Below are 72,089 nucleotides of genomic sequence, written 5' to 3'. Positions count from 1 at the left end.
GAACTTCAAATTTGCCTCTTCAAATTGGGACATCACGTCAAATCTGGGTCCTGTATGGTTGACTTCACCAGAATCTTGCTTACAATCCTTTGAAGAATGGTTTTGTTATGTTAAAATTATTGATAAGTGAATGCTGGGTTTTGTAGCAACGAATTTTTGAGATAATTTATTTTAGTAGATTTTTTAGATGATTTATTGAATTTGTAAATGTGTACTTTTATAACTAACTGAGCATTTGAAGATCATTTGAAATGCATGCAAAGGAATTTAAAAACAGATTAACCAAATCTAACTGAACTGATATATTTCAATTCAAATTATATAAAAAAACGAAAATAGTTCAATTTTCAGTTTTGTTCAACAAGAAATCATACCAACCGATTACACTCTAACTCAAGATTTTCTAACTTCATCTTCAAATTATGATGATAGCGGCTAATATATTAACTAGGAAGTCATTGTTTAGAAAAAAAATTCTTAATTTACCGGTAAAACAAAAAATTAATATTTTTCTCAAATCAAATTTTTACACCAAATTTGAAACGTTCTTGTGCTAAAAATTAACTTAATTATATTATAAATTTAATTCAATTGATTGTTATAAATGTTATATATTTCAAATAAAATTTAAAAATTCAAACCTTCAAATAATAGTACAATGCTAGAAGTTTGCTTTTTCAATTTATTTGTTAATTAAAGCTATTCTCTTATAAAATAACTTTATTTTCACTCCTGATCTCCTTTTTCAGTATGAATTCAGTTATTGAACGATACAACAAGCTCAAAGAGGAGCAAGGTCAACTGATGAGTCCTGCTTCAGGAATCAAGGTAATCACTTTTGCTCTCTATGTTCTATTGCATCCATGGTAGTATGTGGATCTAACATAGCTATACTTCACAAGCAAAAAGTTAAAAGCCAGAAAAATAGAAATCCTTTATGCTGAATAAGGAATACTCTTAAATTCTCTCTCCTTTTGGAAAAATCCTGAGGTATAATTTCATATCTACATACCTTGTCTTAGATTTCAACACAAAATACCACGAAAGCTATGCTAGAAAATGGTTTGCGACATCTAGTGCAATGGTAACTCTTTGTTTCCATGTAAGTGGGGCATAGCCATGAACTTGCCAATCAAAAGGCATGAACTCATAGAACAATAGTCTCTCATTGCCATTCACACATTAACCTAAAAGAGCAACAAGATGCTTATGTCTAACCTTTGAAGGAACTTCAACTCATTCATACCTTTGGTGCCCATCACCGTGGCTTCCATCCTCTTCACAGCAATCTTAGTCCCATCATGCAACTCCCCTCTATACACTACACCAAAAACGCCTCTTCCATAATATTGTTCTCGCTAAAATTATTTGTAGCTTGTCTAAGAACTTCAATTGATACTGCAACATTTCCACCCTCAAACATTTTACGGTCACTATTTCCGCCGCTACTCTGACTGTGAAGTTCAGTAGGTAGCCCGTTGTACCCATTATTCCCACTATCCCTCATATTCAATCACAATAGTCACCATACACTCCGTGGATTTGAATAGGTTAGACAAAATACTTAGGACATGATCAGTTGGGAAGAACTGCAACAATATAATCAACCAATGGTAGTCACCTCCAGACATGATTTTACATGGAAAATGCTATATCTAGATACATCCATTTTTAGATTTAAAAAACATGTATCATGTATGGCAAAACTCACACGTAAAATATAAAAATTCACATTCTTTTGAAACAAGTATTTCACTGATTAACATTCATTGCAAAGTCTTCATATTCAAAAAGAAGTTCTTCTCACTATTATCAGAACTGTTATTCATCACAACACGACAACACAATTCCTAGCAATCCCACATATTCAAATGCCTAATATGGAGAATTTTCGCATCACATAACTAGAATCTAGACGCTTTATCTGTTGAATCTTCCAACAACTCAACTCACTTGAAACCATTCACTTTCTAACCAGTATGTGTCCCTCATGGAATCCCCCATTATCCATTCTACTTCTGTAAGCTCTACAAACCACTTAATAAGAAATTCCCGTTGTATTTCCAATTTATACGACCACGTGTTCATTGTAGTGGAAATATATAAATCCGAATAGTAGCTTCTAATCCACTTAAGATGGGTACTCAAAAGTATCCATCTCAAACTGTTGATATAGCATGTTCTGATAAGGGGCATACGGGGTGTTGAAAATATAGATTGTCTTTGGGGTTGAATTTTTAATAAAGGAATAAAATGGTAGTAGAGTCAGTAGAGAATTAGTTAGACAGCTAGTGGAAGAATATTCAAATTGGATCGAGTCTCGCAACCGAAAGAGGTTGAATTTAAAAATTTTCTCTCAAGAATACCCATCACTGAAAAATAGATATTACTTTCGGACATATGCAAATAGCCATCCCGCATGGCTAAAAGTAGGCCATAAGAGCTCAAGCTCCCACTGTGAGGAGAGGTTTAATAAGTTGACAACATATGAAGGTAAATATCTATAAACTATATAAATACAACTACCTGAGATTGGATTGGCATCCGTAATCAATCTCAAGAATATAAATAGAAATCTTATCTTTCTACTATATTTCTCTCTCATTTCTACTTCTGCTCTTTTCTATGTCCTCTCTTTCTATTTCTTTTTCTTTTTCTAAATTAGTAACTACTTGTAGGGGATCAAGAACCCCGATAATTGGTATCAAAGTTTGATTCTGAGGTGGGATTGCTATCAAACCTTCTTACCGGAGTATTGAATAATGAGTAGATGAACCGAGTCTTCTTCTTCCTTATAAACTTTTTCTTCTTTCTTTCTCTAAAGTAGAGAATTAAACGTATACAAGACCGTTTAAACTCCACACCGAATTTCTTTTGCTACAAGTGTTACTCAAGACTCACAAACATATCCACGTCCAGCATCAGTAAATTTTGTTTTCCTTCTTTTTTTTTTTTCATTTCCTTGTGTTTAGTAGATTGTGTAGCCAACTAGCCATGTCCAGTATAGTAGGTCAATGCGTGCCGGACAAAGATTCATCACAGTAACATGAGGAGCTGAGCAACAAACCCAACAAGAACAGTCAATGATGTCTACAAAGTTTTGGTTCATCTACAGGCAAACTTCCAAGGCAACCATCTTAATAGGTTTTTCAACATTCATGTTGTGGTACACATTGAGATTATTCCTCAAATTATGTCACCAAAATCCTTAAAGAGTATTTGATTATGCAACCATATTTGTCCCTCAGAGAAGATATCAAAAAGATGACCAATACATTAAATGACATATTCTTAATCATCTGCTGAGGAAAAAGGGGGATGCACTGCAAATGTTACCCCGACTCTTATCATTATGTTCTCAATCCTAGATTGGGATCTGTGCTACAGTAGAAGAAGAAGAATTTAGAGGAGAGAGAGACATAGGAGAAATAGAATATAAGTATTGAGAGAGAAATAATTCTCATTGATCTTTGAAGATGATCAATAATGCTCAGCTATAGTCTTTTCTTTAACAACCCACAACTATAACTGTCACTCAACAAACTTTCCCTCCAATTCCCAAGTTTTATCCTCTTATTCGTGACACAGCTCTAATTGTAACACAAAATTAGAAAAGCTGCAGTCCTGAAGACCTCCAAACACTTATTGGATAAATGGTATCATATCAGACGGACTTTAAGCTTCCACCTTGAAATTAATACCATTGAAAAAGTTAGTTCAGTGCATGCCATCTGCAAATATTCTATCCCAGATTATCAAATATCATATCCCTTGTCAGGAAACAATTTTCCATTCAAAATCCATAGAAAACATCTGATCACTCATCCATCCATAAAGCTTCCTTTCCAGAGTGCCCAAGTTCACTTGTTCTGTTTCATCAAGCCTATGACAATATTAGCAATGACATTCATTTTCCTTCAATCATTTAGAAAGTGTACAAGGTCTTGAAAGCCCATGGCAACTTCTACAATGCCATTCTTAGAAAGAGCACAACCTCTCAGATCAAGTCAACCATTATTTAGAAATCTAAGTCTACCATCCAACACTATATCGGGGTCAGCATGTAAATACTCAAGGCACTTGTAGCTTCCTGCTTACCCATTCAAGCACCAGTACTCCTTTACTCTAGCATCATAGAGATATTCATAACTTAACAATTTTATATCATTGTTAGTCAGAGTGCAACAAAAACTAGCCATAACTGAAATTATGTCAATAAATGCAATAATGTGGATATGATTATTTTCAACCTTTATTGGCAAATTGTATCAAATCCACATATTTACATGAATTTGACTCAAACACTAAAATGCTTGATACTTCCATAAATTTTGGTAGTCAGTATTCAAAGCAAAAATATGTTTATCTTTTTCTTAAATTACTTTTAGGAAAAAAAATGCTAGTCTAATATGTACACTCTGGCTCCAAAAAGACTAAATAGCTATTTTTGAAGAAACCAAGAAACTAAAACTGCAAATAAAGTGTGGTAATATCTATTGTTAAATTTTAGAGAGCAATAGAAAGAGGATGAGAAAATTCTTCCAAACAAATGTAGATGGGTTCAACTAGGAAAGAGAAAAGAAGAATTGGGCTAAAAATGAAATTGGCAAAAATACTCAAACTCACTTCACATTGCATCTTTTAATAGTCAGGGCAACTGCAACTACCTTAGTTCCCCAATTCAACTGGCTTTGTTCCAAGGAACATTGTCATGGATAATGGATAGATTAAATCCATAACATCAAAAACAAACAGATCATATTTATTTATTATCTTATCTTATTCATTTGTTATTAGAATTTTATTATCTGATCTTAACAGTTTATTATCTAATAATTACTTGTATTAGACTTCTATTTTAGTTAGAAATATTGTGATTATATGAACCTCAAGTATATAAGCGGTTATCAGTGTTCAATAAAATAAACAAAATTTATTTCTAATAATTGTGAGATTTAAGACTCTCTCGTTAAGGAGTCATATCGTGACACGATCCATGATCCGGCACCATAAGAAACACACTATAAGGTGGTAAAGAAATGTGCACAGAATTAATGTGACAAACATGAGGATGCCAAGATAGATAAAATTAAACGAAATAAGTGCAATTGTAAGATGGAAACTATGGCTATTGCAATACGATAAGGTACGATTCAGATGGTTTGGACATGTTCCTCACAAAACATCATATGCATTAGCATGGAATGCTGACATAAGAAAGATCTTAAACAACAAACTCCAAAGAAGCGAAAAAATAGCTTAGTAGTTAAAAACCTCCCATAAATAAATAAAATATAGAAAAAGAATCGATTTAACCGATCCCAACTAAACTACTATTAAAGCTTAAATAAGGTAAGTTCAACTGCAAGGGTAATAACTCCTCCCTAAAAAAATCCCTTTTTCATGAAAATTTCCATTCATCAAAATCCTTTATGTAAAGCCTCTCAAAGCAACGAACACAAGATGTATTTACCCTTATAAACTTTATGTCTTATCTTCTTTCCTCCAATGGTGAATTGCAAAACACCCATATGCAAGGATTTTTTTTTTCTCTAGGGACTACCTACCTTTGCAAACCTTTTGAAACTTCATATACAATGATGGTATCTCAATAAGAGGGAGGAGATATGAAGCTTCTTTTTGGGCAAAGTCCTTTATAAAGCCATGTTGCTGTTGGCAAGGAAAGAAGACAAAATTTCCTCAAAGTGCAAGTTGAAGAAGATATGCTACTATGAGGAAATCTTTTTTCTAGATATTTTAGTGTCCGAGAAGAATGAAAGCTTTCTCAGATCTTTGATATTTGGAAAAGAAAAAAAAGTTAGATCCTCATTCATTATATGCTGATAATGTTGTCAACATGTAATCATTTGTGCTATGGTGGCAAAGGATCCATTTGGCCAAACGCCAGCTAGTTTGTAATTGCGATTTAGTGGTTGTTGTGGTGTTGTTAACAACAATAATGGTGACCCAGAATACGAAGCAGTCCCATATTTGTGGGCTGAGGAAGGATGTTGTTATCAACAACATGGCACCTAAATCTAACCACACTTTGTTCTACTTCCCATTATTGATCTAACAGCATGACTAGCCTACATCTTTAGCCTTGAACACTTTGTTCAATCAAATTGTTTTATTGTTGATAATTACTAACACGACACAAACCTAGGGTGTTAGAATAATTATCACAAAAAGAAAAATAACAAGATGCAAGGCAACATGCCTAATCTATGAATAGCCACCAAAAAATTTTCCCTATTGTCTTAAAGAGTTGTTTGAAAATACCTTTTATAGTAAAGTCAAGAAAAATTCACAATTACAATAATATCACATAAACTTATCTAGATGGGGCTATAAAACTCTCCATCCCTTGGCAACCCCCCTTTGTCCAGAACTTTTAGTATGAATCACAAACCATTTTTTTTCACTTCCTTTGCCATATAGCAAAATTCTATTAAATTGAAAAATGAGAATAATTTCAAACCATGACCTAATTAAACCTCTAACAATCTCTAAGAAGATAGCCTAGCATACCACTCCAAATAGGTAAATATACAAGGTAAAATCTTAACGGAACTTTGAAAAAAAGGCAAAAGAATGGCAAGAGTAGTTCACCAAGATAAATACAAATTATATAAAACACAAGGAAATAATAGGAGAAGCACAATAATGAAAATAAACCATTAAGAACCAATCTTCATACACAATCTTGGACCCTCCGAAAATGTCATTCAAAGATCTTCAGTGTCTTTGTTAAGCCCAAATACTAAAAACAAACCTATTTAATACCTTTAAGCACAGTTGTCATTTGAAAATCAAATCAAATTGTAAGATTCAATATAACTTTCCAAAAATCAATTGATATTGATATATGTATATTTGTAGATACATTTCCTATTAATTTTATCAAAATATATTAGACATCTAATTGTATATAATGTATATATGTATATATATGTAAAATTTAGTTCCAAATCATATAATAAACATAAAATCAAAGTGCACCAAATGAATTTGTTATGGCCAAGCTCAAAGTATGAAACTAGTAAGTAAAAGTTTTAAACAAAAATAACTAAAACTATCTTGAGCCATTTTCCCTTTTCCTCTTAATAATTTATTGTCCTTCTTGGACTTTTTGTCTTTTCCTCTTCTTTTTCCTTTTTGAATTTGGCCTTTTGTTGCCCTTTGCTTTGCAAATTGATGCTTACAGTTCACTTTTTTATTCATGCGATTCTTAGCTACTTGCATTTCACTCATTAGATTCATATTTTTAGACCAGTTATTCAGTACGAATTACAATTTGTATCACAAATAAATGAATCATAATTTGGCCATTTGTTGCCTTTCGCTTCATGAATCAATGGATTTATTGGTTCCTAACAATTCGTCTTTGATTCAAGCGATTCTTGGCTTCATACAATTCATCCATTAGATTCGTATTGTTGAACTAAGGGTTTAATGCTAATTATATGATTTTCTTATCAACAAATCCTACCATTCTAATAACATTGCTTTTAAATAATAGGTTATACTATTACAAATGGTTCAAAGCTAAAGCAATGATTCATTGTACCCATTATATAATATATATAAATTACATTATATGTTACCATTCTTTGAAATAATGATTCATTGCAATTAACTTAGCTCTTTTAAAGAAAGAGTAAAGAGGTAGATAGATTTTACTTTTACATCATCAAAAAGTAAAATTAAGCTAAAATTTAGCACAAGTTTTTATAGGATTTAAGTTGAAACAGGCTAAATAAACATACGAAATGATGCATAGGGAGGTAGAAATTTATAAATAAGAAAGCGAGAGAAGTAAAAAGATAGATTAAAAAAAAGAAAAAAGAAAAAAGAAGGCTTCTATATTGATAACAATTGTTCTTAGGGAGGTGACAAAATTATAATGGTTGTTACCGTTATATAATAATTGTAATGAATGTCACCATGCACTTCTTTTTACCACCCAATAAAATATGACAACGACCATATATAAAAAAGCAACTTAAACACACTTTTCTTTTATTCTATCAATTATCTAATGCATTTTTCATCTATGCCCAAATTTTTATTGCAATAATTTCTCACTTTCAATCTCTAGATATATAGCGCTTTCTTTTGCATAAAACCTTCCACTTTGTTCTTACTAGTTTTGGCAAAGGGAAGTTGCAAGCTTGAGGAAGGAATTGCAATACTTGCAAGAATGCCACAGGTAGAGTCAATAAACACTCAATTATACATTAATTTATGGATCCTTACAATTAATTAGTCAATAACTAAAAATATAAGAATCCATAAATTAAAACTATGGTAGTCTTGTTAATTACTAGTGAAACTTATCCTAGTGTAAAAAACCTACAAGATTGATAATCAATGAAATAATAGAAACAAAGAGGGTGAAAAACACATTATCATTTCCTAAAAAAATTTAAAAAAACACGCACATTCTCAATTTATTTAGCAGGATACCCAAAATACACAAGTATTTACAGTTTAGCTAAAATGACACACACATTCTCAATTTATTAGCTCAAAACAATTGTAAATCACAGAAAAATCTCTCTAGGAAAATACTAGCTTTTGTCCATATTTTATATGTGTATCCTTATATAGATGTCAAGAGTAAGTATATGCATGTAATTGTAACATCTCAACACTGTTTGGACAATGCAAGTGGGACAAGGAATCCCTCATCAACACGAGAGAGGGATAAAATGTTTATATATAACTTTAATAATGCCTATAACTACTAAAATAACTTGGACTACCTATTTTGGGACAATGGGAAGGGTCCATATATGAGTGGATTAAAAGTTAGCAAGTTCAAATGTATATCATTTAGTGCTAGGAGTACTACTGTATTAAATTGGGGTTGATCCTTTGTCAATCTAAAAAATAGTAATCTATTGATTGTATTGTGCAATGAAGGGGAGGAACAATAATTAAAGAGATTACCCAACTACTGCAGTATTGTTCAGTGAACAAAACTTGACAAAATTATTAATATAATTTCGACATGGAGTTTATTATCTACATCATACCCCATGAGCATCATAAGATTGTTTGGTACAGCGCAATTATCAAACAAAAAGTCCTTGCCTAATAAAATACAGGCCATATAGAATACTTATAAAATTTAGATGACATGGTGAATTTGCAAAATTGATCAGTTTATTGGAAAAAATGATCTCAATAAGCAAAACCCAGTGCCTAATTAAAATGCACTTCTAATTCTATTCTAGGAAAACACTTTACACGATAAAAGAAAAACTCATTTAACCTAAAACTAGCTTCCCAAAACAAACTCTAATAATCAACTAAGCCTATATTCTAAAAACTACAAATCCAAGTATTTATTGATACATAAAAATAGCCTCAACAAAACAGAACACAATGAGAATTGTAGCATAAACTCCTAAACAAAATATGACCTTTCCAATGTAATATATTTATGGAGAAAAAAACTTCAGTAGCCCCACTTGACCAGTCCATTCTGACATATATACAGGCACTTGATGGGAGAAGAACTTTCTGGTCTGAGTTTCAAAGATGTAGAAAATTTAGAAAACCAACTGGAGATGAGCCTGAAAGGTGTTCGGATGAAAAAGGTGTGGAAGCCTTACTCATACTTCACTACGTAACTTATCACATTCAAGCTCACTCCATGCACAAACATATTACATGTATATTTGTTAATGAAGCTCATTTTTTTCCTTTTCTGCAGGACCAAATTTTAACAGATGAAATCAAGGAACTGATCAGAAAGGTTTTTTTTGAAATATTGACTTCAAAATTTGCTCCATTTCTTGTTAGAAAATTTTTAATTTGACATTCTTTATCAACTTAATTTCAGGGAAACCTCACTTATGAAGAAAACCTAAAACTGCAGAAGAAAGTTGACCTCCTCTGCCAAGAAAATGCAGAATTACGTAAGAAGGTATTCATCTCACAATACATGTATCCATAAGAAAATGTCCTTCATATCCTATTTCACTCCAAACACAATTTTTTGTGCACTTAAGAACCTTACTACAACTATTGTATAAAAAATGCCCTCAAAAGGTTGGATCCAACAACCTAGCATATTGAATGCCCAATCTTAAGCCTATGGCCTACTGAAAGTTTGAAACAACAGCACTGCCATATCTAACTTGAAATTTGATAAAGTAAACAGCTATTATCAGGCTGGTAGCTTAAACAGATATTATTAATTCCAGGCTAATGGAGAAAGGGATACAAGTAACGCAAACAGAAGTTCCCACCCACCGTACACTTTAAGCAATGGATATGACTTGCATGCCCCAATCCAACTCCAGCTGAGCCAGCCACATCTTCGTACCAATGAACCACCACCGAAGTCAATGAAACTTGGGTAAGTCTCTTCACACTACACACTATTGAGAATCTGTGTACTTGACAACTGACTAAGTTCATTTCAAAATTTTTAACAGACTAAAACTGCAATAACAAAGCGGTTAACAAACAGATACTAATCATCACCCCAATAACTTGCATCACAGTGGAAAAAGCCAAACTTCTACATCATGAGATTGTGTATGTCAGCTATTAAGAAGTATCTTCCTGCAGCAGGACAACACAATATGAAAAATAGACTTAAGATATTATTGTAAAATTATTGGCCAGACATCAATTTAAATTATGCAATGATGAAGAGACTGATGTCTTAAAATTTAATTTTGATAAATAAAGTGAAATGCTGGTTGCATTGTGGTACCTATATTTATTTTTTGAAAATTTTTCAGTATGTCAGTGACGTTTCTTTTAATTATCTTTGTCTTCCCAGTAGATTACGTTCTTTCATTTTATTGATAAGAAGTTCATTATAGATGTTAAATTTGAATCAAGCCTAACTCACCCCACAAGTCATGTCAAGGAAGAGGAGTGTCTATAGCCCATATAAGGGGCACATTACCCCTTTCCACAATTGATGTGGGATTCAACACACCCCCTCACGCTCATAATTTTTACAGGTGCGTGACATATTTATGGGAGGCCCAACATTGAATGGGGAGGCTCTGATACCATGTTAAATTTGGATCAGGCCTAACTCACCCCAAAAGCTCGCTCAAGGAGGAGGAGTGCCTATGGCCCATATAAAGGGCACGCTGCCCCTTTCCACAACTGATGTGGGATTCAATAATAGAGAAAATAACAAATGACCAAATAAAAATAAACAAACAAGAGAAAGTCCGAAAACCAAAATAGTACTTATTTTACAGGATATCCAATTCAATCAATAGAAAACCAGGTTAATCAAATGAAATGCTTAGTTCATGATATTGTAAACATAACACCAGAATTTGTCAACATGTTAAAACAATCAAAGCCTAGAATAATGTTACCTAGTGCAATAAAGAGCATACATGACTAGAGTCTTCATATTTTGTGGAAACCAAACAAAGTATCAACATAATTTCAAATTTTCATCATTTATCAAGTACTCTATGATATCCAAACTAAAGATATCCACAATCTGTACAATATAGTAAGCTAGAAATGCACATAAAGAGGGGGGGGGGGGGAGAAAGAGAGAAAAAGAGAGAAGAAACAATGTGCATTTATTATAGCCCATGAAGGAATAAACTATAGCAAGAGAAAAAATCAGTATCTCAAGAATATACATAAAATGATGCAAAAAGTACGAAAGGAAGAAAACAATAATTTGTAGAATTTTCCAATCATAGCCATACCTAACCCCTTTAGCCTGGTCTAGCAAAGAATTGAGCTTGTATATTTTCAGATTCTCGGTATACACTGTGGGTGAAGGCCCAAGTTTGAAGCCTTGTCACTGTCTCTTTTAAGTGCAAGGAAGAGTATATATATATATAAAAGTCTTGGTACCATTGAAAAGCTAACAAAGGACAAAACAGCTACCTCAAACATCTTTTTTAAATCCGTCACCCAAACTCACTGCTATCATTGCCAAAAACAGGGGTCTATGGTTAAACTTAACTAGCCCCACAATAAGACTCTTGAGTAAGAAACAAACAAATTACTTTCATGTATTCAGAAGCTTATTAGTGGCATAGTTGGCCATTTTAAGGCAGAAGATCAAGTGCCTGAGTAAGAAGATAACCAACAAAAAATAAGCAACCATTTACAAAGATATTGAGATATTTATCAAAATACAATGTCCAACTCCAACCACATTCCCCAGTTCCAAGTGGACTTCCATATGATTAGGCAAGAAAATTGAATGTTGTAAATAATTTTCTTTGTTGATTCAAGACTCAAGAGCAATTGATACAAATATACACACATAGTCCTTGCTAATAAGAATATAAAATCCCTAAATCTATGCTAACTATTAATTGAGAATATTTACACAAGTTGACTTTCCTTAACATTCACCCAAAAGTTGGAATATATATATTTATCATGCTAGCTTGTTACAGATATAGTCAACCTGAGATCCATTCAAAGCTTTCATAAAGATACCTCCTAGCTGATTCGCAATTTTAATATCATCTGTGGAGATAACTTTTCCTTCTCTTGCTCTTCTCAACTGTAGTTGCTCCCGCCACACAGAAGCACTATCCTTTAGATGACATGCCACCAATTTAATTTGTTTCATATACTATATGCACATGATCCAAGAATTCATCCAATTGCACTATCCACTCTAAGGATTCTTCTGTGTTGATATCCTCATACAATCAAGGAATATCAATTTTCCTCATTGTAGACAAAGTGTCTACTTGCAAGATTTGGCCAATTATCTACTTGCAGGATTTGGCCAATTAATAGGGTCACCACGAGTTGCACCATCCCTTGGTCTTTTATTATCAATCTAATTCTTGCTCGTATTAGTTCCCAAAGCAATGGGACAAGCAATGCTTTCTTCAAAGCATCTCTTAATATGCTCGAATCTAAGATCCATCTATTGTTCTAAACATCAATGTAATCGTTGCAATGTTTCATCCCTTTGGTTTACGGCTCTTGTTTTCTGATTACCATCACAGGAACCATTGCTATCATCTTCATCAAGGTTAGCCATCTAGATTGGGGTGCTTTTACCCGCTCCCATACCACCTACGCAGCTAAAGCTTACAAGAATAACACACTCATACATAAGAGTGAAAATTGAGAGAACCTCTTTACTGGAATTTTAAGCAATAAAATACTAAAATTCTAAACAGAGTTATAATCTCTAAACTTTTTGGGAATATAACACTATTATTTAGGAACTTTAGTGAAACTAACATACAAATAGAAAGATCTGAAACAGGAAACTTAAATAACTAATCCTAATTGAATAAAAAAGAATAAAATCTAATTTGGAGGATAAAACTCTAAAAGTAGTAGAAACTTTTTCAAAATAGATCAGATCATGTTAGGATTGTTGGGGACCCACTTGGAGATGCAATCCACATGTTTTGGGATGTTAGACCTAACTTCTGTAGTTGAACCGAGACAAGCACACCCTAGGGCATGTAGTACTTTCTAAAGCATGCCCTAGGGTGTGCCAGATGCAAGACTGAGGTTGCTTGAAACTCCCAGGCTAGCCTTGGACATATGTTGGAGTGTGTTTTGGGCTCTTTGGACACACCCTGGATACGTGGAGGGTTGTTATGTTTTTTATCTATGCTCTATTAGTCCTTCCTTGAGTTGTTTCCATTTGTTTTAGTTCAAAGTGCTTCACATTCATGGTCTTAATTGACCTGTGACAACTGACAAGGCTTCTAACCCATTATCTTCACACTGCAAATTGCCTCAAAACTTAAGGTAGATTTTTTAACACAAGTCTTAAGTTTTTAATAAACCCCTCGTAATATTTCTTTGGTTATTACTTAAAGCAAACATATATGTGTGTTTGTATATACATATACTTGTAATAATATAATAAAATTCATTCACTAAAATTTATTTCATTGTTGACGCATCTATCTAGGGTTTAAGCCTTTGTTGCTACTGCTGTAGTTGTCATCTCTATAAATCTTATGAATTTTGTTTTTTTTTTTAAAAAAAAGAACTAACAAGAATTTGAAGATCAAATATTTCTATAAAAGTCATCATCAAGATATGCAATTTCTAAAACTAGAGATGTATCTACGAATAGATTAACTATGAATAAAGTCTCCGATTCCATGTTACCATATTCATGATTCCAAGAAAGTTTACAAAGAATCTCCACTTAAGATCTACCCCCATGAAGAATTTTCTTTGAACCCCACAATATGTCACTAAAAAGCCGAGCAAAACTTTGATCTAATACCAATTGAGCAAGACAGGACTATGTAAATAAGGCTAGATTGTGCCTATGCACTAAGATCCTTGAATCTAGAAGAAACCTAGAAAGATCTTAATTTTATTAATAATGGACTACCTCACTTCTACATAATACATAAGATGATATCTATAAGGCCTAGAAACCATAGTTGAACTTGGACAGAAAATACAAAATACCTAAGGAATGCCTACAAACTAAGGAAACAAAAGTAAACTAGTAAGAAATGAAAAAATAAAATAAAATAAAACCAATTCTACAAATATAAGTAGGAATAGAACTCCTCATGTCACAAAAAGATGGTTTGTAGAAATTCCATCCAGGACTATTTCATATCATATGGCATGTATCATTGCCAGTCTAATATTAGCTTTGAACTAGTATGCTAATATGGATGAACATGCTAAATAGGGTTTAAAGTATTGTCATGAAGACTATCCAAAGTTGTCCACATTTCAACAGATTCACAGAGAGAGAATTCAAGTGGTCAGAAAGTTACAGTTGTGCCTTAGTCAATGTGTGGTGAAACCATAACGAGATAACCCAGCCATTATAGCATGCCAATTCAACAACTGGTTAATATAAACACGCCATTTGACATCATTTTTACCCATATGCAATTGATATAAATTAATTAAGCACTGGATAAAATTGAAAATTTGATCCAAGTTCAAGATATATGAGGATCATTTAGCTTCCTTTTTGGTGGTTAGTCTTGTCTTCAGCTTTGGTTGCTTTTAATGAGCTACAACCAAGTGTGTGCCTTCCCATAAACAAACTGATAATAAGAATATGAGTTCAAATGAATTCTACAATTTCTCCTCTATGATCATAACCTAATTTCATTTGACGCAGAGTATAGTTAATGCAGGTACAGGCACAAAAAATCCCAGAACACATAACAAACAAACAATATATAATCATCGAACTGAAAAACTCAGTACAATCAACAAGAAACAAAACACGAAGATATATGCACATCTCCACCTGGAAGTCCAGAGAAAACCCACCGCAAGGTCCATAACCTGAACCGTCTTCCTCTAAACTCTCACAGACATCAGAGAAAACAAGAAAAACCATTGACCAAGCAAACCTGCAAAAATGAAAGAAGACTAAGAAAATTGGACTTTCAGAGCCAAATAGAAGAATGCACAATTAAAAAGCTCCAGTTTATGAGCAACAGAATCCATGGAAGGTAACGGAAGAAAGAAAAGATCAACAGAAGACGTAAATTAAAAAAAAAAAAAAATTGAAACCTGCTGATTGGAGGAGAAGTAGAAGAAAAGGAAGGGAAGGAGAAACCCAGAGGCATAGAAAAACGAGGAACGTGTCGCGTGTTTTTTTAGAGAGAGGAGAAAATATCTCAGCCAACTTTAGCGGAATCGTCGTTTAATATTTAAACGGGCGGTGATCTGGTGATGCTCAAATCACAAGTTTTTCATACGCCTGATCACCTGTCTACGTCGAGAGTCGGAAGGAAAAAATAATAATAAAAAATATCGAATTCCATTTTTTTTTCACCTCGAATTTCCATTTCAATCAACTTCTATAATAATTTCAATCAACTTCTTTTGTTTGTTTTCCTTAGTTTGCTTCTTCTTAGTTTTCTTTTCTCTTGTCTTTTCTTTTGCTTTTAATTTTTTTCTTTATTAATTTGTAGACTACTGGAATTTGTATTATATGTTTGGAAGTGAGAATATGTGACTATTTTCTTTTTGCCAGAAAGATTTTAATTGGGATGATATTTGTGTTTGGAAATTATATCACTATATCCCGTGTATTCAGTGTATTACGCTCTCAAAAGTCAATGATGACCTAGAGATTTGTTGCGTCTCTTTGAATTGTACTCATTTTGTTTTCTTTAAAATTGCTTATGTCCATTTGAATTTTCTCTTTCATTTGATTACATACATATTTTTAGTTGAGTTTTTTCATTATTTTTCTATTTCTATCGTGGTGTTAGCTTTAATTGCCATTGATTGTTGCTAGTGTTTTGTCAATTTGTCTTGCTTTGCAATATATCAAGCACTGCAAAGCTGATTTGAGTGTTCTGAATCAATTTGGATATAGGACAATGTGGGTGTTGGTTTAGACTTTCTAGATTATGAGTTGTGTATTTTGTGTTTGTGTTGGATTCATTTGTGTTTTAAAAACTTTTGGATTAGAGTAATAGTCATTATTATGTTTTACCTCTTTGGCCATGGTAATGCAATATATTTGCATTGTTCAAAAAAACTTCTCTAATAATTTGAGGAAAAAAAAAAAACTTTCTCTAACAATTTGAGAATAAAAAAACTTCTTTAATAATTTCTATTACTCTCCCCTTCCCCATAATCCTTCAGCACTTTACTTTTTCGTATAAATTAAGAGATAATTATTATTTAATTATTTATTTAAAAATTATTATTTTAATTAAAAAAAATTTCTATTAACTTTTTAATTATATTCATCTTTAACATAAAATAAAAATATTAAATTTTATTAAATAATAAAATCATTATTAATAACTTTTGGTTTAATTTAAATGCTAAGTGGTAGTTTAAATTTTTGTTTATGAAAAAATAAAAAAAATAATAAGAGATTATCTTATAAATAAAATAAATTTAAATAATATTATAATAGTTAATTTATAATATAAAAAAGTGATTAATATTTTAAAACAACTTGAAATAGAAATATAAATAAAAATTATGAAAAGAAAAAAATAACTTCTTTTAAAAAAATAGCATTATAATTAATTTAGTTTACATAAATTATTTAATAAGAAATAAATTTAAAATTTATGTTTCATATAAAATTCATAATATTAAATTTGATCGCTCAATTCAAATTTTCATATAATTAAAAAATATAAATTTATTTTTATTTTTATATAAAAAAATAATATTTTTTGCTATAATATAAATTAAATTTTTTTCATTAAAATTGTTGATTATTGAAATTAATAAATTAAATATATTTTATACTAAAAATTTTGAAACTCCAACTAAAAGATCTTTTTAAACTTTTAATCTACAATATGAGTTGAAAATTCAAGAGATAAGAATAGTTATCTCTTATGGTACTTTTACATAATTTAAAGAATACTATTAGAATAGTTAAATTAATAAAATTTATATAGTTTTTTTAAGCTCCATTTATTTAAAAAAATAACTTACATCAAAATATTTTTTGTTGTTTAATTTTAGTTTAAAAAATAAAATTTATTAATAATTCAATTTGTATTATTATGTTATCTTTTACAATTAATTAATTTTATTTTTAATATATATTAAATATAAATATATTAAAATGTTAATAAATAAATTATTATTTAAACCAATAAAATATAAAAGGATTGATTTGTGGTGACAAGTGGTGGGAATTCAATAGCGAGTACGGAAGCGAAGAGTATAATTTATTTTAAACGTCAATTTGCGGAGTGCATAAATGTTTTAGATTATGCTAGGATTCAAAAATATAAACTTAAAATCTAAATTTAAATTATTTATTTAACAAATAAAAAACTTTAAATTTGTAATATAGATGAATATTCAAATAAAAGAATATTTTTGTTTCATTAAATATTATTTTAAATAATATAGTTATTATAAGCTTTTTATTTTCTTGGTATTCATATTTATATTTGAAACCTAAATTTAAATTTTTAATACGCTTTTCTAATAAGTTATTTGATACAAACTTAAATTTGTAAATATTTTTAAAAACACAACATTAAGTTATATGTAAGTGAATCAAAATTATTTACTTATTTATTTTATATCAAAAATCGAGATTTAGATGTATTATTATTTGAAATTGAAGCTCAAATTTTGAATTTAAAATCTCAATTCTAAATTTAATATTAAAATACTAAAAATAGAGATTTTGAATAGTTTCAATTTAAAATATTTCGATACTTATAGTCTATGGATTATTAAAGAATTTTTTTTTTTTTTTGTTTTAGTAATCCAATAGAAATTTAGTGTAATATAACCTATTATTTGAATAAGGCAAGAAATTCTAGTTAAATTATATCTTCTACTCCGGCCAAGGTTCTCTAATAGTATAATCATATATTAACTTCTAAAAGAGAGAAGGGCGATAGAAAGAGAAAGGGCCATAGTAAGAGAAAAGGAGCAAAAATAATGCTATAGAAGAAGGGTATCATTATTGCCTGTTTATTCGTTATTTGATTGGGTTAGAGGCTGTGTTTGGTCTCTTTACTTAGTTTTTCTTTACTTTTCGGTCTTTCTCTGGTAGGGAAACCGCCTTTAGTTTTTAGGCTCTCTCGAGATTTAAATTGAAAAACATCGATTGAATTAAATTAATTTTAAAATTCAGATTGATTTTTATTTAATTCAGTTCGATTTGATTTTTAATTTTAAAAATTTCAATTATTTCAATTTGGTTTGGTTTTGATCAGAAAAAAATTAAAAAAATCGAACCGAACCGATTAGTGATAATAATATATTATTTTTAATAATAATATAGAGAAATTAAATTATATTAAAATTAAAATATTTTAATTAAATTTTAAAATATTAAAAATAAAGTGTAAAAAATAAAAATTTATTAAAAATTAAAACAGATCAAATCGAATTGAATCGAACAAAATCAAATCGGTTTAATTCGATTCAATTTTTGATTAAAATTAATTCAGTTCGTTTTTTATAAATACTAAAATTTTGATTTTCAATTTATTCAATTCGATTTAATTTTAAATCGAACCGACTGAATGTTTACTTAGCATGCAGTGGAGCAATGGTTTTTTTTTTTTTTTCTTTGTTTCTGTAGGTCCTCGATATTCATATTTGGAATTATTATTATATATACATTTGAGGGTTGTTGGGTAACTCTGGTTTCGGGAGGTTTTCTTGTTGTGTAACGGATTCATTCGGTGAGTCATGCTCTCATTATAGTGTTTAGAGGCTTAAATTCTACATTGCCGCCTCCTATTGTGCTGATTTTCTTTTGAGCTATTTTAGTCCATTTGAAGAATTTTTCCTTTTCGATTTGAATTGCTAGCATGTCTTTTAGTATGTGATTCTCCTGTCCTTTACCTCTACTACAGGACTGAAATGGGTTGTCATCATCGTAGTAGTTGAGCTTTTTTCGTTTTACGATTTCAGTGGTGCTTCAGACATTTTCATTAATGGGTTGTCATCATTGTAGTAGTTGAGCTTCGTTTTACGGTTTCAGTGGTGTTTCAGACATTTTCATTCTGCGATTTCTATGGTGTTTCAGGCAGCCTAACTGGGTCGATTTTAAAAGGAAACTTAGTACAATACAGACTAATTTATAGTGGATATTGGTATTGGTGATTAGGGTGAGCAGTATTCGGTTTAAATCGAAAAAATCGACCGAACAGATTTAAAATTTTGGTTTGATTTTTTATATATTTCGGTTCGGTTCGATTTTTAATTTCAGAAATTTCGGTTATTTCGGTTCGGTTCGGTTTTGATCAGAAAAAAACCGAAAAAACCGAACCGAACTGATTAGTGATAATAATATATTTTTTCAATAATATAGAGAAATTAAATCATATTAAAATTAAAATATTTTAATTAAATTTTAAAATATTAAAAATAAAGTATAAAAAATAAAAAAATTATTAAAAATCGAAATCGATCAAACCGAATCGAATCGAATCGAATCAGACCGGTTCGGTTCGATTCGGTTTCTGATCAAAATCGATTCGGTTTTTATAAACACTAAAATTTTGATTTTTAATTTATTTAGTTCGATTCGATTTTGAACTGAACCGCACCGAACGCTTCTCTAGGCCGAATTTTTTCATTGATAAATGTGATCATAAATCCGCCACATAGCCAATTTTTCACACCGCATATCATCACTTATGATAATTTTAGGTAGGTAGGGCCATCTAATGACCGTATAATCCATTTTTATTGTGTTTGTTATGTCACAATGCATCGAATTACATTAAGAAAAAAAGAGAAAATTTTCACAAAAATTGCAAATTTTATATTTTTTTATAATTATATTTTTAATTTTTTATAAAAAAATAATTATATATTATGATATTTTTATAATTATCTCTTCCATTCATATTTTCATTAAAAATTAATAAAAAAATTTCAGTATAAAAAATTTATATATTAACAAACAAAAATTCTAAATAAAATTATCCATCTATTTATATTTATATTTTTATCTTTATATTTATTCTTAAATTTAAATAATACTCTAATTAATTAAATTTTTTTTATTAATTTAAAAAGAATTTACGTTAAAATAGATTTTTTTATTAATTTATAATAAAAATATGAACGAAGAATATAATTATAAAAATATTGTTAATATATAATATTTGTATCAAAAAAAAATTAAGGATAGAGTTATAAAAAGTACAAAATTTAAAAATTTTATAAATATTATTCCTAAAAAGTATAGTATAAAACATAGCTTTATATTGTTTTTGGACTTAATTTGAAATTTAGATCTAATCTGTTTATTTTACAAAAAATAATTTTTATATGAAAAATATTATTTACACAAGACATTATATATAAAAAATATTTTATAAAGAAAATATTTCAAAAAATAATTTATTTTTTATTATTTAATTATATTCAAAAAATAAAAGATATTAATAAATTTATATATAAATAGTGTGAATAAGATTATTAAAATTGAGATAATGATTTTTTTCAAAACATTATTTTTCTTAAGAATAATTTAATTTTCTCTTTTAAGTTTTAACTATGAAATATTTTTTATTAATAATTTTTCTAAATATCTTAAATATTGGGAAAATATTTTTCTAAAAAATATTGTATGTAAAGTAAATGGAGACATAAATCAAATAAAAATATCTTATTTAGTTAATAAAGGAACTTTAATTTTTTTGAATTTATAATAGAGTTGAATATTCAATACTGTTTAAGTTGAATATGAATTTCAAATAATATAGTTAATATAACTTTTTGTAATTTTATATTTATCTTATATTTAATTAAAATCTAAATTATACTTATTTACTTTCCCAACAAACTAAAATTTATAATCAAATAAAATATTAAAATTAATAAAAAAATTATTTAGTAGATTTTTTAAAATATTAAATACATTTTAATATATTTTTTTAAAATTAAAATATCAATTAATAAATTTTTTATATAACTGGAATTAATAGTAATTTTTTCGTTTTAAGTGACAAGCCGACGAGAATAATGTTTTTTTTTTTTTTTGAAAAATTTAAGAAGAAAAAAAACACTAAAGGCAGGTAGAGGTGAGCATTCGGTCGGTTCGATTTAAAATCGAACCGAACTGAATAAACTAAAAATCAAAATTTTAGTGTTTATGAAAATCGAATCGAATCGATTTTGGTTAGAAATCGAATCGAACCGAACCGGTCTGATTCGGTTTGATTCGGTTCGGTTTGATCGGTTTCGATTTTTAATATTTTTTTTATTTTTTACACTTTATTTTTAATATTTTAAAATTTAATTAAAATATTTTAATTTTAATATGATTTAATTTTTCTATATTATTAAAAAAATATATTATTATCACTAATCGATTTGGTTCGGTTTTTTTGATTTTTTTCTGATCAAAATCGAACCAAACCAAAATAATTGAAATTTCTGAAATTAAAAATCGAACCGAATCGAACTGAAATATATAAAAAACCGAACTAAATTTTTAAATCAATTCAATTCGATCAATTTTTTTGATTTGAACCGAATACTGCGTACGCGTAAAGACAGGTACAAATTAATGACTAGTTTTACTTTTACACAAAGGTACAAGAATCTAAGTTGACAATAAGTGCACACAACTCTCATCAACGTCCAATGGGAATCATAATCTCAGAGAATTCCACCCCTGGAGTTTTATCTGAATTATTAGAGCAAAGAAATTTTCCATCATCAATCACTATACCAATATCGCCATTCATCCTTCCAGTTGCCTCTTTCGCAGACATCTCCTCTTCCACATCTGCAGCATTCTGCTGTTGCATTGACAGCTCCAAATTACACAACACATCTCCCATGGAGGGCCTTTCATTTCCCTTTTCTGCCAAACACTTCTTCGCTACATCAGTGAAAGTCCTGAAGCATTCAGGGGAGATTTTTCCCTTCAAATCTGGATCAATCATCTGATCAAGGATCCCCATTTGGCAGTAGCGCAATGCCCATTCTGCCAAATTCGCTTTCTCATAATACTCTTCTTCTTCAATCTCTTCCTTTGGCAGCACAGCAGGCCTGGCACATAAAATCTCAAACAGTACCACTCCAAATGAGTATACATCAGATTTTTCTGTTAGTTTTTGTCGTCGATAATATTCAGGATCTAGGTAACCGAAGGTACCCTTCACCATGGTTGAAACATGAATTTTGGTCTTGGACTGTGTCATCGGGCTCGGGGCTGCTTTTGATAACCCGAAATCTGAAACCTTTGCAACCCATTTGTCGTCTAACAGTATGTTGGTGCTCTTGATATCTCGGTGAATGATAGTGCTCTTTACACCTGTGTGCAGGTACTGTAGTCCTCGTGCTGCTCCAATGCAAATCTTGAGTCTTTGCCGCCATGGAAGTGGAGGCTTCTGGGTGTTGTAGAGGTGATCACGTAGCGTACCTCGAGCCATGTAATCATAAACAAGAATCATTTCGTTTTTCTCCATGGAGTACCCGATCAGAGATACTAAATGGTGGTGTCGTAGCTCTGAAAGCATGGTGATTTCAGTTTGAAACTCTTTTAAACCTTGGTGTGAACTTGGATTGGCACGCTTTATGGCAACTCTGGTACTGCCACCGCCGATGGTTCCTTTATAAACTACGCCAAATCCGCCAGTGCCGATGATTAGATTGTCTGCAAAATTGTTTGTTGCTGACTTTATCTCAGCAATTGAGAAGATTCGACAATAGCCTGATGATCGCCCTTGCTTAAATTTATCTCTCTGCTGCTTAAAAGTTGAAAATATCAGACGTAATAACAAAAGAAAGCTCACTGCAAACAAACTTGTGCCAATAACCCTTAGTATTAACTCCACAGCATGAACATCTTCATGGAAGGCTGAATGCTGATGCAGATTTCTTACTCCAAATGGAAAGGGTCCTGCTAGATTGCCAGAATGATCAGACAACTTGAAAATTTCCAACCCATTTAAAATTGGAAATTCATGCATTGTAGATGATCCATTTTTACTTCCTATCATGATTGATAGATGCTTTATGCCCTCTCCTGGTTTTGAGAGCTTTTTTTCATTTCATGCAGAGTTGAAGAAAATTTTATAAAATAACGTGGGATCCGAAAATATTTTCGGATCCCCGTGGTCAGACCAGCGTGTTCGGCAGTCATACTGCCGAACACGCGAGTTCGACACCCACGGTGTCGAACTCAGCAAAGTTCGACACCATGGGTGTCGAACTCAGGAAGTTCGACACCAAGGGTGTCGAACTCCGCTTGTTCGACACCCACGATGTCGAACAAGAGAATTTGGCTGCCACGGGAGCAGCTTCTGCTCCCGTGGCAGCCTGCGTGGCGTGTTCGGCACCCAAGGTGCCGAACACGCAGAGAAATTTAAGCTTCGTCAGGGAATCCCTGACGAAGCTTGACTAAGGACAGGGTTCGGCCTGTCCTTAGTCACGCGCCCTGCATGCATGCAGGTCCGTGAAGCGGTCCTCTTAAATTTGAATTAAAGCCTCCCACTGTTCTTCTCCCATTTTCCGCAGCAGCCTCCTCTTCTTCTCATTTTCTCTCATCTTCCCTCATTTTCTCTCTTTGTCTCTTCTTCTTCTCCACCAAAATTTCAAAGCTATTTACAAATTTTTTTGACTCTCTCCCAAGATCTGCAGCCATATCCACCAACAGGTATTTCTTTAAATTTTTGCTTAAATTTAAATTTATTTATATTTTTTAAGTTAAATAATTTGATATGTAATTTTGTATTTTTGTATAATTGTTATTATAATTTTGTATGTAATTTAGGTTAAATAATTTTATTATAATTGTTATTATAATTTTGTATGTAATTTTTTATATTTTGAAATTAAATTAAAAAATTATTAATATATTTATAAATAAAGTAATTAATATTATCTGTTAAATATTAAATAAAATTGAAATAAAATAAAATTAAAATTATTAATAGCCTTTTATTTTTGTAAATGAATGTGTGGAGAAACTTGTAAAATTTGAATTAAAAAATTATTAATTTTAAAAATTATAATAATTAAAATATGAATATTTGAATAATTTTTAAATTTATTATTAAAAATTTTATTATTATATTTATTATGATAATATGTAAACTGATTTGTGTTGATTTTTTTTGAAATTTTAAAAACTGATTTATTATTATAATTTTTGTTGAATTTTTTTGAAATTTTGTTAAATATTTAATAAAATGTAATATTTAATCCGTAGAAATATTTATTTAATTAGTTAAATATTATTTTGTATAATAATAATATATAAAATGATTAGAATTATTTTTATTTTAAATTTAATTATTTATAAATATTTTGTAATGTTTAAAAAAATGTATATTTAAAATAAATATTAATAAGAATTGAATAAAATTTAATAAATTATAAAAAATATAATAATTTAATATAATTTAAAGTTAATATCAAATATTAATTAAAATTAAAATTTTTTTTATTAAATATAATAATTGAATATAATAATTTAATATAATTTATTAATTAAAATAAAAAATATTTCCAAAATTAAAATAAATAAAAAGTTAATATAATTTATTAATTTATAAAATATATAATAATTTAAAATTTAAAAACATGTAATCCGTATTTAATTTTATTAATTTTTTAAAAATTATTTGTTTATTTATTTATTTAATTTTTGAAATGTTAATATCAAATTGTATTAATAGAATAATTAATTTTTTAAATAAAATTTCAGTAAATTAATTTATATAATTTAATTGTATTCAAAATATTTAATTAAAATAGTTAAAAAAATATTAAATAATGTTGTGAAATAATTACACCAATATGTTATTTAATTTTTTTAAATATAATGTAGTGTTAGATTTGTTGTTGTTTTTGGATAGAATATTTGTTGTGATTTTTAGATTGAATATTTGTTGTGTTTTGTGGATTAAATATTTGTAGTGATTTATGGATAGAATATGTGGTGTGATTTTGGATATTTTAGTTGTTGTTATTTTTAATAGAATATATATTTATTTAATTTTTGAAATGTTAATATTAAATTATAATAATTTAATAATTAATTGTTTTAATATAAATTACTTAAATTAAGTAATAAAATGTAATTGTATTGCAAAAATTAAATTAAAATAGTTCAAATAAATAGTAAAAAATGTTGTGAAATAATTACACCAACCCCCATAAAGCCTTGCGATTGCCTTCTGCTTAGCTTTCCATGTTTTCTGATAAGAAGGCTCATACCCATATTTATCCCGCACTTCAGCTTGTAGTGCAGCAATTTTTATATCCGGCTGTTGTTCAACTAATGCAAATATGAACGAACAAATGAAATTCTCATCCAATTGGCTGTGGTTTTTTGTCAACTGAGGATTTGTACATGTGTGCGGTCCACTGTATCTCGTGATTTTCCATACATCATCTCCTTCTTTCTTGGATGCTCGAAGCCTCCATGCACATCCACTGTCTTTGTCTTTACACTGTATAGAATACGTCTTAGATCTTGTGTCATGATAACAAAATTGATGATGATGTCTTAGATGATATTCTTTTGCAGCCGCCGCCACTGCGTCTCTCGATGAAAATATCATCCCAACTGAAAACTCTTTAGATGGATCCCAAAAGTAACGACCTTCTGGCTTATCATAAGGATCCACCCTCAGCAAATCAAAGTCTATTTCTGCGTATGGGGGAGGATGAACAACAGGCACAATGGGATTAGAAAATTGTGTGTTGTAATATCGAGACTCACTCCCAATATCCTCCTGACAATTATCATCCTCATCATCCTCATCATCCTCAGTAGACATCCATGAATCATCGTCCTCCTCATCCTCGTCCTCATCCTCGTACTCGTTCTCATTCTCCACTGTATCAGAAATATTAATTGACGGCCCTGCAAAACTATCAGATAAAGCGTAATCATCAACAATATTTTGCTCTTCACATGGTTCATCATTTGATTCAACAGCAGTTCCAGATGGACCAATATCATCATCCTTATTTGTAGTATCAACACTACGAAGTATCTTAACATATATTTCTATACCTGGTATGCCACCAATTTGGTACAAGTAATTAAACATATTTGATAAATCATCTTCACCCCATATCTCCATACACTCAAATTGTAAGGATCCATCCACAATTGTAGGCTTCCTAAAACTAATAGTCTCAATAAATTCATTATTATCGGATAATCCAATTGCACGAGCTATTTTACCAACCAATTGATTAAAACTTATCCGTTTACCCATTGGGATAATCTTTGAAAAACCTCCTTCATAATCATAATCATTGCAATTATTTATAATTTTACCATCCCAATGAATATTTGCATATGCAGGAATTGCCATTTATCTGAAAAAAAATAATAATAAATTACTTAAAGGATAAAATAAAATTAAATAAAATTAAGGTACTCATGAAAATTAAAATTAAAAATTATAACATAAATTTCTGATGTGGAAGATCAACCTGAGTTGCAACCACAGAGCATACTTAGAATAAATTAAAATTTACTTTTTTTAAGTTTATTTCAAACTTACCTGTGTTTCTTCTTTTGTAATTGAATCGATAACAGTAGAAATAAAAATTTTGTGAAATTTGTTGAGGGGAAGAAATAATTTAGAGAAAGAAATTTTTTGAGATACAATGGAGTGATTTGTTGTGAGTTATAGAGTGAATCATAGAAGTATTTATAGGCGAGGGAGCAGTTCTAGTTCGACACTACCACTGCCGAACAAGAGCACGGACTGAATAAATTCACGTTAGCACAGTAACCTACATGATGTAGGTTACTGTACTAATGTGAATGCACATTCACTGCATTCACATTAGCACTGCCATGTGCATGCATTACACATGGCTTTTAAACAAAATTTAAAATTATAAAAATTTATTTACTAAATATTTTAAAAAATTATAATATACTATTTTTAAATAAAAATTACATTTTATTATTTTTAATTTTATATTTATATTTATTTTAAATATATTAAATTTTATTTTATATAATAATTTTTTTTTAATTTTTATAAAAAATATATATATAATTAATATTTTTGTAATAAATGAATTTTTTTAGAAAATTAATTTTTTATATATAATTTAAATTTAAAATATATAAATTTAAATTAATTTATATATTAATATCAATACATTTAATTTAATTTAATTTATTTTAACTTTTTATTAATTTTTATAATTTTTAAATTTTTTTTTTTAAATTATGCTGCCGAACAAATATTTCTTGACGTGCATGCATGGCAGCAACAAGTTCGCAGTGGGAGGCTTTAATTCAAATTTAAGAGGACCGCTTCACGGGCCTGCATGCATGGACTAAGGACCGAACCCTGTCCTTAGTCAAGCTTCGTCAGGGATTCCCTGACGAAGCTTAAATTTCTGTGCGTGTTCGGCACCTTGGGTGCCGAACACGCCACGCAGGCTGCCACGGGAGCAGAAGCTGCTCCCGTGGCAGCCAAATTCTCTTGTTCGACACCGTGGGTGTCGAACAAGCGGAGTTCGACACCCTTGGTGTCGAACTTCCTGAGTTCGACACCCATGGTGTCGAACTTTGCTGAGTTCGACACCGTGGGTGTCGAACTCGCGTGTTCGGCAGTATGACTGCCGAACACGCTGGTCTGACCACGGGGATCCGAAAATATTTTCGGATCCCACGTTATTTTATAAAATTTTCTTCAACTCTGCATGAAATGAAAAAAAGCTCTGGTTTTGAAAAGTTGATGATATAATCTCTGTAAATGGGAATTCCAACACCATGGCTCCAATGGAAAATATCGGCATCATCTTCAGCAGTTTGATCATTGATATAAACATGAAACAACCTCTGACCATCTTTCTGAATCCTCCTTGAAATCTCACAGAAGTGGAGCCTGACAAGGTAATAGAAGCCGAAATCAACAGGAAATGACCATATAGCAGTATAGTTGCCGGAAAACTTATCCTGAACTGTCCTGGCAGATGCGTAAACTTTGTCTGGAGCAGCATATGCAGGTATCAATGAGCTTGACTGAATTTGAACTTGTGATTCAATATTTATCGTCTCAACTTCATCACCTATAAAGTAATCAACGTCACTTGTCCAGAGTCGAAACATGCCTGTATCTTCCACTTGAGGGATCAAATCCCCTCCTACGTTCAACCGGTGCATCATCTCAAGAGCTGTAGAGTTCTCCATAGAAAAGTGAGAAGGTTGTCCGACGAGTGGAAGTGGAAAATTTTCTTGGATGTAAAGTTTTGAAGGCATGGAGACAATTTCAATCCTGTTAAAAAAGGCATAAGCATCTGAAATCTTGGAAGATGGAGTGAACGTCACATTTAATACATGGCCATGTGTGTTGACACAGAATTCTCTTACAACATAACCAGCATCTGAATTGAGTTTGCAATAAGAGGATTCAGAAGTAGTTAGAAGTGTAAACTGACCAACGCTGACGGAGAACAATGCGTTGGATATATTCAAACCTGAATTAGTAATTGGTTTAAAGTACAGGCGAACAAACTTAGGGCCAATGGAGACAGGAAATGTGTATGTGAACTGTTCTGTAATAATGCAAGGAGAAGATTTTGGTTTCTCACCATGGTTATGGGGTTCTATATCGTATATTCTGGACACAGCTGAAAAAATGAAATTTTGTTGCATGAGAGAATTTGGTCTGAAATACGATGGTGCATCTGATGGGGGACAATCCATTGCCAAGTTATCTGAAGGCACGTAAGGGAGCTCATCGGCGGAAAGGGTCACCTTGCAACAAGAAAAAAGCAACAAAACAAGCAACATGATTGCAGCAAGCTGTGGAATGGCGTATGAGCATTTGATAAACAAAAAAGACTGCTACTTTTCTATTAGCTAAATCAAATTTTTGAAGACATATGACTTCAACATTAACTTGTAGTTTCTTCTTTGACTGATGACTCCATTTTGCTCCACGAACGTGTAGCTAAATCAAATTGACTGATGACTCCATTAACGTGTAGTTTCTTCTTTGACAATCACCTTCGAACCAATCTAGACGTTGTGCGTATAATTCTTCAAGAGACATGAGAAAGAAAATATCTTAATGGTTGATGGCATATGTCAGCTATTCCTGGCCAGAGATTATCCATTGCATTATAAGGAAATTGCTGGAAAGGATTCCATGGGATGCTTTATTTTGCGGCTGAATTTTGCTGCCATTTTCTCAAGAATCATCTTTGTCAACTCTCTCATAAACTGGTTTTAGCACCAAAATTAATGCTGCTCATATGATTTTCACCTCAATTTACACTAATGTAAGAAATTTTCAATTCCTTTCTTCTGAAAAATAAAAAAACTTAATCGGTAATTTGTTGTTTGACTAAAATAACCATATATATTTTTTAAAATTTTATAAAAAAGTAAATCCAATAAAAATCATGGGATGAATTAGGTAATTATTTAATTATTTTATCAACTCATCCACTGATGAAATTCCCGTCCTATTATGAGTGGGCCTTATAATGACTCCCACCACTTGGGGCCCAAATGTTTTGCTAGTTCCGGAACCGGAGATATGTGATAATTTCATGATGGCACGCAAAGCACTCCAGTTGTCCACCGGAGCAACGATCCCTTTTTTCCATGGCTCCAACGTTCCCTCGAAAATGGAATTGGATGCCATCCTTGGTCTCCTCCATAGCTCCAATTTTTGGAGCTGAAACTAGAGCTCATGGGTTTCGATCAGCTGCTGCTTTAGAAGCATTAACAAAAGCCAGAGAAGAGAAGATCCCAAATGTAGTGCTATACAATTACCCTTCTTTCTCCGGAGCCTTCTCCGCTTTGTTTGCAACCCTCTTCCACACTCGCCTCAATCGCTCTTGCCTTGTCTTACCTTTCTCTTTGGTTGAGCCTCTCAGGTCCGATACCCACTGAGCGAGATGTTATCTTCTTGGTTTTGGTACCCAAATTGATTCTAATCTATATTGGTCTACTGCTTATACAGGGTTGAGGATTTGACATTTGAAGGACTTGAGAGCTGTTATCTTCTTGATTTTGTTGGTCCTCCAGGATTTGCCTCTAAGCTTTCACGGCAATCAATGTGCGAGTAAGCTTTCTGTGATAGTTTTTGCCTGTAATGATTAGTTTCTATTTTCTCTTTGGTTAATTTTGGTTTTTTTTATTAATAGGGTAATATGCTTTGATCACCGAAAATCAGCACTTTCAAGAATTTCCTCTGCTGAAAAGTGTGCAGAGAAACTAACATTTCATGTTGATATTGAAAAGAGCAGCTCTAGTGTTGTATATAGCTATTTCTGTAACAAGCTTGTAGCTATGATGTCTCATAATGTAAGTACCTCTTGAGAGTTGAGACTATATTCTGTTGGATTTTGGTTTTACTACCACTATAAATGGAGATTACGTGAATATTGAAATGGGAGCTCATTTCTCTTGGTCAGAGTAAGGGAGGACTGAACAGATTGTTGAACGCAGAAGACCAAGACCGTGTAGAAATGGTTCTTAAATACATTGAAGATGTAGAACTTCGACGATGGAGCTTACCAGATATTAGAGCCTTCAATATTGGACTAAATGAATGGCGCTCGAAGATGAATTTCATTAGAAACCCATTTATGTTTGAAGAGGTTTGGGCCATTGAGTTATGAACTTATGATTGATTCACTGTTTATGTATTCCCTTGCTATTGCTTGAAAGGTTGAGTGTATGCTATAAGATGTTCAACATGAGTGAAAATGTTTCTCCCTGTCCCTGTCATATTTCTTCACAATTTTTAAAATGTTAATGGTAACTTAAGTCTCTTTAACTTGCCCTTGTAGTAGTTGCTGGAGATGAGTTCTGCCTATTTAATTGCCAAGGGAAATTCATATATTTCCTCTCGTCAAAGTGCTGCAAGCAAGTTAATAGATAAGGTTTTTAAAGTTCGATTGGGTAGAGGATTTTATGGGGAGTGTCTGGTAATTACATATCTCTCTTTCTCAATTCATGTTTGTTATTATATATTTGCTCTCTGTGGAATGAATCGGGTTCCCATATTTCATTCTCTTTTTGTCTAACACTGTGTATATTCGTTCACTTTTTCTCTTTCTAATCCCTTCCCCCACTGTGGTGAAACCTATCCTATAGTTTCTTCCTGATGTAACATCTATGATATCTTATTTACTCCAGTTCCGTGATTACAGGGAGTTAGAGCAGATGGCAATTCCAACTTAAGCGATGAAATTGGGAGGCAGCTTAGTGCAAAAAGTGCTGCAGCTGGTCTAAGGTAACCGGTTTTGGATTGGTGTATGCAGTCCAACATAGTGTTTTCAGTTATGAAAGTATTTCTAACATTATTTACAAATTCCCATTGATTGAGGCCATGAGGATGTTGGTGTAGTTTATTATTCGAGCAAGGACCTGATTTAAATTTAAGACAATATTGTTTAGCAAACTTGGGGTTGAATATATTATTTCATGTTAGCGTGAATGCACATCGGTCATATACTTGAGTCTTTATCACATAGTGTCTCACTGGATGTTCTGCTAGATTTGCAATCAAAGCCTTTGTTGTATTCCTATAATAATTTTTCATTACAGCATATTAAATTTTGTTGCTAACTGTAGTGCAACTTAATATCAAGTGTGTGCATTGATTTTCTCAGGCCCATAGGAGCTGTTGTCTACATGCAACGGAATAATCTTAAGATGTGCTTAAGGAGTACAGATAGTGATACTGATACATTGGAAGTTGCAAAGGCACGCATACTGACATTTATTGAATTTATATCTATTCATTTTGACTATTTTGAGTGAAATATTCAAGCAAGTTACCTTTCACTTTCTAAACATTAAGGCATATGGTGGAGGTGGCTCACCAAGTTCTAGTTCCTTTATTATACGGATGGATGAGTATAATCAGTGGCTTTCAGACAGTGCATCGTGATTGCATCTAGGTATGAAGCATTATCATTAGAACACTTCAATAATCACACTAGTATTTTATATGAAGAATATTCTTTGTAAAATATGTCAACCAACTTGGTTAGCTTAGTGGGTCACCACCTTGGTCTTAAGACAAAATGGGGCATGAGGTGAGTGGTTCAAATCCCACCATCCCCGAAATTTTGTGTCTGGGTCCTCTAAATAGACCCATAACCCCTTCACTAGGAGTACAAGCCCCTACGGGAGCAGATCTAACAACTGGTTAACATTCAACAAAAGTGGTTGTATTCCAATCAAGCCAAGAGTCTCTGTTTATGGGGTGAAGTAAGTCTGTATATTCAAGTCCTATCAACTTCAACCTTAGTTCCAAGGAGTTATCTGACTTGAACATGTGATACAGAGTATTCTATTCTCTGCTAATTATGTTTATGATCATGAGGACTCTTGTTTTTGTATGTTTGCAGTGGCAAAGAGTATACCTATTTAAATCTGCTTTAATAAAAATGAAAAAGAATTGCTTTTTTTTTTCCCTCTGAATATATGGCCTAGCATATGGTGCTATTATTTTTTGGTAATTTATATAGAACTTGTTCTAATACCAAGAACTATGTGCATTCGCATGCACTAACATTGCAAATACCTTGTTGTGCTTTTTGCCATAAAAGCATGCATAACAGATATGCTTGTTGGCTCCTGAACTCCTGATCCTAGTAATAGCATCAGAAAGTTTAATTTCAGACATGGATCGTGAATCGTGACCCAACAGGCAAACACACATGTGAAGGTTTCAAACCTGAGTCATTTTCCTTGGACTACAATTTAGTTTCTAATAGTTTTTGTTGCACTTATATTAAAAGAAGTAAACTTATAACATTGAACTTGTATATGACATAGAATAATGTTAAAAATTATATTACAGATGAAACCTCCTGTTGTCATAATTTTTTCATCCTAGTAATTCATTCCTGATCCTACTCTTGTATTATCTGTTAAATCTATCCTGTGCAATACTTTTAACAGAAACAAGCAGCAGAGCAATATGATTAGTTCACTGGACAACCATCAACCTCTACACCTTTGGCTGTTGGACAGGATGCTAAATCACAGTGTTCACCATCTGTACCCCACCAATTCAAAGTTCTGTTTTCCATGCCCACTGAAAAGTACAATAGCACTGCCATGAAAGCCACCCCTGCATCCAGTGCTGCTGAAAGAATGTAATTGTACCTTTGCCACCACTGCTTCCGATAGCGGAAGATGAAGAAATTAAAAATTGTTCCAACTATGATCCAGGAATTGTAATTTACTGTTGTTGCTGGAGGCATTGTTCCAGTTGATCCTAGAAGAACAGGAAGGTTAATCAGGGGAATCCAGGATTGCTTTGGGAATGTCTTGTGTAATAGCCAAACTATAACTGGTCCTGCTGCACCTCCAAGGAAGAACCAATTCATGGCTTGATAACTTCCGAGACTTCCAAATATTCGTTTAGGTCCCACCAGGCCCCATATGACAGATGCATCAAAGAAGACTCTGTCATATGGGCATGTCCAAGGACTGTCAGGGGGAAGCAGATCGTCCTGGCATATATTATTAATGGAGTTTAGCAGCCACCATGCCACTGCAAGGTTGATGGTTCCAGCAAGTACTGTTCCAATGAACTAGGAATTCCAAAATGGAAAGGAAATATAAGAATAGAATAGATCAGCTAACATAAACCAAAACACTAATGTAATTTAAAACAATGGAAAGTAATTACTACTTCTGATTGTTTCATATAAGTTAGAATTACAAGTTCTAAATGATTTGGCATGTCCAAAAATATGGTCAGATGGTTTTCCTGTTGCAGCCTTTTTGGGTGAAACTCATGCCAAGATGAGCACAATGCTTTACTTATACATGCATACTTTAGCATAATCTTTTTAATATGTTAATATCCACTATTGTAATTTCTGTGGTAAGGTTTGAACTTCCATCATTGGTGAGGAACAAGTTCATACTTTCTGCAGCAACTAAATGGAGGATGTAGAAATATAATATTTGTTATTATCTCACAATAGAGATTACAATCTATTTATACATGAGAGACGGTATCTAAACAGGAAGGAAAATCAAGCCTATGATTATACAATCCCTAAGATTAAGCAACTGACTCATATATCAATATTTACTTCCTATATTAACATATTTACTCTCTATAACTTATAATACTTCCCCTCAAGTTGGATCATAAATGTTAATCATACCCAACTTGTTACATATATAATCAACTCGAATCCCATTCAGAGCTTTAGTGAAAATATCTCCTAATTGTTCTCCAGTTCGAATATGTCCTGTTGATATTATCTTTTGTTGGACCTTTTCACGAATAAAATGACAATCAATCTCGATGTGTTTAGTCCTCTCGTGAAATACTGGGTTGGAGACAATGTGGATAGCTGCTTGATTATCACACCACAACTTAGCAGGCACCGAATTTGTGAACCCAATTTCTTCTAACAGTTGACGTACCCACAAGATTTCACAAATGGCTTGTGCCATGGCTCGATATTTAGATTCAGCACTAGAACGGGAGACCATATTTTGCTTCTTACTTTTCCATGAGACCAAGTTACCTCCCACAAAAATACAATACCCAATAGTTGACCTCCTATTAACTTTCAAGCCTGCCCAATCAGCATAAGAAAAGCATTCAATATTTGAGTGCCCATGGTTACCATAGAATAGGCCTCGCCCTGGGCCCCTTTAAGGTAACAAAGAATCTGTCCCAGAGCATCCCACTGGGCAACAGTAGGAGAAGACATAAACTGACTTACCACACTCACTGAATAAGCAATATCAGGACGAGTCACCGTCAAATAATTCAGCTTGCCAACTAATCTTCTATACCTTCCAGGATCTGCAAATGGCTCACTATCTTCTGTGGTAAGTTGAAGGTTAGGGGTCATTGGGGCACTATAAGGCTTAGCACCCAATTTTCCTGTTTTTGCCAACAAATCAAGAACATATTTTCTTTGAGATAAGAAGATGCCTTTCTTACACCGCATAACTTCGATTCCCAAGAAATATTTCAAGGAACCCAAATCCTTTGTATGAAACTGTGTTTTAAGAAATTCTTTTAGGGATGTGATGCCAGCAATGTCACTTCCTGTAATAATGATATCATCCACATATACTACAAGCAGAATTACTCCATTATCAGAATTTCTATAAAACACTAAGTGATCACACTTACTCATCTTCATTTCAAATTGTTGGACCACCTCACTAAAACTGCCAAACCATGCCCGAGGACTCTGTTTCAAGCCATAAAGGGATTTTCGAAATTTACAAACCTTACCTGACTCCCCCTGAGCAACAAAACCAGGTAGTTGCTCAATATAAACCTCCTCCTGAAGATCACCATGAAGAAAAGCATTTTTAATATCCAATTGATGCAAAGGCCAATCATGAGTAGCCGCTAAGGAAATAAACAATCGGACAGATGCGAGCTTGACAACTGGGGAGAATGTATCAGAATAGTCAACTCCATAAGTTTGTGCATAATCTTTGGCCACTAAACGGGCCTTGAGGTGAGCAATAGATCCATCAGGGTTTACTTTTACTGCAAACACCCATTTGCACCCAATAGCCCGCTTTCCTGGGGGCAAGGACATCAACTCCCAAGTACCATTAGTGTCAAGGACCATCATTTCCTCTTCCATTGCAGCACGCCAACCAGGATGGGACAAAGCCTCCATAACAGTTTTGGGAATTGAAATAGAATCTAAAGCAGTGACAAAACAACGAGAAGAGGAGGATAATTGATCATAAGAGACACAAGATGAAATAGGATAAGTGCAAGTACGTTTACCTTTGCGAAGAGCAATGGGCAAATCCAAATCAGACAGTGAAGGATCAGTGGGAGCAGGATCGGTCGACGAAGAAGCGAGTAGCGGAATGGAGTTAGAGTCCTCTAAGCGTCTGGAATACACATGAAAGATGGGAGGGCGACCTGGCACATGAGCGAAAGGTGTAGGAGTAGTCTGAGGAGACAGAGAGCGAACAGTGTATAACAAGAGGTCATCTTCCTCCTCCTGGGTGTTATAAACAGATGATGGTGGAAAAAACGGAGTGGACTCAAAGAATGTTACATCCGCAGACACAAGATACTGATTCAGATCAGGAGAAAAACAACGATACCCTTTCTGACGTCGAGAGTAGCCAAGGAAGACACATTTGAGTGATTTGGGATCCAATTTAATAACCTGTGGACGAACATCACGAACAAAACAAGTACAACCAAAGATACGTGGCTCAATAGGAAACAAAGATTTAGTGGGGAAACAAAATGTTATAAAGGATATCACCATGAAGGATGGAGGAAGGCATGCGATTGATAAAAAAAACAAGCAGTGGATACAGCATCAGCCCAAAAACATTTAGGTACCTTCGTTTGGAATAAGAGGGCTCTAGCTACTTCAAGAAGATGTCGATTTTTTCTTTCAGCAACTCCATTTTGTGAAGGAGTGGCAACACAAGAGGACTGATGAAGAATCCCTTTTTGTAACAAATAAGATTGAAATTCCCTAGAGAGATACTCTTTAGCATTATCACTTTGCAATATACGGATGGAAGTATTGAATTGGGTTTGGATTTCAGCATAAAATGCACAAAAAATATAAAATAATTCTGAACGACTCTTCATTAAAAATAACCAAGTAGTACGAGAGAAATCATCAACAAAAGTAACAAAATACTTAAAGCCAGACTTAGACAATACAGGACAAGGACCCCAAACATCTGAATGGACTAACTCAAAGGGGGACGAAGCCCGTTTATTGACTCGAGACAATGTAGGTAAACGATAATGTTTGGCAAATTGACAAGACTCACAATCTAGAATAGACAAAGAATGAAACTGTGGATATAACTTCTTCAAAGCCGAGAGAGAAGGATGCCCCAAATGACAATGAACATCAAAAGGTGTTAAACGCGTGGAGCATACCAGAGATCGAGGAGGTCGAGATAGTTGCTGATCCAAGACGTAAAGACCCTCTGACTCACTCCCTCTACCAATAATCTGATTCGTCGAAAGATCCACAATGATGAGGAAAGAATGAGACACAACAATTCAATGCACGAGTGAGTTTACTCACGGAAAGCAAATTAAATGTAAACTTAGGGAGACATAACACAGAGGATACAGAAAGAGAATGAGTTAAGTTGACATGACTAGAACCCATGACAGAAGATTTAGTGCCATCAGCAAGAGTAACATAAGAAGGCGATGTATGAGACTCAAGATTGGACAAAAGGCTAGAATTACCTGACATATTATCGGTAGCACCAGAATCAATAACCCATTTGGAGGATGAAGACACAAGACATGCAGTAGAGTTACCTGACTCGGCAATTGCAGTGATAGAGGAGGAATTAGAGGATTTTAGAGATGCCTGGTATTGGATGAATTATGCATACTCATCTGCAGATATCAAAATTCCCTGATCGGAAGATCCATTCAATTTGTGTTCCGTGATTTTAGTCATCATAGGAATCACATCAGTTACGGTGGTGGTTTTAACTTCAGCCATAAGGACAACCAACCCAAAACGATAGCAACAAAAGAAACACAGAATCAGAAAACAGTACCCGGCGTGAACAGTACCGATGAACATTACCGATGAACAGTACCACGTGAACAGTAACCGTGAACAGTACCGTAAACAGTGTCGATGAACAGTACTGATGAACAGTACCGTGAACAGGCTGATGAACAGTACCCGAATATGAATAGTACCTAAAACACCTCCACCCAACACCCGAACGGCAAACAAACTTCAGATCTGACAAGGGGACGGTGTGGCAACTCTAACGACGGTGAGATCCAAATGTTACCTTTTATGGGTAACCCAAATGAACAGAGCCCTAAGTCTCTAAAAAAAATTTAAAACTTGACGAGAGAGTGAAAAAAAATTAAATCTCTGCGAGAAAGGCTCTGATACCATGTAGAAATATAATATTTGTTATTATCTCACAATAGAGATTACAATCTATTTATACATGAGAGACAGTATCTAAACAGGAAGGAAAATCAAACTTATGATTATACAATTCCTAAGATTAAGCAACTAACCCATCTATCAATATTTACTTCCTATATTAACATATTTACTCTTTATAACTTATAACAGAGGATAAATTTGACAACACATATGCGTCCTTATTTGAAGGACTAGAGTTTGAAAATTATTTATAATAGGGTGTAATAGTGCTGGAGAAAGAATGCTCTACTCATATGCATACTTTAACATAATATTGTTAATATGTTAGTATCCATTGTTGTAATTTCCGTTGTAAGGTTTGAACTTCCATCATTGATTCATTGGTGAGGAACAAGTTCATGCTTTCTACAGTAACTAAATGGAGGGCAAATTTGAGCAACATATTTGCGTACTTATTTGAAAGGGTAGAGTTTGAAAATTATTTATAGTATGGTATAATAATGTTGGAGTAAGGATGTAGAGTTTGTATACTGAATGGAAATGGAATTTGTTGAGATTATTTCTGTATGTTGAGATTATTTCTGTAGATAGCCTAGATTTGTAGTGATAATTAGGAATATGATTGTGTGATATGATTGTGATATGATTAGGCTATAATTAGGGAATTAATTTATTTTCTTATCTAATATATACTCTTGTAAGTAGTATATATACCCTAATTGGCTTGATGGGAATTATCATGCACTTTCTCTCAAAACTTCTGGTCTCTCTCTTTCTTTTTCATCAAAGATTTTATGGTATCAGAGCTAAGAAACTTGGTTTCTCTGTGAGTGGCAAGTTTGCCACCTTGCTTTGGTGACTTTCTGAAAATCAGTTAGTCTCACCACCCAGCCCATTTTCCATGCCGGCGATCGATCTACTTTCCGGTGAAGCACCACCTCCAGATCCGGCCTCGCGCGCCCCCACGCGCTGCTGCCAACCAACCCATCTCCGGCCACCCGCCGGCGCGTGCACCCTTTTCCGGCGACCGTTTCACGCCGACGATTCTTCCCTATGCATCGTCCGGCGACGGCGACAAAAGCCCAGTAGGTTCGGCCGCCTGATTCAGCTCGCCTTCGCACGCCCTTTGTGAACAGTGACGACGGATTTACTGTTCACGGCGTGGGTCTCTTTTTCTTGGCAGATTCAGCTCTTTTTTTTTGCAGATTTAGATCTCTACTCGGTCCATTGTTGTTTCAGAATCTCTCCCGACATGTCTCAGCAAAACACCCTCAATACAGGTTCTGAGTTTCTTAAACCTTCTTTTTCAATTGCTATGGTGAAGTTGTAAGGGAGTGATAATTATGTGTCTTGGGCTGCATCCGTATAATTATGGTTTGTAGGACAGGGGTATAATGATCATTTAACAAAAAATGCCACTGATATCACTACCATTGATAGACCCAACTAGGTTAAGATTGATGTTCAACTATGTAGTCTTTTATGGCATTCATTAGATCCAAAATTGCTTGCATTGTTTTAGTCTTGCAAAACTTGTTGTAAGGTTTGTACTAAGGCCAAAACATTGTATACTAATGATATACAACGCATCTACAAGGTTGTATCGGATATGGTTTACTTTAACATAAAATCATCAGGATATGGCTAGTTACTTGGGTCAAGTAGAAACTCTGAAAGATGAATTTAATTCTCTTATGTCCCTTAGTGATGATGTTGATAAGCAAGAAGAATAACGTGATAAATTTTTTATGGTTTTGGCATTAATTGGCTTGCGATCTGACCTTTGCCCTATGAAAGATCAAATTTTGACTGGTTCAGTTATTCCAACTTTAGAAGATATGTCAGCTAGGCTCTTACGTATTTCCCTTAGTAAGAGTGACGCTACAGATATGGAATCCTCAGTTTTGGCTGTGCAAGGAAATCAGGGACAAGGAGGCAATCGCAAAGGTAAAGGGAAGAAGTTTCATTGCTCCTATTCTGATAAGAAAGGTTACACACGGGATGTATGTTGGGCCCTACATGGCCGACCACCACAGCCCAATCAACCTGATAATACTGGCAAGTCAGCAGCTCATCTTGCCCAATCTAATGAAGAAGGTCTGCTTCCACAACCTACCAATAAATCTCAGGACCTAGATTCCATTACTTTAATTGGAGATGACTATAAAGAATACTTGCAGTTCCAAGAAGCTAAGCAACATCCTCCATCTTCTAGCATTGCTCACTCTGGTAATTCCTTTGCTTATCTAACTAAGTCTTCACCTGTTGGTCTATGGATCCTAGACTCTGGTGCTTCTGATCACATCTATGGTAATCATAATATTTTTTCTACTCTTGTTTCACCTTCTACACCATCTAAGGTCACCTTAGCTAATGGTTCACAAACTCAAGTTAAAGGAATAGGAAACATACAACTTCTTCCTTCTATTGCCTTAACTATTGTCTTGTTCACTCCTGAATGTCCATATAATTTAATCTCCATTTGCAAATTGACCAAAAATCTTAATTGTTCAGTAACCTTTACTGCTGATTCTGTTGCTGTGCCGGACCGGAGTACTAGGAGAATGATTGGAACAGGATCTGAGTCACAAGGATTGTACCACCTCTCCACCTCTCCAGTTGCTTTTGTTTCTACCACGTTCGCTGAGCTTATTCATAACCGTTTGGGACATCCTAGTCTTCTCAAATTGCAGAAAATTGTCCCCAGTCTTTCTTCTTTGTCTTCTTTATCATGTGAGTCATGTCAACTTGGGAAACAAACTCGGACTTCATTTCCCAAGCGAGTCAATAACAAGGCCACTTCGATATTTGACATTGTTCATTCAGATATTTGGGGTCCAAGTCGTATCAGTACAACTTTGGGATTTCAGTATTTTGTTACTTTTATTGATGATTATTCTCGTTGCACTTGGCTATTTTTAATGAAGAATCGCTCTGAGTTATTCTTCATTTTTCAAAAATTTTATGCTGAAATACATAATCAATTTGGTGTGCACATTAAAGTTTTGCGCAGTGATAATGCACGAGAATATCTTTCCTCCTCTTTTTCTCATTTCTTGTCTACTCAGGGTATTATTCACCAGACTTCTTGTGCCCACACTCCTCAACAAAATGGTGTTGCCGAGCACAAAAATCGGCATTTGATTGAAACCGCCCGCACCTTACTCATACATCATAATGTTCCGCTGCGTTTTTGGGGCGAGGCGGTCCTTACTACCTGCTACTTGATCAACCGTATGCCTTCTTCTGTATTGCAGCATCAGAGTCCTCATTCAGTTCTTTTTCCTAACCAAACCTCCAATCAGTTGTCACTGCGAGTTTTTGGATGTATATGTTTTGTTTATGATCATACCCCTGGTAAATACAAACTCCAGTCCAAATCAGTTAAATGTGTCTTCCTCGGCTATTCTCGGCTTCAAAAAGGTTACAAATGCTATAATCCCACTACTAACAGATTTTTGTCTCTGCAGATGTTACTTTTTTTGAAACTTTCCCTTATTTTTCTTCTAGTCCAACGCACAAAACTTTTGTTCCTAGCGCTTTGCCTCTACCTGCATCTCTTAACTCTCCTTGGCCTCATGTCAGTCCACCCCTTCAGGTCTACACTCGTCGGCCCCACCCATCTGCTACTAACAATGATACTTCTCTCCCTGATGCAGGTACTTCTAATGACTCACCTCTAGTTCCATTGTCCCCTACTTTCAGTCATGCCTTCAGTAGCAACAACTACTCCTCCTCTTGCTCTCCGAAAAGGTATTCGCTCTTCTCGCAATCCTCATCCCATTTATAATTTTGTGAGTTACCATCGTTTGTCTCCTTTCTATTATACTTTTGTTTCCACCATGTCTGCTGTTTCTATACCCAAGACAATTAGAGAAGTATTGGATCATCCTTGTTGGTGTAATGCAATGGTTGAGGAGATGACTGCTCTTCATAATAATGGAACTTGGGAACTGGTCTCTTTACCACCTGGCAAGTCTACTGTTGGTTGTCGATGGGTTTACACAGTTAAGGTGGGGCCTGATGGCAAAATTGATCGGCTTAAAGCTCGCCTTGTAGCTAAAAGTTACACACAGATTTTTGGGCTCGGCTATGGTGATACTTTCTCTCCAGTAGCCAAAATAGCTTCTGTTCGACTCCTTATCTCATTGGCTGTAATTAATCACTGGGCCCTTCATTAACTAGACATTAAAAATGCCTTTCTTCATGGAGAACTCGCCGAAGAAGTCTATATGGAGCAACCTCCTGGGTTTGTTGCTCGGGGGGGTCAGACTTAGTATGTCGTCTTCGACGCTCATTGTATGGTCTAAAATAGTCTCCAAGAATATGGTTCGGACGATTCAGCACCGTAGTTCAACAGTTTGGAATGTCTCGAAGTGATTCTGATCATTCTGTATTTTTTCGACATAATGGCGATAGATGCATTTGCTTGGTGGTCTATGTTGATGATATTATCATTACAGGAAATGATCATGATGGAATCTCTCAGCTTAAGCAACATTTGTTTAGTCATTTTCAAACTAAAGACCTTGAAAAACTGAAATATTTTTCGGAAATTGAAGTGGTACAGTCTAAAACAGGTATCGCAATTTCTCAACGAAAATATACTTTGGACATATTGGAAGAAACAGGCATGCTAGACTGTAGACATGTGGATACTCCCATAGATTCAAATGTCAAACTGGTTCCTGAACAAGGGGAGCCACTTAAAGATCCTGCTAGATACAGAAGAATAGTCGGCAAGCTCAATTATCTCACTATCACTCGATCATATATTTCCTTTGCTGTAAGTGTGGTTAGTCAATTTCTTCAAAATCCATACAGTGTGTCATTGGGATGCAATCATTCGCATTTTTAGGTATGTCAAAGGAGCTCCAAGACAAGGACTACTCTATGAGGACAATGGTCACTCACAAATTGTTGGCTATTCTGATGCAGATTGGGCAGGTTCCCCTCCAGATAGACGATCTACTTTAGGATATTGTGTTATGATTGGAGGGAATCTTATATCCTGAAAAAGTAAAAAACAAAGTGTGGTTGCAAGATCAAGTGCAGAAACAGAATATCAAGCTATGACTTTAGCAACATGCGAACTCATTTGGTTGAGGCAACTCCTTCAGGAATTGAAATATAGCGATACTGGTCAAATGAAGTTGATATGTGATAATCAAGCTACCTTTCATATTGCATCAAACCCAGTTTTTCATGAGAGGACGAAGCATATAGAGGTGGATTGCCATTTTATTAGGCAAAAGATTGAATCCGGATGCATTTCTACTAGTTTTGTTAATTCAAATGATCAGCTAGCTGATGTGTTCACAAAATCACTTCGAGGATCACGAATAGAGTATATTTGTAACAAGTTTGGAGTATATGATATGTACGCTCCAGCTTGAGGGGGTGTGTTGAAATTATTTCTCTAAATAGCTTAGATTTGTAGTGATAATTAGGGATATGATTCTGTGATATGATTGGGATATGATTAGACTATAATTAGGGAATTAATTTATTTTCTTACCTAATATGTACGCTTATAAGTAGTATATATACCTCAATTGGCTTGATGGGAATTATCAAGCACTTTCTCTTAAAACTTCTGGTCTCTCTCTTTCTTTTTCATCAAAGATTTCAGAATTGATTAGCTTTGAACCCAGGAAGACTGGCTGCATCTAAAAAGCAGTTCTCCTGAAACCTTCACTTTCTTTTCCTTTCTTATTTTCATGTACTTGTTTATTTATTTTATAGGAGGGAAGGAAATTAGTTTTAAGCCTTTGGTTCTTAGAAATCCTAAATTGTTATGTTGAGTGGATGCAAGGGAAAAGAGATAATGATTGTGGCATAGGGTTTTGGACCATAGGAACGAACACAAGGGGCTGAATCTGCAAGAAGTACCACATAAGAAAAGAGAAGAAAAAGTGAAAAGAAGATGTACTCAAGGGTTTGTCTTTTCAATCTGGTAAATATCATTTTGCTATTATGTACCATTCTGTGTTGAACATTAAGCATTACCTTGTGCAATTATAACCTTTAACTGGATGCTTTATATTTTATTCTTTTATTTTCTAGGTGCTGTTGGTACAGGATTAGTTTGAAGAAAATATATACCTGAACCAAGAACATTGATCTTGGAGGGATCTTCATGTAGTGTCCAAGTTTGAAATCATTGAGGAAAGAGACAGCCTGTGCCATGCTCATATAACCGTAGGTTTTGAAACAGACATTGGCTATTGGTCTCCCTGGATATATGATACCCATGACATACTCTGTGATTATGTTTAGCCCTGGTGTCTATACATGAAACCACAATGTCATTAGTCAAGAACAGTTCACATAGAACATGAAACAGAAAAAGAATGGCTACTAAATCCATTTAAACAGAACGTAAGTGTCCAACATGATCTTCTTATTGCTAAACCAGAATTTTATGCCTTTTGACGTATTATATAGAACCTCAGAATGTGGCAGACTATATGAGAAATGTTCTGGGAGACCGTAACTTGCATGAATGTGGCTTTAACAGTTAGCAATTTGATCTTTTATCAGACTTTGATATGTAATTGTGATAAGAAGTTCATTGAGCTTACTTGGTTGGTCGTGGCAGTTATGACACTGATTGGAAGGGTGAAGAAGAAAGCGATAGCACTGGCAAAAAGTAGTCCCCACCATGGCATCTGAACCTGATCATTCAAGACTATGCAGAGAACAAGCGAAACTGCAAGTGTGACTGCCAGCAACAAGTAAAACCACCAGGAAGGTATGTCCTTGTATCTTCTCATCAATCTGGTATGGATATCTTCCTTGCCCTTATAAGAAGCATGATATCGCTCATAAATCTCCCTGAATATAATCCGTACACCAGAATGTGATCATGTGTAAATACACATTATTAATTGAAAGACTTGTAACGAAAAACAATGTTCTTCTAGTTGTTTATTCTGTTTGAAAAATGGGTTAAACTATCATGGATTGTATTTATTTTTTGCTTTGAGCATTTCAAAATAACAGAGGACACTATAAGAACACATGGTTGACAAAAAATATTGAAGGAAAAGAAAATGGTGTCTAAGGGCTTTCTTTTGGGGATAAACTGTAAAAATTATCTTGAATTGAATAAGCATTAACTTGTTAGGAGTAGCACAACAAATGCAATATTGTGATTTGAAACTGAAGAGTTTCATGAAGAAGTTCATTTTTGTAGGTTTGGTGCTTAGAGTGTCTAGGGAAAAAAAGAGTACATAGATTTGAAAGATGATATTTATATATGCCAAGTGCAATGTATAATCATAGTATGTGAATTAATCTTTTTTCTCAGTTCTTACATGTCAAGGTTTTGCCCAACTCATAGAATAGGAAATTGTTCATCGTATCAGTAAGCTTTTGACAATTGTTGAGTGAAATATTACCTTCCATAGAAGAAAGCAACATGCGTAAGGGTTGACGCGATGGTTGCAAAACCGAAGCCATAAGTAAAAGCAAAAAACAAACTCAAATGAATTCGTCCTTGCTCCTCATACTTTGGCAGATCTAGCTCAAACTTGTCATTAACAATAGCTGATATATCATACTTCTTTCCTTGGGCTGTAAACAAGTGGGAGGAGAATATGGGAAATCTGTGTGCATTGTATAAGTCTACTCCCCAGTAAGAAATAGGAATGACAATGTAGAGTATCAACACGTATCCCAAAAAGACATTGGCAATGGCAAAGAAAGGGCTAATTAGGGGGCTGAACAAGAAGGATGCCACAGCAGACCAGTCAAGAGTTATAGCTCCAAGTCCAAGGCCCCTCATGCCTGACCCAAGTTGTTGTGCTGTTATTGACTTTGGAAACACCCAGCAGACCCATGAAATGCTTGTAAGTGTTGTGAATAGGTATCCTGGAACTAGATACCAGGAAAAACTGCAAACTAGTGCAATTAGGAAGAACTTAGCCCGTGTCATGCGTTGATCTTTTTCATCTTTCTCATGCAGAGCCCTGCAAATCATATTCAGAGAATTTATTCTGACATTAGCTGGTGTGCATTATCTAAAAACATTATTTGTTCCAGGTGATGATCAACTGCTGGAGATGTCTCCGCAAATTGAACCCATCCAAATGGTGGGAATCAATGCTATGTGAAACCTGAATCAATGCTATGTCTCAGGTAGTTTGGCTGATCCCTGTTAGAAATTTTTTACTGGAATGCTGGAAGTTACAAAAATTGAAGTTATTGTTCTACAAAAAATAGAAATATGATGGTTCTCCTCCAATATTAGCACTCTCTACAAACTAGTTATTATGCAATTAGGTTACAGATTTGGGAGGAAAAAAGCCTTTTTTTTTTTTTAAATATCATTTTAAATGCTAGTGAATTTCTATTAAAAAGGCAAGACTAAATTATGAGTTTTATAAAACAAAATACTCTAATTGTAATGTGAAACAGATTCAGAGTACCAAAATATCTTGAAATAATGGAAGGAAACATAATCCTACACTCTAACTCCACCTCCATTTCCATTTTTTGAAGTGCTAAACATAAAGGATTGTGATAATAGTCAGATGGCTGTCACCATCATCATCCTTCAATCATTATCTTTTTCTGGTCCACTCCTTCAGTACTCTCAACTTTCTGATTTCTCCCTCATCTTATTAAAGCCGTGATTCTAAATTTTAACACAATATGCCTTTGTAGGTATTAATTTTAAGAGAGATTTACTATTTAGTTCTTGAGTATTGCTGTCTACGAAATAGTCATTACATTCTCTTTTCTAAAAATAAATGAAAAATGAGAGAGAATTTTTAAAATTTAATTTTGCTTTCAAATAAAATTATTTATTTAATTTTTAAGTATTGACATTATTAACAAATTTTTAGAAATTTATTAAAATTTTTTTATTATTTTTTTAAATATATTAAAATATCTTTATCTTTTCTTTTTATCAATCAAATTGGTAAAAATTAACAAATTATCTATGATAAGCTCAAATCAACAAACTACATCCAATTTGGTCTTTCCTTTCAGCATCCATCTTCACATCAAAATAGGTGGTGTCAGCTAAAAAGACAAATTATCAACCAACAACTTTGAACCCAATTTATTGATATCTACATCCAATTTCTTCCCTCCATTCAATGGAACTTTTGAATTGACATTACCTATGATTAAACCCAAAAAGTTAATTAATAATTTTCTTATGTTCACATCAGCCTGCTAAAAGTAGCAAAACTTAATAACTTTGCAATGTTCTTTATCCAAAGACTCACATGATTTTTATTGCTTTTGCATCAAAGATGCAGTCTTTGTTCCTCCACCCTAGCTCACCATTATTACTACCATCACCATATATATATCACCAAATAATATTTGAAGTGTTCTTTTAGTAAGTATTAAGGCAACAATCACTTTTATATATGCTTAATAATAAGGGAAGTTTACTATTTAATATATGGATATTGCTATTATTAACAAGTCAGTTCCTACATTTTCAGAAATCTATTAAAACGTTCTTATCTTTTCTTTCCGTCAATGAAATAGTCATTCTGCCTTTTTTTTCATTAAAAATTCCGTTAAAAATAGATGAGGGATGAAAGAGAAAATTTTTAAAATTCAATTTTGCTCTCAAATAAAATATTTTATTTAGTTTTTAGATATTGCTATTATTAACAAGTCAATCCTTATATTTTCAGAAATTTATTAAAATATTTTTATCTCTTTTCATATTTATTAAAATGTCTTTATTGTTTCTTTCTATCAACAAAATAGTCTCTCATTCTCTTTCTCCTCAAAAAAGAAGAAAAAGAATAAGAAGATGATGAAGAAGAAGAAAAAAAGAAAAAAAAAAAAGAACAAGGAGATTATGAAGAAAAAGAAGAAGAAGAAGAATCGCTTCCTTCTCCTCCTCTTTAAAGAAGCAAAAGAAAAAGAATAACCGAAAAAGAATCGAAGAAGAAGAGGAAGAATCGAAGAAGAAGGAGAAGGAGGAGGAAAAGAGGGAGGGTAGTTTAATCTTTTGCTATATTTTTAACTGTAGAAATAGACAAAAAGACTATTTTATTGACGGAGAAAAATGATAAGAACGTTTTAATATGTTTCTAAAAATGCAGAGATTAACTTGTTAATAATGACAATATTCAATGACTAAATTATAAATCTTCCTAATAATAATAATGATAATATTTAATGGAAATTTATGAAAAATTTTTAGATAAACTTAATTTATTATGGATAAAGTCAATTTTAAAGTATAAATACATGAGTTTTTTTTTTTTTTAAGAGACAATTCATTTGTTTGTATTTACAATTAACTTAATTCATGGTAGACTGAGTGTAAGCAAGTGTTTCAGTAATTTAATATTTTATTATGTCCAAATCAAATTTTTAAGTAACGTTTTATCTTGTGTATATATATATATATATATTTAAAGTTATGAAGGCATTTTAAAGATTCCAATAAAATAATTATAAATATCACATGCTTTATCCATTAACATTGAAAAGCTTATCTTTCTTTTTTTTTTTTTTAAGAAAAACATAGTATATAAATAGCCTAAATTCTACTCTTTAATATTATGCTCTGCCAACATAGTATTAATCGAAATCTTTAAATTAATTATTTACTTTTTCATAAAAAAAAAATAATGAATATAAGTGGTGGAAGTTAGTGGACGTACCTGAAGAGGGAGACCTGGACGAGAGTTGTAGGCCACCACATTTGAGCAGGCTCCACCACATACTTCCTCAGCAGTCCTGCCCACCCATATCCTAATACCTATCATATTCACAACTTCATGAATTTTCCATTTTCACTTTTTCTTTTCCTTTCATATTTATTTCATTTATTTTTTCAATTTCATTTAATATAAACAAAATAGTTTTATAAAAAAAAAATTATATATAAAAAATTTTCCCTATATTTCATCTCATAAAAATATCAACTATAAACTTCAAACCATCCATTTCCTTGAGAATCCAAGGAAGAAAATCTTTTTTGCTTCCAAAAATCAATAACGTTTAATTACCTGGGTAGTGACTATGAGAATCCAACTTGCCAACAATGAAATCTTCCTCTTGTAAAATGCTTTAATAATAGTAATAATATTAACAGCATAAGCAGATCCACTTCCAAATGCACTTCCAGCATTTGCAAAGATGGATATCAGTACGTGCTCTTTCATGTTAAACGGACCCGGGTTTAGAGAAAACGTTTTCGACCCTAAACCGGGTACTCGGAACTTCCTCTTTGGAAGCACAGCAGCCATGAAATGGCCGACCGGAAGTGTTGCAACTTGGACAGTGATTTGGGTGATCACAAGAGGCTCTGTTCTGTAAGAGAAGAATTGGTTGAGGAAAGAGAGAATCCCACATGATAACAAACCCAAAAACCACATCCTGAAGGTCCATACAGGAAGGTTCGGGTCGTCTGTGTTGGGAACAGTTAGTCGGACTTCCTCAATGGGGGAAACGTCGCTGTCTTCTGCGTCTTCGATGGTTTTTTCTGGGTCAGAGAGTTTAGCACCGTTGTTGGTGGTGCCGTCGGCGGCAGTGGTGGTGGTGGAGGAGTGGCATGGTGTTTGTTGTTGTAGAGTAGCCATGTGAGAGAGAAGTAGAAGGTAAGGTTGTGATTCTAGTAAACAGCAGGATGAAGAGAACAATAGCTAAGCTAGTATTGTCTTTTTATTGCATGCACTTGTGGAGTGGAGTGGGAGTGGGGATGGGATGTAAGGACTAAATATGAAATTTGTCAACTAGCTAATTTTATCTTTTGAGTATATGAATAATATTTATATAATATCTGAAATTTAAAAAATTTTAAAATTAACTTTTTTGGCAAGTATTTTAATAAAGTTTAAAATATTTAAATAAATATAAAAAATAATAATTTTTTTAAGTATCTCTAAATAAATATTAGAATGAACAATAATAATATTAATTTTATTATTATATTGATTAGCATATCATAATAATATAAATAATAATTATTAATATACATAAAAATATAATAAAAATAAAAATTATTCTTTCTATCAATATTTATTGTTATTAAAAATTATTTTTTAACAATAATTATAATTTTATTATAAATATCTATGTTACCATTTTATGATTATAATATATAATAATTATCTTTTGCTGTTATATTAAAAAATTAAAAAATAATTTTTTTAAAAAAAATATATACTTTTCAAAAAATAAATGAAGGGTTAATCTCATTGAATTTGATTGCTTAATGAGACCAAATTCAGTGGACTTCCTCTTTGCCAGCTGCAGCTAGTTTCCAACATCCAGCGATTATTGTAAAAATTTTAAAGATATAAAATGCGGACTTCAAGTATTAGATGAATTCGATTTAAAATTGATTCGATTTAAAATTGAATCGAAATGAATAAATAAAAAATTAAAATTTTAATATTTATAAAAATTAAATTAAGTTTATTTTGATGGAAAATCAAATCGAATTGATTTGATTTAATTCGATTTTATTCGATTTTATTAATTTAAATTTTTAATAAATTTTTTACTTTTACACTTTATTTTTAATATTTTAAAATTTAATTAAAATATTTTAATTTTTATATAATCTAATCTATTTATATTATTAAAAATAATATATTATCAATAATTGATTTAATTTTTTAATTTTTTTAATTAAAAATAAAATGAATTGAAATAATTAAAATTTTTAAAATTAAAAATTAAATTAAATTAAAATAAATAAAAAAATTAAATTAAAATTTTAAATTAATTCAACTCATTTTATATTTTTAATTTAAACCGAATTATTCTAGAAGTGACATATATGAAATCCAAAGCAGGAGACTATGACCTGTGGTGTTGATTGAGCTCACCTTTTTCACTCAATTATTTTTCTTTTGGACAATTGAAATTAGAAGCTTACGTTTTTTAGTTGCTAATTAATTTAGACTTTTTGTTTACCCAAAAATATTTTCAAGGATTTTTTTTACATTTCTTATATTTAAAATATTCAAAAATTAATAAATAAAAAAAATTTAATTAAAAAATAAAATAAACCACTTAAATTTTTTTAAAAGAAAAACAAATCATTTTTCTACATTTAAAGAATATGAAGATGTTGATTTTTCATGAAATTGCAGAATTTATTAGCTGATAGATTTCGAGTTTGTAAAAATATTATTGATTCTGTGTGGAGTAAGTCTACTCTGATAACAATTAAGGAAAATTGTCGCTCAGTATGTGAAGACCGAGCAAGTCATGCCGGCAATACTCATCCTATATCATAAGAGCAAAAAAAGTGATGACTTGACTTTAAAGATTGAGCATGGTGGGCCTACTAGAATTGGCGTTCAATTATATTTTAGCCAAAAGTTCACCTCTCGACGTGGGGAGTCACGAGCTATATTAATTAGAATATTTAGTTCTTTTATCAAACAAGTGATTAACTTATTTGAATATTTATATACATATTATTTAATTTTTATAATTTTAAATATTTTTATTATTTAATTATTCTGAATAAAATAAAATAAAATAAAATTGAATAATAATTTTTTAATAAAAAATTAAATAATTTAATTTTATAAAATATAAAAATATTTTAATTGAGTAATTTTAAAATAAAAATAAAATAATTAATCTTTTAAAAATAGATGAAGTTGATAGTAATTCTCCCATAATTTTTTTTTTTTGGTATGAATGAAGCGTACACCAATTTTTGTCCTTAGTCCATCTCAATCAATGCCATTGTCATTTGGTCCTACATCTCCTTTAGTCATGTTTATTTTATAATGTCCACTTTTTCCACACTAATGGGTTTTTTCCATTGTATTCAGGAGAGAACAAAATATGAATTAAACCTGAATAGAACAGATTCGATTAATATAATTCCGTTTGATTTTTATTTTTTTTAAAATTTCAGTGTTCCATTTGGTTTAATTTATTAATCAAAATTTGACTTAGTTAACTAAACCAACTAAACCTATTGCTCACCCTACATATCTTTTATTTCTCACCCTTGAATCATCCTATTTTCTTTTTCCCCCAAGCCCGACCTCCTCTCTCATTAACCCACATGCCCCTTTTTTTTTTCTTTTTTTTTTTTAAGCAGATTGTATAATTTAGTGTTACTATTAAACTGAATAAAACTGAAATTTTATGGTTCGGCTCAATTAATAAAATTACTCATTTTGATTCTTCAATTTTTCAGTTTGATTCAGAATTGAACTTGATGCTATATAATATCCACCCAAAATAAATTATGAGTTGTCATTATAAAACAGAGACCACGTGATAAGAATTTGACAAGTGGGAAAAGCAGTCTCATCCGAGAAAAAAGAGACCTGAAAACTTTAGCACTCGGTTTATCGACAAGACTCGCCTTCCTCTGATAAGCCGAATCTTGACACAGAGTTACTGTTATTAGGCACAATCTAACATTGTAATACCCGGCTAGACTCCGGTATCGGAATTCCTACCGTCCAGTGGGATCTCGGATGTCGGAAGCCTCTAGTAGGGTAGAAACATGTTTTCATGAAATGTTTTAATTGTTTTAATGATTTTTAAGTAAAGAGGAAATGAGTTTTTGAATGAAAACACCTTTGGAGGAAACTCAGGTTCGGCCGCCGAACATGCATGCGTTTTGGAGGCACGTTAGGCCCCCGAAAGCATGAGTGAGGGAAGTCCAGGTTCGGCCGCCGAAAGTCAAGTTCGGCCGCCGAACATGGCATGCTTGCGGAAGCACTTTCGGCCCCCGAACGTGGCCTGACCAGCCACTATAAAAGGGTCCCTTAGCCGAAAACTGGCGAGCTTTTCCCCATTTTCGGCCAAGGTGAGTCCTTCCGCCATTCCTCACCATCTTTGAGTTCTTCCCTTCAAATCTTTCAAGTTTTTCACAAGCTTTTGCTTTGTTTTGAAGATTTGAGCTTTTGAGCAAAGTTTTGGAGCTTGGAGGTTCAAGAATCCAACTTCTCTCACCTTCGAGTTCTAGGTCGTCTCTCTCCCGATCTTCAAGAGGTAAGAGCCGATCTTAAGCTCAATATATGTTTTAAATAAGTTTTATGAAGTTTTATGGGGTAGAAATGCATGTTTAAGTTAGTTGAGCTATGTTAGGTTTTGGTGTGATTTGTGAACAATGTGGCATGTTGGAGTATGTTGGAAGTGTTGTAGTTGGGGTATATGTTTGTTTGAGGCCCCTAGGAGCTTGTATGCATGTTTTGGTTGAGTGGTATGCATGATTTGAGGTTTTGGGAGGCAAGAGATTCGTTTGAACCAAGTTTCTGCCCATTTGGGAGAAACCAGGTTCGGCAGCCGAAAGGAGTTTCGGCCGCCGAACCCCCTTGTGGAGGCAGCATTCGGCTGCCGAAGCTTGCCCCCGAAAGAGGACTTTCGGATCTGTCTGGGACTTTCGGCCGCCGAAGGTGCCGCCGAAAGTGCCTGACTTTCGGCTCTGGAGGGACTTTCGGCCGCCGAACCTGCCGCCGAAAGTGCCCTGTTCAGCCATTTCATGCATGTATTTCTATGATTATTTCATGATGTTTTAAGGGGTTTTTGGGGAGTATATTAGAGTTATGTTTATGTATGTTTGGTCCCTCATTGGAGTCCACCTGTGTAGGTTCGGACCCGAGGAACCGAGGACCCCAGCAGTGAGCCAGCTGCTACAGAGTTTATCAGAGCTAGCCAGAGGTGAGTGGAATAAACCTTAAGTTTTAAAATAAATGAAATATGAATTTTGAGCATGATCCATGCATCATGAATGCCATGAGATATAATAGGTTGTTTGCATTAGTATTCACGAATATGTTGCATTGCATTTATGATGTTGATGTGGATTGGTTATTGGATGATCCTTTAGTCCTCATATGGCATGATGATGTTACGGCATGATATAGTATGGAAGCCCAGGTTGTACCCATTCTACGTCCCTGGCACGATGTAAGAGAAAGTCCAGGTTGTACCCATTCTACGTCCCTGGCACATTGGTATGTTATGATATATTATGATAAGGGAAAGACCGGTTGTATCCATTCTACGTCCCAGCACAGTTGGACTATGTAGAGGACTATTGGTGACAATACCATCCGAGATGTGATTAGTTGTGATGTGTTGCATTACATAATGGCATGAAATTTTAATATATGATTTCACTATTCTGCTCACTGGGCTTTGTAGCTCACCCCTCTCCCCTAACCCCAGGTGTGCAGGTACAGGGTAGACCAGGAGGTTAGCCAGAGTTTTGAAGTATGTTTATGTAATAGTTAGATTGTGGATATGACAATTGTACTATGATAAGTTGTAAAATGATGTAAGAGATTATAGTATGTTATGTAATGAGGTATATTGAGGTTATAGATGTGCTTGACCCTATGAGTATTGTAATCCCTTGTTGATGCATGATCTTAGATATTTGATGATACAGATGTTAGCCAACTCAACGCATGTATATCGCCCATTGGGGCATTGTTGAGATCCCACAGAGGGGTCAAGTATAGTTTGGTGTATGAGAAATGAATGAAAGAAAAGTTTAAATTTTTATGTATGTTGTTGATCATGTATGGGATTATACAGGTTTACAGGTTATATGTCAGGCTTGCTACGGGTCCCGGCGGCCTTAAGCCGATCTGGATCCTAGCGCCGGTAGCGGTCCGATTTACGGGTCGTTACAAACATACTCCCATTTCGCCTGTGATTGTGGGATCACTGACTTATTAGATGACGATGTCCCTTATCGAGCAACTAGCCACATCATTGTCAGATTTTGAGAAAATGTTATATTTATCTCCATCTTCTTACAGTATAAAAGGGGAACGATCACAAAAGTAAAAGTATACTATCTCGAATACTACTAAAACTTTGAGTCATCTATTTATTCTCTCTTTTTATTAAGGTACTAACTTGAGCGTCAGAGTGGTTGCCATAGGCACCTACCACCGCCTCACATCTCATTTCTTGCAGGTTTTCGTCAACCACAATACAATACCATTTCGGATATGTCATCAGCCTAATCTCATCAATATCATTTGGTTCCACTCCCGGGAGATCCATTAAACTCTCTTTTGGATCACAACCGATTTTCTATCGTCTTTCCTCACTCAAAATGGTTGAAAGTCTGACAGCTGCTGTAATACCCGGCTAGACTCCGGTATCGGAATTCCTACCGTCCGGTGGAATCTCGGATGTCAGAAACTTCTAGAAGGGTAAAATCATATTTTATGAAATGATTTAATGTATTTTATGATTTTAAGCAAAAAGGAAATTGAGTTTTTAATGAAAATAGCCTTGGAGGAAGATTCAGGTTCGGCCGCCGAACCTCAAGTTCGGCCGCCGAACGTGCATGCGCTTCGGGAGTGCTTTAGGCCCCCGAAGGCATAAGTGAGGGAAGTCTAGGTTCGGCCGCCGAACCTTATGTTCGGCCGCCGAACATGGCATGCATGCGGAGGCACGTTAGGCCCCCGAAAGTGGCCTGGCCAGCCACCTATAAAGGGTCCCTTGTCCGAAACGGGCGAGCTTTTCTCCTTATTTTCGGCCAAGATGAGCTCTCCGCCGTCCCTTGTTGATTTTGAGCTTCTTCCTTCGAGTTTTCATGATTTCTTATGGATTTTAACTTGGTTTTTGAAGATTTCGAGCTTAGATCGAAGTTGTGAAGCTTGGAGACCTTAGGAACCCACTTTCCCCAAATCTCCAAGTTAGGTCACACTCTCTTTCGATCTTTAAGAGGTAAGAGTCGATCTTGAGGTCATTATATGTTTAAGCAAGTTTTAAGTTGTTTCTTGGGGGTAGAAATGCATGTGTAGGTTTATGTTGAGTTATTGTGCAATGTATGATGTTTATGTGTGTTTGATGTGTTGTAGTTGGGGTTTAGGATAGTTTGAAACCCCTAGGAGCTATTGTATGTGTTTATGCATGTTTTGGTTGAGTTGTGAAGTTTGGGAGGCATTTGTGCATGAGTTGAGGCTGAGTTCTGCCTTTGAGAGAACTCAGGTTCGGCAGCCGAAGGGACTTTCGGCCGCCGAACCTGCCTGTGGAGGCCAATTTTTGGCTGCCGAACCCTGCCCCCGAAAATGGACTTTCGGCTCTGGAAGGGAGTTTCGGCCGCCGAAGGTGCCGCCGAACATGCATGAGTTTCGTCTCTGGAGGGAACCTTCGGCCGCCGAAAGTGCTGCCGAAGGTGCATGACTTTCGGCTCTGGAGGGACTTTCGGCCGCCGAACCTGCAGCCGAAAGTGCCCTGTCCAGCCTTCCTTTGCATGATTTTTGTGATTGTTTTAAGGTGTTTTAGGGGGTTTTTGGGGAGTATCTTAGAGTCATATTTATGTATGTTTGGTCCCTCATTTGAGTCCACCTGTGTAGGTTCGGACCCGAGGAACCGAGGACCCCAGCAGTGAATCAGCAGCTTCAGTGTCTGTCAGAGCTAGCCAGAAGTGAGTGAAATAACTCTCTATGTTTTCAAAGCGAATAATGAAAGTTTAGCATGATTCACGCATCATGAATGCCATGAGTTATATAGGGTGCTTGCATTAGAATTCACGAATATGTTGCATTGCATATTATGTTGTTGATGTGGATGAATGTTGAATGATCCATTAGCCCTCACACGTTATGACATGATGTTATGATATGGAAGTCCAGGCGTGCCTGCACTACGCCCCTGGCACTATGTAAGAGAACGTCCGGGCGAGCCTGCACTACGCCTCCGGCACTATTGGATATGTATGTTATGCTATGGAAGTCCAGGCGTGCCTGCACTACGCCCCTGGCATGATTAGACTGTATGGAGGGTTAAATGGTGACAAGTTTATCCTTGATGTGATTTGTTTATGCTGTGATGCATTCCATGTTATCATATGTTTTAAATACTATGTTTTATTATTCTGCTCACTAGGCTCTAGTAGCTCACCCCACTCCCTTAACCCCAGGTTGCAGGTACGGGTTAGACCAGGAGGTTAGCTAGAGTAAAGTCATGGTTATGTAATAGCTAGTGGTGGACATGATAAATATTGTAATGTAATGTTCAGTTCAGTAATGTAATGAATAGTATTGAATAATTATGTAATGAAATGATGTTATTGAGGATTAGAGTGGTGTTTGACCCTAGTATGTGGTTTATCTCTTTTAATACATGATCTTTCAAATGTAATGGTTTAATGATATTTTATGAAAACCAAACTTAATGTATGAATGAATGTTTCCCATTGGAGCATAGTTGAGGACTCCAATGAGGGGAACGATGGTTATGAGTTGTGCATGCACAGGTTGAGTTTGGTAATTGAATGAGACAAGTTCAAATTTTTATGTATGTGTTGATCATGTATGGGATTTAACAGGTTCACAGGATGAATGTTATGCTTGCTACGGGTCCCGGCGGCCTTAAGAAGACCCGGATTCTAGCACCGGTAGCGGTCCGATTTTCGAGTCGTTACAGATTGGTATCTGTAACGACCCGAAAATCGGACCGCTACCGGCGCTAGGATCCAGATCGGCTTAAGGCCGCCGGGACCCGTAGCAAGCCTGACATACAACCTGTAAACCTGTATAATCCCATACATGATCAACAACATGCATAAAAATTTAAACTTTTCTTTCATGCATCCAACTCAACCTGAACATACATGTACATAGTCCTGATCATAATCGTGATCCCTCTGTGGGATCTCAACAATGCCTCAATGGGCAAATACATCATGAGATGAGTTGGCTCTATAACATTATAAAACATTTTAATCATGTAATAAAAGGGATACCTCAAAACATAATGTCAAGCACAATATCTAATCCTCGATATCATTACACATAACATAACTATAATATACTGAAATCTCTTACATTACATCATAATACCACTGTCATGTCCACAACTAACTATTACATACACACTTCATATCTCTGGCTAACCTCCTGGTCTACCCTGTACCTGCACATCTGGGATTAGGGGAGAGGGGTGAGCTACAAAGTCCAGTGAGCAGAATAGTGAAAACATATATTTAAAAATCTCATGCCATTATGTAATGCAACACATCACAACAAATCACATCTCGGATGGTATTGTCACCAATAGTCCTCTACATAGTCCAACTGTGCCGGGACGTAGAATGGGTACAACCGGTCTTTCCCTTAACATAACATATCATACAGTCCAACTGTGCTAGGGACGTAGAATGGGTACAACCTAGACTTCCTCTTACATCGTGCCAGGGACGTAGAATGGGTACAACCTGGACTTCCATACCATATCATGCCATAACATCATCATATCATATGAGGACTAAAGGATCACCCAATGACCAATCCACATCAACATCATAAATGCAATGCAACATATTCGTGAATACTAATGCAAGCAACCTACTATATCTCATGGCATTCATGATGCATGGATCATGCTCAAAATTCATATTTCATTCATTTTAAAACTTAAGGTTTATTCCACTCACCTCTGGCTAGCTCTGACACACTCTGTAGCAGCTGGCTCACTGTTGGGGTCCTCGGTTCCTCGGGTCCGATCCTACACAGGTGGACTCCAATGAGGGACCAAACATCATGAACATAACTCTAACATACTCCCCAAAAACCCCCTAAAACATCATGAAATCATCACATGAAAACATGCAAGAAATGGCTGAACAGGGCACTTTCGGCGGCAGGTTCGGCGGCCGAAAGTCCCTTCAGAGCCGAAAGTCAGGCAGGTTCGGCGGCACCTTCGGCGGCCGAAACTCCCGGACAGAGACGAAACTCATGCACGTTCGGCGGCACCTTCGGCAGCCGAAAGGCCTGCCTCCACAAGGGGGTTCGGCGGCCGAAAGTCCCTTCGGCGGCCGAACCTGAGTTTCTCCCGAATGGCAGAAACTCAGCTCCCTTCAGCACATTTCGCCTCCCAAGCTCAAATCATGCATAAACTCAACCAAAAACATGCATACAAGCTCCTAGGGGCCTCAAACAAACATATACCCCAACTACAACACTTCAAACATACTCAAACATGCCACATTGTTCAAAAATCCCATAAAACCTAACATTTACTTAAAAACTCATACAACCCTATACATGCCATTCTACCCCATAAAATCACTTAAAACTTACTTAAAACACATAAGGAGCTTAAGATCGGCTCTTACCTCTTGAAGATCGAGAGGGAGACGACCTAAACTTGGAGATCCACGAAAATGAGCTCCTGAGTTCCCAAAGCTCCAAAACTTGTTTCAAAGTTCAAAACCTTCAATGCAAGCTCAAAACTCAAGAAAAATGGTGGGGATTTGAAGGAAAAACACTAGATTTGGAAGAGGGAGGTCGGAAGCTAGCTGTGGCCGAAAATGGGAGAAAGCTCGCCCATTTCGGCTAAGTGACCCTTTTATAGTGGCTGGCCAGGCCACGTTCGGGGGCCGAACTTGCCTCCGCATGCATGCCATGTTCGGCGGCCGAACTTGACTTTCGGCGGCCGAACCTGAACTTCCCTCGCTCATGCTTTCGGGGGCCTAACGTGCCTCCAAAACGCATGTATGTTCGGCGGCCGAACTTTACTTTCGGCGGCCGAACCTGGGTTTTCCTCCAAAGATTTTTCATGCAAAAACTCATTTAATCTCATACTTAAAACCATTAAAAACATGAAAACATTTCATAAAACATGCTTTTACCCTTCTAGAGGTTTCCGACATCCGAGATTCCACCGGACGGTAGGAAATTCCGATACCGGAGTCTAGTCGGGTATTACATTCTCCCCCCCTTAAGAACATTCGTCCCCGAATGTACCTCAACTAGCACACATAGCATGGCAAAACAACATAACATACATACATACATAGCACATAAACACAAAGAGATCTAACCTTAAAAGAGATGAGGGTACTGCTGGAGCATAGACTCCCGTGTCTCCCAAGTGCACTCTTCCATATTGTGGTGGTTCCATAGGACTTTCACCATCGGGATTTCCTTGTTTCTTAGCTTTCTGATCTGGGTGTCTATGATCTGCACTGGCTGCTCAACATAGGTGAGATCCTCTTGGACCTCCACATCAGGCTCACTAAGAACCTTGCTCGGATCTGACACAAATTTCCTCAACATAGAAACATGGAAAACCGGATGGATTCTTTCCATTGAAGCAGGTAGATCCAGCTTGTACGACACATTCCCAATCTTTTGCAAGATTTCAAAGGGTCTGATGTATCGTGGGGCTAGTTTACCTGTCTTCCCGAAGCGAACCACTCCCTTCATTGGAGACACCTTGAGCAATACCAGATCCCCCTCCTGAAACTCTAACTGTCTCCTGCGGACGTCTGCATAGCTCTTCTGTCTGCTCTGAGCAGTCTTGATCCTCTCTCTGATTATGGGTACCACCCTGCTGGTAATCTCTACTAGTTCAGGCCCTGCTAAGGCCTTTTCTCCAACTTCCTCCCAGCAAACAGGTGATCTGCACTTCCTTCCGTACAAAGCTTCATATGGAGCCATCCCGATGCTAGCATGATGGCTGTTGTTGTAGGCAAACTCTACCAAAGGTAGATGCTGCCTCCAAGAACCGCCAAAGTCCAGCACACACATTCTGAGCATATCTTCGATAGTCTGTATGGTCCTTTCTGACTGTCCGTCAGTCTGGGGGTGGAAGGCAGTACTGAAATCCAACCTAGTACCCATGGCATTCTGCAGACTCCGCCAAAACCTGGAGGTGAACTGGGGCCCTCTATCTGACACTATCAAAACAGGAACCCCATGCAGCCTAACGATCTCATCCACATACACCTGCGCCAACTTGTCCACAGAATAGCCACTCCTGACAGGAATGAAGTGAGCAGATTTGGTGAGTCTGTCCACAATCACCCATATGGAGTCCAATCTGTTGGACGTCGCCGGTAACCCCACTACGAAGTCCATAGCTATACTCTCCCATTTCCACTCTGGAATAGGTAGCGGGTTAAGCATTCCAGCCGGCTTCTGATGTTCTAGCTTCACCCTCTGACACACTTCGCAGGCTGACACGAACTGTGCCACTTCTTTCTTCATTGCTGGCCACCAATAAACTTTCTTCAGATCTTGGTACATCTTGGTGGCTCCGGGGTGAATGCTGTATCTTGCATTATGAGCCTCTCTCATAATGTCTCCTTTTAGCCCTATGTCATCTGGTACACACAATCGACTCCCATAGCGGAGGATCCCCTTACTGTCAAATCTGAACTCACTGTCTTTGCCTGACTGAACAGTCCTGGCAATTTTCACTAACTCTGGGTCCTCATGCTGTTTCTGAGCCACCTGCTCCAGAAACACGGGTGTCACTTTCATCTGGGCCACTAACGCACCTGTACCAGACAACTCCTAACCCAGTGTAGCTCTGATACCAATTGAAATAGTCCGGTCCAAACTAACTCGAATAACTTTTGGACCCACTTTTCACTTGACCCAAAATGATTAACCCAAGTTATTTAATAGTTTCGTGCTAGCTATTATATACAATTTGGATTTTTCGCAATCCACCGATGTGGGATGAGAAACAAGTGAATCTCACACTCTCCCCTGCTAAATTTGCAGTGTTCTCGTCGTAACTGAATCGGATACAATTGCTAAGTCAGGACCAAACTCTTGAGTATTGTGGTTCGCTAGCATCTCGGGTGGCTCCACCTTGTCTCACACGGGTAGCCCTTTCCTCGCAGGCCCACTAGTAGCTCTGCATAATTTTTCTGACCTAGGGTGGCTCTAATACCAATTGAAACAGTCCAGTCCAAACTGAACCAAATAACTTTTAGACCCACTTTTCACTTACCCTAAAATGGTTAACCCAAATTATTTAGTAGTTTCATGCTAGCTATTATATACAATTCGAATTTTCCGTAATCCACAGATGTGGGACGAGAAGCAGGTGAATCTCACACTCTCCCCTGCTAAATTTGCGACGTTCTCATCGCAACTGAATCAGATACAATTGCTAAGGCAAGTCCGAACCCTTGGATATTGTGGTTCGCTAGTACCTCGGGCGGCTCCACCTTGTCTCACACGGGTGGCTCTTTTCTCGCTGGCCCACTAGTTCTGCACAATTTTTCTGACTCAAGGTGGTTCTTATACCAATTGAAACAGTTCGACCCAAACTGACCCAAATAACTTTTGGACCCACTTTTCACTTGGCCTAAAATGATTAACCTAAGTTATTTAGAGTTTCGTGCTAGCTATTATATACAATTCAGATTTTCCGTAATCCGTCGATGTGGGACGGGCAGCAGGTGAATCTCACAGCATCGATCCAAAATTGCTTAGGAACTTGCATTTAAAATAACAGAGTTCATGCAGTCTCAAGAAGATTCGATTCTTTCTTTCGGCTACCCCATTTTGAGCCGGTGTATCAACACATGATGATTGGTGAAAAATACCATGTTGAGTCATATAAGACTAGAATGATTCTGATATATATTATTTAGTATTGTCGCTTCGCAAAATTTTCACAGAAATATTAAATTGAGTTTTGATTTCAGCACAAAAGGCAGAAAAATGAGAAAACACTTCCGAACAATACTTCATTAAATAAATCCAAGTGATCCTAGAGAAATCATCCACAAAAGTAATAAAATATCTGAATCCAGTCTTAGACCCAACCGGACATGGGCCCTAAACATCTAAATAAACTAATTCAAAAGCAGACTCAGCATGTTTATTGACTCTAAGACTTAAAGAGTTTTGATAATGTTTTGCAAAATAATATGGCTCACATTCCAGTGAATATACCTCATGAAATTGAGGGCATAGTTTCTTCAACACCAGTAAAAAAGGATTTCCCAATCAACAATGTACTTCAAATGGAGATACGACACTAGAGCATACAACAGATCGAGGCACCCATTCATCCAAAATGTAGAGTCTCTCAGATACATGTCCTTTACCAATAATATGCTACGTCATAAGATCCTGAATGAGATAATAATCAAGAAAAAAATACAACAATTTAGATCTTTGATAAGTTTACTCACAGAGATTAAATTAAAAGCAAGATTATGTAAATTTAGCACGAATGATAGGGTAATAGAAGGAGTAGGTTTAACAGTCTCAGAACCCTCAATATTATAGGTTGACCCATCAGTTATAATTACAGAAGAAGGTGATTTATGAGTTTAAAAGCTGGCAAAAATATGAAAATTACTTGTTATATGATCAGTGGCACCAGAATCAATGACTCATTTATGTGAAGAGCAAATAAGATAAGTTTTACATGTCTCAGTTGTAACGACCCGAAAGTCGGACCGCTACCGGCGCTAGGATCCGGGTCGACTTAAGGCCGCCGGGACCCGTAGCAAGCCTAACATGCATCCTGTGAACCTGCTTAATCCCATACATGATCAACAACATACATAAAAATTAAAACTTTTCTTTCCATTCATACGCCAACTCAACCTGTGCATGCACCATAACGTAATCATAACATTGATCCCTCTGTGGGATCTCATCAGTGCCCCCAATGGGTGACATATCATATGCTGAGTTGGTTTACAAAAAACATCATAAAAATCTCTAAGATCATGTAATTAACAAGGGATAACAACAGTCTATGGTCAAGCACACTCTAACATCCATACCCATCATCTCATTACGTATCTATACTGATTAAGACATTACATTACAATTTGATCATGTCCATTGCTAGCTATTACATAAGCATGACTTCTTTACTCTATCCGGACTCCCGCACTATACTGTACCTGCAAGCTTGGGGGTAAAGGGAGAGGGGTGAGCTAAAAGCCCAGTGAGTTGAACTATAAAACATAATAACACCATGCTCCAATGAGATGCATCATAACACAGACAATTCACATAAGGGTTGGGTGAACTTGTCACCAATTAGTCCAAGCTAACTCTGTGCCAGGCCGTAGCATGGGGTCCTGGTCTTCCTGTCATACATACATTACTTACCATTATCCCAGGGCCTCCTCTGGGCTCCTGGTCTTCGAGTCCCAACTCTGTGCCAGGCCGTAGAATGGGGTCCTGGTCTTTCCTTACTCTGTGCCAGGCCGTAGAATGGGGTCCTGGTCTTCCTGTCATGGACTAATTGGGTCATCCAACATTCACCCACATCAACAACAATCGATGCAATGCGGCATATTCGTGAAACTAATGCAATTATCCTATTGCATAATCATGATGCATGAAACATGATAAAACATTTAATTTAAAAGATTAAGTTTAGTTCCACTCACCTCTGGCTGACTCTGACAACACCGAAGCAGCCGAACTCACTGCTGGGGTCCTCGGTTCCTCGGGTCCGAACCTACACAGGTGGACTCAAATGAGGGACCAAACATACTAGAACATATCTCTAAACTACTCCCCAAAAACCCCCTAAAACATCATGAAACAACCATAGAAAAACATGCAAAGGAGGCCTGGACAGGGCACTTTCGGCGGCAGGTTCGGCGGCCGAAAGTCCCTCCAGAGTCAAAAGTCAGGCAGGTTTGGCGGCACTTTCGGCGGCCGAAACTGCCAAACAGAGACGAAAGTCTCCTTTCGGGGGCAAGCTTCGGCAGCCGAAAGGCTACCTCCCAAGCCATGTTCGGCGGCCGAAAGTCCTTTGGCTGCCAAACCTGGTTTCTGCCAAAGGGCAGAAACTTGGCTCCCTATGCACATTTCGCCTCCAAACCTTTCCAACATGCATCAAACCTATTCTACAACACACAAACACAAGCATACATGTTCCTAGGGGCCTCAAACCATCATAAACCCCATCTACAACATATCAAGCATCCACATTGTTCATGAACATACATTTATACCCATAAACATAACCATAACCTAAACATGCATTCTACCCCATAGATCTACTTAAAACTTACTTAAAACATGCAATGAGCTTAAGATCGACCCTTACCTCTTAAAGATCGAGAGAGAGACGACCTAAACTCGAAGTTAGGAGAGATTGGGTTCTTGAACCTCCAAGCTCCAAAACCTTGCTCAAAAGCTCAAATCTTCAAAACAAGGTTAAAACAAATGAAAATCTTGAAAGATCTAGAGGAAAGACGCCAAAGATGGGTGAGGGGCGGCAGAGACTCACCTTGGCCGAAAATGGGGAAAAAAGCTCGCCCGTTTTCGGCTAAGGGACCCTTTTATAGTGGCTGGCCAGACCACGTTCGGGGGCCGAATGTGCCTCCGCATGCATGCCATGTTCGGCGGCCGAACTTGGGGTTCGGCGGCCGAACCTGGACTTCCCTCACTTATGCTTTCGGGGGCCTAAAGCACACCCGCAACGCATGCATGTTCGGCGGCCGAACTTGAGGTTCGGCCGCCGAACCTGAGTTTTCCTCCAGTGCTATTTTCATGCAAAAACTCATTTTCTTTCATGCTTAAAACATAAAGCACATTAAAACATTTCATAAAAAAACAGGATTTTACCCTACTAGAGGCTTCCGACATCCGAGATTCCACCGGACGGTAGGAATTCCGATACCGGAGTCTAACCGGGTATTACATCAGTTGCTACTAGAGACATTGGAATAATTTCAGTAATATGCTTTTTACTCTTAGAAGTCATTTCAACCAATACTAGACCTTAAAAACACTTCACCCAATAATAAAAGCACCAAAATAGTCCTCACACAGCCTTGAAGGAAAGCAACAGAATCTGGGCAGCTCCAACAAAAGAGAAACTCGACATCAGTAAGGTCTGATGGCAATAACAACCTCCGAGACTGTTTGGAAATGACGAGGTGATATTGAAAGTGGAACCAGAGACTCACTAGAGATGCGATGCGCATTCACATGCCGACACATGAAGAACAGGCCAAAAAGAAAAAATGGCGCGTGGAGACCACTTGTTGGCAATCTGACCACTAGCCTTTGGAGAGAGGCCGGAAACTCAGTTGCACCGCTTCCTAAGACGGTGGTGAGATCAAACAATCACCTGAACCGGTGATTCAAAAGAGAACAATATCCCAAACCTAAAAAAAATAACATATGAACCCTAAAAACTCTGATATCATGTAATAAGATAAGGAACAATTGGTTAATTTTTGTATATTTTCTCTATTGAAGTGTGTTTATATAGTATAAGGTCTTTTTAAGATAATTCCTAAGAATTCTCTATCAATCAATTAGTATTAATTAGTATGTGATTATATAATCTCTTTTATGTACAGATTATGTTCACATTCTAACACATATATTTATAAATTCACCTTGGGACCACTGTTCTTAAATTAAATAAGGCATGTGTTCGCTCATTCTTGTTTCCCATGGTATCAAATATTAAACCTCCTCATGTAATTCTTTAACAGGATGTTATCACATATGCATAATGATTACTTCTATTCTTTTTATAGATTATTCATGAGTTATCTACTGTGAACTGAAATTGGGGCTTATCCAGCTTCAAGAGAGTTGGATAATTTCCTCGGCTATATTTGTTACAATAGCAATAAACTTGCATGGGCTATCTATGAAGTATGGTTATCGGCTGATATTTTTGTAATGCATATTCTGGCTTGGTCTTTCCAGTGTGCAAGACAAGGATTTGCTTTAGGTTTGACTGTGTTAGTTGGCACAATTCCTAGAATCAAACTGGACTCATTACTGAAGCTGACTCGCGGTTGTCGAAGCCGGTCAAAAGTAACCTTTTTGATTATCAACAATTTTACAATTGTAGATAGTGGCAAAATGATCGAATCCACAGGGAATTGATACTTACTTATTTTCCTTGTCAAGACCAAGTAAATAAACAAAAAATAAAAAGGGGGTTTTTGAGATTGTTGAGCTAAACTAGAATTAAAAGCAACAATATAAATCAAATAATAAAGTAAAGAGAAATTAATTATGAGAAAAATCTAGTTGAAGATTTGGATCCACTTTAGTTGTTGGGATTGATTATTAATGCTTATATCTTTTTATTTGACTCAATAAATTAGTTATGGAGGTGGAAGACGCTTCTCACCTCCATATCTCTCCTTAAGCATAGGTTAATTAGGGAACGTCCTCCAATTAACCACTAATCAACAAGTTGCCAAGGAACATTCTTGGGCCTTTGACATCTAACAACTGTTAATTGCATTAAGAAATAGAGAGACCTAATTCTAGCTATCCAAACGTATGGTGATATTGCTAGATTATGCAATTTCCTAGGTTTTTACACCAAGGGTTACTTGTATTTGAATAATTCAAGCAATTACGGACTTCAAACTATCCAAACTAACAAATTATCACTTTGCAATCAAGAATCAATGGGCCCTATTGATCTAAATAACAAAGCAATAATAGAATTCAACATCAAATTGCATAAATATTGATAAATAAAATATTAACATAACATGTTCAGATTTCCCAATCCACAAACAACTAAAGTTTCACCTTATTCTTCAACTAGAAAAAGGGTTTCAGTCACTCATGGCTGAAACTAATACAAAAATAAAAGAAAGAAAGCAAGAAAGGATGGAGAAGGGCTGGCGCAAGGGGCGCGCAGCTGCTGGAGTGGTTCTGCCGAGGATGTATGTTGATCCCAAGATGTATGATCTGCTGGTTTGCATGTCTTTTTATAGGCTGCCCTAGGGTTTCCTTGTTGAGTTGGAACTCCTTCTCCTATTTGGACTTAGATTCTTGGAAAGCATTTATGTCTTTTTGATATTTGGCTTCTTAAATATGTAGGAGAGAGTGTTGAGGTGTAATTATGTGTTGCTGAGCTATCCCACGTGATTGGAGTGCAAAAGGACTCTTGTTGACTTGGTCTTCAAGTTTGGCGGATCTGCTGTCTGCTGGTTGTTGGTGCTGTTTGCCCGGCGTTGTGTGGGCAAACAGGCTGGGTAGGCTATCTGGCGTCACTGCTGTCTGCGTGCCTGGTCCTTGTTTGCCCAGGCGGTGCAGGCAAACGGCGCGGGTTGACAGGCTGTCTCCCTGCTGGTAGCGTGCTGTGCGTTGTTTGTCCAGGTTGTGCGGGCAAACGGTGTGGGCTGATAGGCTGTCTGCCTGCTGTCCTGAGCACTGTTTCTGCCTTGCTCCACTGTTTGCCCAAACAGACTTGGGCAAACAGCCTGATCAGTCAGCTTTCTATTTTCCTCTTCATTTCAGCTTCACTTTGGTTTGCCCAAACCATGCTTGTTCTTTTTTGCTCTCTTTTGGGCAGATTTAAGGCCTTTTTTTTGCCAAATTACCATTTTACTCCATTTTCTGCAAAATAAGATCAAAACCACAAAATTAGACAGAAAATGTGTAAATTAACATAAATAATAATATAGAAAATGGATCTAAATTTGGCTCTATTAGAAGCTAAAAGTTTATTTGTTAGAAGTTTCTTCATCAATGAAGGGTCAGGTCCCAGGTGAGCAAGAACCATGATTTGCTAGACTGTTAGGTTGCTATATGCACCACAAGAAGTTCCTTAAGCCAATTCCTATGACACAGGAAATAAGGGATTGTCTTTTAGGTCGTTTGTTTGCTTATGGTGCACTTGCCCAATCAGAAAGAATGATCCATGAGCTGACGTCTGATAAAAGTGTATCACTGAACACGAACTCATTCATCCAGGAATTTGTCAATGCTCTTCTCTCCCTTGCATCAAAGAAGCGATATTTGCTAGAGCCTGCCATTGAAATTATTTTAGATTTGGTTGAAAAGGTCTATATTCTGATTAATCAAGAATATTGCTTCTACCTTCATGCAAAACTGTTTTTATTTGGTGATATGTTGAATAGGTATCTCTGATTTGTTCTTCATTATGCAGCATATTTCTCTGAACAGGATATATGTTTTTGATATATGTTCTTCATTGTGCTTCTACATTCACTGCTTACTGTAATGCTTGAGCTTTTGATATATGTTTTTGCTAATGATGCCAGGCACGGGATAAACTTTTTTTTTTTATTGGGTAAATAAAACCAGTCCTTTTCTTTTATTTTTTGCTGCACTATGTTAAGTTCGTTTTCATCTTCATTAAGAACATGTTATATCAACCAATATCAAGATTCAAACTTTATCCAAAGACCAAGAAAGTAACAATTTTAAGAACCTTTGTTCTTTTAAGTTGGACTATTCTTTTGCATGTACCACTTCAAAGTTGTTTGGACTTCGGAGTTTCTTTGCTTCAATTATTCCTCAAATTTGTCTGCACTGTGCATATGATAAGGTGATTGGTTCATTATTGCTTGATCCTTTCTACTGATATAGTTTGATTGCAGTTGCCAACTGATGTCTTGCTGAATCACGCACTTAAGACTCCTGGTCATTGTGAGTGGTTTTAGGAAGCTACAGATGTTGGAAATCCTGATGCGCTGCTTTTAGCCTTGAAAATTTGGGATAAAATTTCTGTTGATAGCATCATATTTGGCAATATTTTTCCATATCCATTTAACCTGATAGACTTTTTGCATCAGATCATTTGTCCTCCCTTGTTAACTGTTTGAAGGTGATTGTTAAACACATATCTGTGCTATAAAATTAATTTGTTGAAGTAGATGACTTGCTCAAAATATTTCTATTTATAGAAAATGGTAGGAATCGACTTTCTGTCAACCTCGAGTTCAGTGTGTGGCTGTCCTGGTAAATATTGTTTTACCTGATGCTGTTTTGCAAGCTGAAGATTTGGTGTCAGCTTCTAATTCTCTTAAGAAGCATAAAAAGGGTCGCAAGGCTAGTTCTTCTGAAGAAGAAACTTCAAAGAAGATTCAGAATTTTTTTGAGGATATCATTGAGGGATCACTTCTTCTTTCATCTCATGATCGTAAGCGCTTAGCATTTGATATTCTGCTTCTTCTCCTTCCAAGACTACCTGCAGCTTTTCTTCTTATTTTTCTGGCTTAAAAATTTGTTCAGTGCCTAATGGATATACTTTCAGCAAAAGGCTCCTGGCTGTATAAAGTTGCGGAGCATTTTCTTAAAGAATTGTTAATATGGGTTTTTACAAAATGAATTTTGAGTATTTCGAAAATGTGTTTAAAAAGAAAAGTTTTAGAAAATTTTAATGTTTGGCCGCTGAATATTAGCTAGCAGACCCACCTATAGAAAGGCTTTTTGTCCAAAAATGGAGAGCATTTTCTCTCTATTTTAGGTAAAGGTCAATACAGCTTATTTCTTGATATTTTGAGTTTTTCTTTCTCTTCAATATCCTCCAAAAGGCTCATAATTCTTTATTTTTGTTTTAAAAATCAAGGTTTTGAAAGTTCACCAAGTCACCTCTCCTCAACTTCAAAATTCTCTTTAAAGGGTGGATTTCTTTAAGGTAAGTCAGTTTCTCCTTGGTTAATCTGCTGTTTTACACCTCCTTCTGTCAATGCATGTCACTTCGTTTGACTCGATTCGAATGCATGCTCCTTTAAAAGCTAAGTCTTTGTTGAATGGAACTTTAGGAGTGTGTATGCATGTTTGGTTGATGTTCTAAATGCGTGTTGATGATTTTATGTTTTTGGTACCGTTTGTGGTTTGATATGTTGTTAAAGTTTAGTTTTGAGGCCCCGTTGTGTATTTGATCTTGTTTGGAGGGTTGTTGCATCAAGGCAGAATCGAGTTCTTCTACAAGAAGAATCCAGGTTCGGCTGCCAAACCTGCCAGAGAAGACACCTTTGGCAACCTAACTTGCCCCCGAAGGATTAGACTTTCAGGCTTTCGACTGCCGAACCTACCACCGAAAGTTAGGGCTGTAAATGAGCCAAGCTATTCGTGAGTTACTCGAGACTCGACTAGATAAAAGCTCGACCGAGTTCGGCTCGTTTTTTAAACGAGCCAAGCTCGAGCTCAATTTTGAGGCTCGTCACTTAAACGAGCTGAGCTTGAGCTCCATAGTATTCGGCTCGTTAAGGCTCGCGAGCTGGCTCGTTTTTAGGCTCGCGAGCTGGCTCGTTGAGAAGGCTCACAAGCAGGCTCGTTGAGAAGGCTCGCGAGCAGGCTCGTTGAGAAGGCTCACGAGCAGGCTCACGAGCAGGCTCGTTAAATAGGCTCGTGAGTAATATTGTTTAAATAAATTGGTGAACCAATTCGTTAAATAAATTTATGAACAAGTTCATATATTATTAAAAAAATAAAAATAACTATAAAGTTATAAAATTTAAACTATTATAAATACTTGAAAATTAAAGTATTGAAAATTACAAATAATTAAGATTAATTATTATAATTAATATTCTTTAAAATTAAATTATAAAAATCTTTTGTATATAATTATTATAATAAGATTCCATAAAATTAATGTATAATCACAAATAATTAATATTAATTATTATAATAAGTATTCTTTAAAATTATCGTACTACATGATAAATTGAGTTGTAAAAATTATATACATTTTAAAATTAAAGTATAATTATAAAATTTTTTTTGTATATAATTAAGCATACAATATAAAAGAATATAAAAGATGATAATAATTATCAAAGTATAATAATAATAATTAATTAAGGTTATATGGATGTTGAAGTTGAAATTCAAGTTAACTAATTGAACAAGTATGAAGATGATTATGAAGATAATTAAATTATATTAGTTTGTTTCAACTGTTGGAAGTTGGAATCAACTTTATTCATTTGATATTAAACTTTGTGTGTAATATAATTTTATTATGTTGTTGAATTTATATTTATTTGTGTTATTTTAGTTATAAATTGTGTTACATAATTTTTTTTATGTACACTCTCTTTTTTTATATTATTTAAATTAATGATGATTAAAAACTGATTAAAATATAATTATTAATTCGAGCTCGAGCCTGAACTTGAGCTCAAACCAAACTTTTTAATTTTGAGCTCGGTCTCGAGCTTTTTTAACGAGTTTCTTAATCGAGCTTTCCGAGTTCGAGTTCGAGTTTTATTAACGAGCTTCTTAATCGAGCTTTTCGAGCTTGAGCTCGAATTGAGCTCGTTATTAAATCGAACGAGCCTTTCACGAGTCGAGCTCGAATCGAGTTCGATTATAATATTTAATTAT

At 34.8% G+C, this 72,089-nt stretch overlaps 4 protein-coding genes and 2 long non-coding RNA genes across 7 annotated transcripts; 3 read left to right on the top strand and 3 right to left on the bottom strand.

The window, feature by feature from the left end:
- The first annotated feature begins 681 nt into the window (after positions 1 to 681).
- On the top strand, positions 682 to 10,897 carry LOC110625206 (MADS-box transcription factor ANR1-like). The gene is made up of 7 exons (XM_043961107.1): positions 682 to 828; positions 8,151 to 8,212; positions 9,509 to 9,608; positions 9,725 to 9,766; positions 9,854 to 9,937; positions 10,218 to 10,372; positions 10,452 to 10,897. The coding sequence occupies exons 1-7, from the start codon at positions 751 to 753 to the stop codon at positions 10,465 to 10,467; spliced, it is 537 nt and encodes a 178-aa protein (XP_043817042.1). The 5' UTR covers positions 682 to 750; the 3' UTR covers positions 10,468 to 10,897.
- Positions 10,898 to 12,107: 1,210 nt separating this feature from the next.
- Positions 12,108 to 15,643, bottom strand: LOC110625205. Its single transcript, XR_002489539.2, has 2 exons — positions 15,505 to 15,643; positions 12,108 to 15,341 (listed from the first exon to the last, which is right to left on the bottom strand). It is a non-coding gene; the product is annotated as an uncharacterized LOC110625205 (long non-coding RNA).
- A 6,394-nt stretch (positions 15,644 to 22,037) lies between these two features.
- LOC110624797 (receptor-like protein kinase FERONIA) lies at positions 22,038 to 29,360 on the bottom strand. The gene is made up of 2 exons (XM_021770123.2): positions 28,130 to 29,360; positions 22,038 to 23,450 (listed from the first exon to the last, which is right to left on the bottom strand). The coding sequence occupies exons 1-2, from the start codon at positions 29,189 to 29,191 to the stop codon at positions 22,038 to 22,040; spliced, it is 2,475 nt and encodes an 824-aa protein (XP_021625815.1). The 5' UTR covers positions 29,192 to 29,360.
- A 543-nt stretch (positions 29,361 to 29,903) lies between these two features.
- Positions 29,904 to 32,319, top strand: LOC110624796. Of its 2 annotated transcripts, none has more exons than XM_021770122.2 (8): positions 29,904 to 30,285; positions 30,372 to 30,467; positions 30,556 to 30,715; positions 30,826 to 31,011; positions 31,207 to 31,341; positions 31,567 to 31,649; positions 32,029 to 32,122; positions 32,220 to 32,319. In XM_021770122.2, exons 1-8 carry the CDS (start codon positions 30,011 to 30,013, stop codon positions 32,307 to 32,309), a joined length of 1,119 nt encoding a protein of 372 aa, XP_021625814.1. In that variant the 5' UTR covers positions 29,904 to 30,010; the 3' UTR covers positions 32,310 to 32,319. The 2 variants fall into 2 exon arrangements, with proteins under 2 accessions (XP_021625814.1, XP_021625812.1); XM_021770120.2 differs by having other exon boundaries at positions 29,905 to 30,285; positions 30,372 to 30,473.
- Positions 32,320 to 33,126: 807 nt separating this feature from the next.
- Positions 33,127 to 49,936, bottom strand: LOC110624795 (oligopeptide transporter 4). Its single transcript, XM_021770118.2, has 6 exons — positions 49,287 to 49,936; positions 48,939 to 49,036; positions 45,693 to 46,262; positions 44,874 to 45,126; positions 44,395 to 44,577; positions 33,127 to 33,966 (listed from the first exon to the last, which is right to left on the bottom strand). The coding sequence occupies exons 1-6, from the start codon at positions 49,857 to 49,859 to the stop codon at positions 33,352 to 33,354; spliced, it is 2,292 nt and encodes a 763-aa protein (XP_021625810.1). The 5' UTR covers positions 49,860 to 49,936; the 3' UTR covers positions 33,127 to 33,351.
- On the top strand, positions 43,716 to 46,681 carry LOC122724898. The gene is made up of 4 exons (XR_006352309.1): positions 43,716 to 44,245; positions 44,356 to 44,670; positions 44,891 to 45,043; positions 46,336 to 46,681. It is a non-coding gene; the product is annotated as an uncharacterized LOC122724898 (long non-coding RNA).
- Positions 49,937 to 72,089: the final 22,153 nt, after the last annotated feature.

This window comes from Manihot esculenta, chromosome 10 (genome assembly GCF_001659605.2).
Source record: "Manihot esculenta cultivar AM560-2 chromosome 10, M.esculenta_v8, whole genome shotgun sequence".
Classification (NCBI taxonomy): Eukaryota; Viridiplantae; Streptophyta; class Magnoliopsida; order Malpighiales; family Euphorbiaceae; genus Manihot; species Manihot esculenta.
This window is presented reverse-complemented; position numbering and strand designations above follow the sequence as displayed.

Excerpts from the sequence above, each read along its gene's own strand:
- LOC110625206 (XM_043961107.1), top strand. The coding sequence starts at position 751 with ATGAATTCAGTTATTGAACGATACAACAAGCTCAAAGAGGAGCAAGGT. Across the intron at positions 8,213-9,508 it reads TACTTGCAAGAATGCCACAG|GCACTTGATGGGAGAAGAAC; the intron begins GTAGAGTCAATA and ends ACATATATACAG. Across the intron at positions 9,767-9,853 it reads TCAAGGAACTGATCAGAAAG|GGAAACCTCACTTATGAAGA; the intron begins GTTTTTTTTGAA and ends ACTTAATTTCAG.
- LOC110624797 (XM_021770123.2), bottom strand. The coding sequence starts at position 29,191 with ATGTTGCTTGTTTTGTTGCTTTTTTCTTGTTGCAAGGTGACCCTTTCC. Across the intron at positions 23,451-28,129 it reads ACAGAGATTATATCATCAAC|CTCTCAAAACCAGGAGAGGG; the intron begins TTTTCAAAACCA and ends AATGAAAAAAAG.
- LOC110624796 (XM_021770120.2), top strand. The coding sequence starts at position 30,011 with ATGGCTCCAACGTTCCCTCGAAAATGGAATTGGATGCCATCCTTGGTC. Across the intron at positions 30,474-30,555 it reads TCACGGCAATCAATGTGCGA|GGTAATATGCTTTGATCACC; the intron begins GTAAGCTTTCTG and ends TTTTATTAATAG. Across the intron at positions 32,123-32,219 it reads ATACATTGGAAGTTGCAAAG|GCATATGGTGGAGGTGGCTC; the intron begins GCACGCATACTG and ends CTAAACATTAAG.
- LOC110624795 (XM_021770118.2), bottom strand. The coding sequence starts at position 49,859 with ATGGCTACTCTACAACAACAAACACCATGCCACTCCTCCACCACCACC. Across the intron at positions 44,578-44,873 it reads TAACTGCCACGACCAACCAA|ACACCAGGGCTAAACATAAT; the intron begins GTAAGCTCAATG and ends TTTCATGTATAG. Across the intron at positions 33,967-44,394 it reads GATCAATGTTCTTGGTTCAG|TTCATTGGAACAGTACTTGC; the intron begins GTATATATTTTC and ends TGGAATTCCTAG.